The sequence below is a fragment of the Miscanthus floridulus genome, chromosome 10, assembly GCF_019320115.1.
Source record: "Miscanthus floridulus cultivar M001 chromosome 10, ASM1932011v1, whole genome shotgun sequence".
NCBI classification, from domain to species: Eukaryota; Viridiplantae; Streptophyta; class Magnoliopsida; order Poales; family Poaceae; genus Miscanthus; species Miscanthus floridulus.
Genome location: NC_089589.1, coordinates 44,280,341 through 44,350,380, shown reverse-complemented (window position 1 = coordinate 44,350,380; position 70,040 = coordinate 44,280,341). Strand labels below are relative to the sequence as shown.

General features: G+C 44.5%; 4 protein-coding genes and 2 pseudogenes across 6 annotated transcripts; 3 read left to right on the top strand and 3 right to left on the bottom strand.

The window, feature by feature from the left end:
- Positions 1-4,242, top strand: part of LOC136488517 (arginine-specific demethylase JMJ22-like) — a 4,530-nt pseudogene extending 288 nt beyond the window's left edge.
- A 382-nt stretch (positions 4,243-4,624) lies between these two features.
- On the bottom strand, positions 4,625-9,067 carry LOC136486550 (prolycopene isomerase, chloroplastic-like). Of its 2 annotated transcripts, none has more exons than XM_066483465.1 (13): positions 8,508-9,064; positions 7,776-7,982; positions 7,574-7,673; positions 7,287-7,369; positions 7,118-7,174; positions 6,889-7,041; positions 6,737-6,815; positions 6,501-6,649; positions 6,272-6,406; positions 6,071-6,184; positions 5,394-5,504; positions 5,182-5,290; positions 4,625-5,011 (listed from the first exon to the last, which is right to left on the bottom strand). In XM_066483465.1, exons 1-13 carry the CDS (start codon positions 8,895-8,897, stop codon positions 4,938-4,940), a joined length of 1,761 nt encoding a protein of 586 aa, XP_066339562.1. In that variant the 5' UTR covers positions 8,898-9,064; the 3' UTR covers positions 4,625-4,937. The 2 variants fall into 2 exon arrangements, 1 of the variants encoding a protein (XP_066339562.1); XR_010766866.1 differs by lacking the exon at positions 4,625-5,011 and adding an exon at positions 5,691-5,841 and having other exon boundaries at positions 5,275-5,290; positions 8,508-9,067.
- A 31,783-nt stretch (positions 9,068-40,850) lies between these two features.
- On the top strand, positions 40,851-45,157 carry LOC136486549 (E3 ubiquitin-protein ligase RHF2A-like). 2 transcript variants are annotated; one of them, XM_066483463.1, is made up of 9 exons: positions 40,851-41,260; positions 42,447-42,605; positions 42,691-42,737; positions 43,417-43,479; positions 43,561-43,669; positions 43,773-44,158; positions 44,239-44,340; positions 44,443-44,850; positions 44,921-45,157. In XM_066483463.1, the coding sequence occupies exons 2-8, from the start codon at positions 42,465-42,467 to the stop codon at positions 44,792-44,794; spliced, it is 1,200 nt and encodes a 399-aa protein (XP_066339560.1). In that variant the 5' UTR covers positions 40,851-41,260; positions 42,447-42,464; the 3' UTR covers positions 44,795-44,850; positions 44,921-45,157. The 2 variants fall into 2 exon arrangements, with proteins under 2 accessions (XP_066339560.1, XP_066339561.1); XM_066483464.1 differs by having other exon boundaries at positions 40,856-41,021.
- Positions 45,073-47,471, top strand: LOC136486547 (uncharacterized; annotated as a pseudogene).
- A 502-nt stretch (positions 47,472-47,973) lies between these two features.
- On the bottom strand, positions 47,974-51,724 carry LOC136490123 (sialyltransferase-like protein 5). The gene is made up of 11 exons (XM_066486605.1): positions 51,484-51,724; positions 51,312-51,394; positions 50,495-50,581; positions 50,317-50,394; positions 50,145-50,236; positions 49,853-50,054; positions 49,557-49,647; positions 49,239-49,297; positions 48,973-49,121; positions 48,780-48,861; positions 47,974-48,702 (listed from the first exon to the last, which is right to left on the bottom strand). Exons 1-11 carry the CDS (start codon positions 51,611-51,613, stop codon positions 48,316-48,318), a joined length of 1,440 nt encoding a protein of 479 aa, XP_066342702.1. The 5' UTR covers positions 51,614-51,724; the 3' UTR covers positions 47,974-48,315.
- A 1,433-nt stretch (positions 51,725-53,157) lies between these two features.
- Positions 53,158-63,360, bottom strand: LOC136486546 (replication factor C subunit 1-like). Its single transcript, XM_066483462.1, has 22 exons — positions 63,017-63,360; positions 62,707-62,853; positions 61,613-62,113; positions 61,463-61,530; positions 61,181-61,256; positions 61,027-61,088; positions 60,783-60,934; positions 60,134-60,294; positions 59,870-60,058; positions 59,669-59,790; positions 59,379-59,586; positions 58,684-58,737; positions 58,297-58,466; positions 58,112-58,202; positions 57,142-57,323; positions 57,003-57,042; positions 56,789-56,913; positions 55,656-55,728; positions 55,008-55,100; positions 54,232-54,475; positions 53,684-53,743; positions 53,158-53,593 (listed from the first exon to the last, which is right to left on the bottom strand). Exons 1-22 carry the CDS (start codon positions 63,017-63,019, stop codon positions 53,454-53,456), a joined length of 2,961 nt encoding a protein of 986 aa, XP_066339559.1. The 5' UTR covers positions 63,020-63,360; the 3' UTR covers positions 53,158-53,453.
- Positions 63,361-70,040: the final 6,680 nt, after the last annotated feature.

Below are 70,040 nucleotides of genomic sequence, written 5' to 3'. Positions count from 1 at the left end.
GAGCCGTCTCTACAAATGATAATATTAGAGGTGGTTGGTGAGTGAGCCGCCCCTACAAATTAGATCCGTTTGTAGAGGCGGTTCGTATCACCAGACGTCTCTGCTGTTCTATTTGTAGGGACGGTTGGTCTCTAGGCTGTCGAGCACGCCACTGTAGGAGCGGCTCCATCACTAGCCGCCCTGACAAAAAAAATTTATCCTGTTGCTATAAACCGTTTTTCACGTAATGTCCATCTCGTCCCATCTTCTGCCTGCTACTGGTTTCATCGGACGCCTACTGCCACCAATGCCACGCCAATGGAAAGAGCAAGCCACGACAGACAACCACGTCCATATTATCTTCCACATGTGGAGCAATAGGCGTGATTAGTTTGGTGGCAGCCACAGATAAGCGCCCATAAGCTAGTAAGGCACCATGTGATGGCTTATAAACTTCCACTTTTACGATCTATATGCAATGCAACTAGTGCAACTGAAAGTAACATATATCTATTATCAACTCAGATATAGAGATGTCATCCTATTTTTTTCAATTTTAATTAAAAATTTGGGTCCATGGATTGGCTTGGACTAACAAGCTCCAGAATCTCATCAACAAGATGCAACTCACCCTAGCCCTTCATGGGTTGGAAGCGGATTTGGCTGGTTTTGTAACCCTAGTCGTGTGTACGATTGTTGATCTCGCTTGGCTCAATTTGTACCGGGTTGGTAGTGGTTTCACTAATTATTGGTTTGAGTTGGTCCGGTCCAAGTTGACGAGTTGTACCGGCTTAATAGGTTGGCCATGTTGATTTGCACGAGCGTTTCTTCTATAAACATTAGCAGTGGACCTGAGACACCTAAAAACCACTCAAAACAGGCACCTGGGTCAAAATTGAACAGTTCTGATAGTTAAGATTCCAAAGTAACCTGATTTGGTTTTCGGAGGCTAAAATTAAACAAACGTAAGAGTTGATGGGCCAAAAAGAGATTCAATCCTAGAATTTATGGGTCCTTAAATTTTTCTTGTAATCTCATTTGGGTCTATAAACTCTCATGTGACATCTGAGTCCTTCAACTTTTCAAATGGCCCATTGAAGTTTGAATTCAAGTTGATAATTGGACCGAGTAATGTAGAATGAATCACTTAAAAGTGGACCGAGACAAAGTTTAGGAGCCTACATGGCAGGACCCTATCAATTCCGGGAGATTTTTAAAAACCTCCAGGAAAAAAATTATGCAGTGGAAAACAAAACCTATCAATTCCTGGAGATTTTTAAAAAACTCCGGAAAAAAAAATTATGCAGTGGAAAACGAACTAGGCCCTGTTTGGATACGAAGTATTTTCGGAGTTTTAGATAAATACTATAGTTTTATGAAATACTTTGGTTTTAAAGTGCCATAAAGTGTTTGGATGCAACAAACTTTATGGTTTGAATACTATGGTATTTCTGTACCTGTAGTCTTTTGGAGTTTTAAAAACACTACTCTAAACCTCTTTTGTCTAAACCACGATTTTACACATCAATAACTCTAAAACTACGCTTTCTTAACGACGTCCAAATAAGGCCCACCGTTGTTTTCGCTTGGAAATTTGACAGTTTATTATTTTCCGCAGACGCAGTCACCCAAAGGAGAACCACCTCGCCGCCTCCGCTGGAGACCCGTCCTTCCACCTGAAAAGCTCCACCTCCGCCTCCTCCAGAGACATCGGATGCCTCGTGGAGCCACTCAGCAACCTCTTCCTCTCTGGCACCCCGCGCGGCAACCTCCGGGACGCGGGGCTGGGCGCGCTCCGGCGCGCGACCTCGCGGCGCTCTCGGTCGCATCCAAGGCGCTCTACGTCGTCGCCTCCCACGACCCGCTCTGGCGGGCGCTCGTCCTCGACGAGCTCGGCGGCGCGTTCGACTTCGCCGGGTCCTGGCGCGCTACCTACATCGCCGCCGCCTCCCGCGGTGGCCAGGCCTACCTCATCCCCCCGCGCGCTGTGAGAATCAAGGGATTCTACTCCGACTACCTCTTCCAGAGCTGCCTCTGCGCCAACATGGAGATGCGGCACGAGTGGCTCGCGCGGGACAACATCGAGCGCCGCCGCGGCATGTCCGTGGAGCAGTTCGTCGCCGAGGTCGAGGAGCCCAACAGGCCGGTGCTGCTGGAGGCGTGCATCGATACCTGGCCGGCGTTACAGAAATGGAGCAGAGACTACTTGCTGGAGATCTCGGCGGGTAAGGAGTTCGCGGTCGGGCCAGTGAGCATGCCAATGGATAGGTAGTTCCGTTACGCTGACAATGTCCAGGAGGAGAGGCCATTGTATCTGTTTGATGCGAAGTTTGCTGAGAAAGTATCAGAGATGGGGAGGGACTATGAGGTTCCGGAGTACTTCAGGGAGGACCTGTTTAGTGTTCGTGGGAAGGAGAGGCCGGATTACAGATGGGTTATCATTGGACCAGCAGGGTCAGGCTCATCGTTCCATGTCGATCCCAACTCGACATCGGCGTGGAATGCTATCATCAAGGGGGCTAAGAAGTGGGTGATGTTCCCACCAGAGGTTGTGCCGCCTGGTGTCCACCCTAGTGCTGATGGCGCAGAGGTCACCAGCCCTGTCTATCATGGAGTGGTTCATGAACTTCTACGGGGCTTGTAAGACCTGGGAAAAGAGGCCTATTGAGTGTGTGTGCCAAGCTGGGGAGGTGGTTTTCGTGCCTAATGGATGGTGGCATTTGGTGATCAATCTTGAAGAGTCAATTGCCATTACCCAGAATTATGTGAGCAGGTTAGATTTCACAGCGCAAACAATTTCATTGTTTTTTCTGTAATCATGTCATATGTGTTGTCTTTCACTTAAGCAATCACCTTAAAGAATTCCTCTTTTGTCTTTTCTTATCTACAAATAGTTGCGCTCTTCAATAGGCTTTTTTTGTCATGCCATTTCACAAACTATGCTTAGCTTGCTTGCATGGTCAGAACTCGAAAGGATTCCATTACTCGGTACAAATCCAAATGACAGCACTGTTTGATCATGTATGATTCATGTTAGTATATTTATCTTACTTTAGCGTCCAAAGTGTAGGTCTCCCAGTCAATGTCTTACGAGTTGTACCCAAATTAAGAAAATTTGTTTACCCAAAATGGTAACATGATCAATATATGAATGAATGAGAATTGTCCTTTGGGGACAACATTACCTTAGAACATAAATTCTCTGCTTTCTACTTGATGCTGTCCTCCATTCATCTTTGAATTGTTGTTTAGGAATTAGGATTCTGACTAGATATGGAAGAATGATGAAGCTGGGTTCTTTGTGTAGGGGTTCAATCTGGACATTCGCAATTCAACTAAGGTTGTCCAGTTAGCCTTGTTAGCTGCTTGGTATGCAGTTGTCTGTTCTGTGAACTTGATGCTATCTGGTCATCTGATGCTGCCTATCCTGGTTATTTTGGAAGTACATACGATTTTTTTCCTCTAGATTTTCGCATAAATATAGCAGAGAATTCTCAACTATAATTTGCAACCATTGCATGGACGTTTTTCAGAACTATGCAACTTATTTGAGAACTTTTGGTCTATTTTCTCAAAATATTTAGCTTATGTATGATGTGTTGCCTCTTTCTTTTCCTGCAAAACGTGCAGGAGGAATTTGTTGAATGTTCTTGATTTCCTCAAGAAGCCCAACGCAAGTGAGCTTGTCTCCGGGACTAAGGACAGAGTGAATCTGCATGACAAGTTCCGGGGTGCCATCGAGGCAGCTCACCCTGGCATGATCAAGCAGCTTGAGCTTGAGGCTCAGCAGAAGGCCGCTGCTCGGAAGCAGAAAGCTTCGTTCTGGGATTCTGCTGCCGATGCCAAAAGTGGAGGATTCAAGTTCTCCTCCTGAGTTTCACAACGGCAAGGTCTCTGATCTTCATGTTTGAGTGGATCCATTTTTTTTGTAAGAGTTAAGCAATTTTCTATGCCCATTTTTCCCTGAGCAGTCTGCAGACCTTCTTGGTGGACAATGATCACATGGCAGTCACCAGGAATCTAGCTAACTGATTATCCGATTTAATTTGTACCATGAGCTGCCACATTATGCCATCCAAATTTTTGACACAATTTAGTGCAAGAACGATTGTATTGTTATTGTGCCATGCAACCTGTATCGAGAATATATATATTTTTAAAGAATTTAGCTGAGAACAATTGCACTGTTTGGCATACCATGTAACTTGTATCTGAGTGATGCAATATTGCATTTGATAATTTGTTTCCTCCAGGAAAGGAAAAGGAAATCTGGCATTTGCCTTCTATAGGCGCAGAAGCGCACCGTTCCCGTGTCAACTACACGCAGCTTCAGACACTTTGGTTAACATATTGTGCTGGACTCTGAATATATAACCAAATACTATATAAACCCAGCACAATTACCCGCAGGTGCTTATGATGGGCGATCACATACTGCTAATGCTAGACAAACTAAGGGTAGACCATAGTGCAGACTTGGTTGCTAGGCACCTTTGTCGGGCAGAGCATTGAATCCGACTGAGACTATTTCGACCCACCCCACAGCTTTGGGTGGCGGAAGCATCCGTTCAGCAAAACCTCATTTGACGCTTTTGAATATTCAGAGTTGAAGGATGCTTTTGTATATTCAGAGAGTTGAAGGGTGTCCCAAAACAGAACTTTCAAAGTCCTAGGTAACATGATTTACATTGCTCCCAAAAGTACAGCTCTGCTTATCGTGGTAATCAGCTGAGGTACACAACAGACAAAAGCTGAGGTACCCCTAATTATAGAATTTGAAATCTGAAACCTGTACACCTATTCATATTTCATTTTTTTATCATTTTGAGAAATAAGAGAAATCGCTGCTGATAACAAAGGCTGCAGCTCCAGATCATCATAACAAGTGCAGAATCCTAACTCTAGTGAAATATCAGCCTTCTGAAACAAGATGAAGTCCATTTTCCACTGTGATAGTCCTATGCAAGTGTTCTGAACCATCTGAGTAGCCCAAGAAGACCAGCATCTAGAACTGGAGATTTTTGCTCTAGTCCTGGAAGAAGGGTAAAGCAGTAAAAAGAAACTGTGAGTTGCAAACCATTCTCATAGCACTGTCCATCGAGAGCTCTACTCTAAGACCTAGCATCAAACATGTGACTAATTCTGTCTTAGTGACACATCAAGCTATCCCTGTTCAGGACAGACAGTAAAAATTGAACTTACCAATATCTGCAGCAACTCGGTGAGCACACATGATCCCTGAGAATGCTACAGCTATGACACCTTGCCCAGGAAAACAGCTGTCACCAACACAGTAAAGGCCATCTATTGACTGTAAATTGAGAACCCCAGTTTCAGTTCGACAAATCTTATAACATTGTGAGGGACATCCAGTACATCAAGTCACCCAAAGGGAGATGATTTCTGATACTTACAGTAGTATTGAAAGGCATAGCCATTAAGCCCTTCGGTTTACCCCGTGGCATTGGTCCATATGTACCATCATTTCGAGCAAGAAATCTTCGGTGAGTTTTTGGTGAGCCTACCTGATGAAACAAAACAAGTTTTGCATTAGAAGAGTTACTGGTAGCAGAAGTCAGAACAGTTCCAGTTAAGTTTACTGCATATAACCAAAGCACGTGTGACTAGGCTACAAAAGTTTCTGCGTTATTATATGTTACTAGACATGTGATTCATAGAAGTCAATATTTTTAACTCACAACTCAACTCACTTTGACAATTGCCCATAAAGAAGCTGCACCCGAAAGGAAGGTCTGGAAGACTGGAAACCACACTACAATTACTTGATATGGATCATTTGAAAGAGTTTGTTCAAGAGACTTGTGTCAGTGGTCATTACTCTCCTCAAGGGATATCCACATACTGGAAAGATATTGCTGTGAGCAAAGTCATCAAAAATTGACAAATATAACAGATGGACTTTTCTGATCCATAATCCATAATCATATACATATTCAAGCATATGATAATCTTCCCTTCACCATCAACTCTTAACAGTTGCTAGAAGGCAGTTTAAAGTTTATACAAGAATTAATAAAAATCAAACTGTGGAACATGTATCAATAGAATCACATGGAAAACAAGAAGGTACCTCTTTGAGGACTATTGAATCTTGAAGACCAGGAAACAACTTCTTTTCAAGCCTTCTTATAATCTCATTGGCCACCGCCTCTTTTTTCTCTTCATACTCCTTCCTAGAAAGACCCTGTCAATGATGAAAACAAACAGCTCTAAAATACATGGTATCTCAATATGAATGAAATTTGCATTTCAGCTAGAACACTGTCCTTACCTCCCAGTCTTCTATGCCTGCAGTAGTAAATACATGAAGTATATGATGTCCTTCAGGAGCTAATGATGGATCAAGAACTGTAGGGATACTTAAAAATATGCTTCCATAAGACTTTTCCAAATTATTCCAATTATCCTGCCAATTACAGACTCAAACAGGTCATACAAAGAAAATGTTACTGATGTCAAACTCTAAACAATATGGCATTCCCAGTGAACACAATGCATACCTCAAGTACAAAATGGTGGCAGTCAGTGCCAGCAGGCAGAACTGAAGCTTTGACACCCATATGAATTGAAAGGAATGATGGTGCCTTAACATAATTCTTTTGAAAGTTTTTCTCCTCTTCTGGAAGTTTTTTTTCTTTCAAGAGTTTTCCTGTACATTCAACAAAAAAATTAATGAAACTGAAAGAGCTAGTTTTTCCTCTTTTGAAAGTTCCAATCGAAGATATATTAGAATTACCAAATGTGTCCCATCTAGTGGCATTTGATATCACCGTTTTAGCAAAGAACTCCTTCCCATTTGATAACCTCACCCCAACCTGGAGTACAGAAGTTATCAGCTAAGATACAAAAACCCAATAAGTCCAGGTATAAGTCAGTAAGATAACTCACAGCCTTTCCATTTTCAAGAATAACTTTGGTTACATTCGCCTTGTAACGGATTTCACTACCCTTTTCAACAAGGCCATCTGCCAGGGATATTGCAATACCACCAACGCCACCAACTGGATAATTAATCCCCCCGAAGTGCCTATCGCACAAGACCTGTTATATTGGCATTGAGATAACAGAAGCCCAAATGAATTGAAATGAAGATCCAGAAGATCAAGATTGAACTTACCATGCTTGCATTTATCATGGGTGTTTGCAAGGCATTGACTGTGCTCACAATAAAACACTACAAAAACAATTAATAATCATCAGCCTTCAACTAAACTAGTATTGACTGAAGATCACATGCTCCAAAGAGGAAAACTTGAAAAGTGAATCAACTCACAAATCTCTCACACCTCAGCATCTATGAAGGAGAGTAGCTCCTGATCTTTTATGAGCTTGCGAGCAATATCCCCAGCATTCTGTGGCAAATAATAAGCTGAAAGGGAGATAGACCTGTGACTTTTATTGTAAATATGATGTACTATTCAAAAAAAAATCTCCAACACACAGCAAATAATTCTTACAATTTTTGTGAGAATGCATTTGCTTCATATTAATTTAGCTAATTCCTTGTGTAATTTCTCTATAGAGTGTAAATAGTACATTTTTCAATTTGAATACAGGGCTGCAGTCTATATACCTAGAGTTAAGCATTCCAGAGGCTTCTGGAAAAATTGCCCAAAAAGGTAAAGGGGCTCCTCTAGAGACTTCAGCTCCAACGAATTTAGTGAATTGAAGATCTGTTGAAATGTGATTGTTAGACAATCATTGTAATTTCTAACATTGCACTATCAACTATAGCACAAGAGTACAAGATACAGGTAAGAAACTGAAGACAGTACCTTCCAGCATGTATCGTAGAATTTAAGGATCCCTTCTTTCTCATGAGGGAATTTGCTAATCAGTTCGTTGATGAAGTCTTCATACTTTCTATGCACAAGGACAGAGAGATCACCAGGTAGGTGGAAATGAACTGTAGAAGGGTCAGGTAGAACTTCCATCTTACGCCCAACTGCTTCCAATGCTTGTGTGATCAAATTCAAATTACCCTGCATAACAGCATATGTCATACTGATTAAAAGTTGTAATGGGTGGTTATATAAGAAGCGATAAGACCAACACTACTATCCTAACCAGTCGAGCACCATCCGACAGTAACACATGCACATCTGTGGCCATTAGCCCACCTACTCATGCCAATTCGCTGAATCGCTGATGAGATAAACGTGCATGACCCTTGAACCAACAATGCACACTAGTGTGCGTCATGCAGTGCACGCCACTCTGACACTTAGGCATGCATATTAAGCACATTTGAGGCGCAATATATAGAATGGCCTTCACTTCCATCAGGTTTATCCAGATGGCACAGAGCAGCCGCAGAGCAGAGGAAACTGCAGACTACCTATCGCAGTTTGCAGCTGAAAAGCCCAAAACCAATCGCTATCACCAAGCAGCAAGCTCTCCAGAGCATCGCAACCTCAGCAGTCAGCACACCTGAACACGAATTCCCACTCCCCAGAAACGCGCACGCGCTGCAGAACCAAAACGCCCCCACACACTAGCGAGCTCACCTTGTCGGAGAAGCCGAACATGACGGAGGAGCCGACGTCGAAGGTGAACCCGTCGCGGCGGTAGTACCCGGAGCTTCCCCCGGGGATGAGGTACTTCTCGAGGACCAGCACCCGCGCGCCCTTGGCCGCGAGCTGCGTCGCCGCCACCAGGCCCCCGATCCCCGACCCGATCACAATCGCGTCATACGGACCCTCGCCGCCCGCTTTCTCCGCGACCGCCACCGCCGGCGGCTTCTCCGAGGCCAGCGCGCCCCTCCTGGACCTGCCAACGCCGCCGCGGGGCCCGCTCGCTGCGCAGAGGCGCGTGCCGGGGCGAGGGAAGGAGGCGGAGGGGACGGCGGGGGCGAGGAGGAGAAGCGGGGCGTGGAGCCGCGCGGCGAGCGGCGGCATGGCTGCGGCGGGGAGGGGCGGAGGTGGCGAGGACCGAGTTGTGCGCGGGCGGTGGGAGCGAGAGGAGTGGAGCGTGTCCGTGACCGTGACCGTGACCGTGTGGGTTTTAGTGGGAGGAGGTCGGGTCGTCGTCGTGCGGTGGTGGGGGGAATCTGGGTGGGGATGGAGGCGGAGGATTCCCGAGCGGGAGGGGACGAAGGTAGTGGCGGGTGGAGGATGAGGAGCGGGACCGGCCGGACGCTGGTGGTGGGCCACGGTGGCAGTCCACTGGACTTTAGTGCAAATTCTCTATGCTAGTGGGGCTTTTGTGGCAGCACCACTTCGAACCGGTTTCATTTCAGAATTCAAATAATAAATCTAGGAAAGTTTGGGAAAATGACAGCACGGCAGAGTGCTCAACTTGTTTATGTTCTTATATGTCGTTGACGTGCTGCTACGTGTCAAAGCACAAATGATGAAATCGGCTTGAAACATTTTCGTACGATACCAGTAGCTTCTCAGATGGGGAACTCGAATAACAAACATACCAATAATTATAGTGCCTACAAAGCTGTTGATAACGCTTAGTGGTGCTTAGGAATTAGAACCTCAAAGCTTGTTTGATGCTGCTCCGGTTTCAGCTCTCGCGATGAGCTATAATAACTACGCTAAATGACCAAGGAAAAGGGGCGCTTCTGGCGATAATGGAGGAGCTGAAGTCGTTTTCATGGTATAAGTATAACAGTGGAGCTACGATTTTGGTGCTTTTACGACTCTGGCTTCTGCAAGGCAATGCCAAAATGAAACAATGCTAAATGAGCCTATTTCGCCATACAAGTATGGCAGTCTAATTTTACTCCCACAATCTCAAATTATCAAACATTTTTGTTTTGTAAATATATTAATTTTACTATATATCTAGACATAGTGTATATCTAAATACATAGCAAACGTCTCATCATTTAGAACGAAAAGAGTAATATAGAGCCAGACACATATAGCACACCAATTTGTGGCAGCCAAATTTATATGTAAGGCCTTGTTTAGATTGCAACTTTTCTCAACCTGATGCATAGTACCACTTTCGTCTTATTTAATAAATATTGTCCAATCGTGGACCAACTAGGCTCAAAAGATTCATCTCGTGATTTTCAACTAAACTGTGTAATTAGTTTTTTTTTTTTACCTACATTTAATACTCCATGCAAGCGGCTAAAAATTGATGTGATGGAGAGAGAGTGAAAAAACTTGGAACTTTGATGGGATCTAAACAAGGCCTAAAGATAAGACCTTTAAAGTGATTGATCGTCGTATTTACCTAGATTGCAACATTATTATCGACCAATTATGGTACTGACTGACAAAGACGGACACCAGCTCAGCCTCTTAGACCAATCCCCTCGGATTTTATCCACAAATGAAGATACTAGTGGATGGCGCGCGCCCTTGCGCGAGAGTAAACAATCTCAGATTGCTTCATCGTGGTGACAATAGCATGTAATGGTGGCAAGCATGATAGTCTTGATAGATTCAAGTACAATGCAGGAAGCATAACTTTGATACGTCTTCTACCTGCATGTCCAGTTGGAATTGCTGCTGGATTGCATCTCTGATACTTTGATGGCCGATTGCATCGGTGGCTGACAGTGGAAGACTTGCTATCACTGCATTGTCAAAGACATTTGAGTTCTTGCTGTGGAGGTCTGTCTCGTTGATTATTGTCAGGTTTGGGTAATGGTAATTAGGCATCCTGTCGGTTGTGGCCTGTATATTTTTCAATTGAAGTTAAGGATTAATTTCAGCCACAGGTAAGGTGATGTATAAAAAAAATCATGTCAATATACAGGACCTAGTTGTGACCATAGAATTAAGAACGGAATCATTCATCAGTGTACTATTCATACATTTAGTACCCTTTTTTGTGTAAAAGGAATCCTGACTATATTAACAACAGTTTATTAAGCTGTGAATCAGCACTGGCATACTGCTAGCTACTTTCGTTGGTTTAAATGGCACTGTCACATGTCAACACTAAGCATTACTAATTGTTTGCATGGATATGTCACTTTGTTTTTGTTTTCGTGATTCCTGAGACCGAAAGGATCAATGGTCCAAAAATTGAGCTGCCATTCAATGGATTGGCAAGCAGTGGGAGGGAGTAGGAGTATAGAGTTTTGCCGGATCTCACCTGCTGCTGTTGTGGATGGGCTGGTGGCTGTGCTGTTAATTGAGTGGACTGTGAGTGAGAGGCAAAATTAATAGGCCAAGTTTAAAAGAAGGGTAACAAAACGAAAAAAAAAGGGGAAAACATAGGTAAAAATTAACGAATTCATATTTGCTAAAAAGCAGTATGATGGCCTGCGGACTTTAATGTAGCTGTCTCACCTGGTTCCATGATCTTTGTGATTCTATTGGTGTCAGAGGCCGAGTAGTGCAATTTTGCTGTTGCCTATATCTAGATGAGTGGGTTGATTAGCAGGCACTGGGTATAAAAATAATCTGTTAGCTTGAATATTTGCTAAACAACACCAGTTGATTAAGAGACACAGTGATCAGGCAGGTAATGGATAAACGGAGTTGTATTAATCTAGAGGGATTAGCTCTTAATACAGATTGAAGATAGGAATTAATCATCAACATAGTATTCGTAGGTTTAGTGCCTCTATTTGTGGAAAAGGTATCCCACTGAAGATAGGAATCGATCTCTGACGAGAAAGCGAAAATTCATGAGAAGCACAAATAGTGAGTGGCTGAATTCATTCACCAATATGTGACCATTTTTCTTTTGGTTAGGGTGCAACCTAAGGATTTAGGATGATTGTGGAGCCATTAACAATATAGATGCTGAAATGCACAGGGACAGTGATCGAGACAATTGGAAACTACTACTACAACAATAACAACAACAAAGTCTTTAAGTCCCAAATAAGTTGTAGTAGGCTAGAGTTGAAACTCAGCAAAAGTAATCAAGGTTCAGGCACGTGAATAGTTATTTTTCAAGCACTCCTATCTAAGGCTAAGTCTTTGGGTATATTTCATCTATTCAAGTCTCCTTTTGTTGCCTCTACCCAAGTCAACTTCGGTCTTCCTCTGCCTCTCTTCACGTTACTATCCTGGCTTACGATTCCACTACGCACCGGTGTCTCTGGAGGTCTCCGTTGGACATGTCCAAACCATCTCAACCGGTGTTGGATAAGCTTTTCTTCAATTGATGCTACCCCTAATCTATCACGTATATCATCGTTCCAAACTCGATCCCTTCTGGTATGACCGCAAATCCAACACAACATACGCATTTCCGCGACACTTATCTGTTGAACGTGTCGTCTTTTCATAGGCCAATATTCTACACCATACAACATAGCAGGTCTAATCGCCGTCCTATAAAACTTGCCTTTTAGCTTCTGTGGTACCCTTTTGTCACATAGGACACCAGATGCTTGGCGCCACTTCATCCACCCTACTTTGATTCTATGGCTAACATCTTCATCAATATCCCCGTCTCTCTGTAGCATTGATCCTAAATATCGATAGGTATCCTTCCTAGACACTACTTGACCTTCCAAACTAATATCTTCCTCCTCTCGAGTAGTAGTGCCAAAGTCACATCTAATATACTCAGTTTTAGTTCTATTGAGTCTAAAACCTTTGGACTCTAAAGTCTCCCGCTATAACTCCAGTTTCTGATTCACTTATGTCCGACTTTCATCAACTAGCACTACATCATCCGCGAAAAGCATACACCAAGGGATGTCCCCTTGGATGTCATTTGTGACCTCATCCATCACAAAGGCAAATAGATAAGGGCTCATAGCTGACCCTTGATGTAGTCCTATCCTAATCGGAAAGTCATACGTGTCTCCATCACTTGTTCAAACACTAGTCACAACATTGTTGTACATGTCCTTAATAAGCCCGACGTACTTCGTTGGAACTTTATGTTTGTCCAAAGTCTACCACATAACATTCCTTGGTGTTTTATCATAAGCCTTCTCCAAGTCAATAAAAACCAAGTGTAGGTCCTTCTTCTTCTCCCTATACCACTCCATAAATTGTCTTATTAAGAAAATAGCTTCCATGGTTGACCTTTCGGGCACGAAACCAAATTGGTTCATAGAGACCCGCATTATTTCTCTCAAGCGATGCTCGATAACTCTCTCCCATAGCTTCATAGTATGGCTCATCGACTTAATTCCATGGTAATTAGTACAACTTTGAATACCCCCTTTATTCTTGTAGATCGGTACCAATATACTTCTCCTCCACTCGTTAGGCATCTTGTTCGATCAAAAGATATGGTTGAACAGCTTGGTTAGCCATACTATAGCTATGTCCCTGAGACATCTCCACACCTCGATTGGGATACCATCCGGTCCCATTGCCTTACCTTCTTTTATCCTTTTCAACGCCTCTCTGACCTCAGATTCTTGGATTCTCCGCACAAAGCGCCTATTGATGTCATCAAAAGAGTCATCCAACTGAAAGGTTGTGTCCGTATTCTCACCATTGAACAATTTGTCAAAATACTCTTGCCATCGATGTCGGGTCTCATCCTCCTTCACCAAGAAATGCTCCCTTTCATCCTTAATGCACTTAACTTGGTTGAAGTCCCTTGTCTTTCTCTAACGAACCCTAGTCATCCTATAAATATCCTTCTATCCTTCCTTCGTACTCAAATGTCGGTAAAGATCCTCGTACGCTCTACTGTTTGCCACACTTACAGCTCGCTTTGCAGTCTTCTTTGCCACCTTGTACTTCTCTATGTTGTCCAGACTCCTGTCATGGTACAAGCATCTATAGCATTCTTTCTTTTCCTTAATAGCCCTTTGGACTTCCTCGTTCCACCACCAAATATCTTTAGCCTCGCCTCCACTTCCTTTAGTTACTCCACACACCTCTGAGGCCACCTTTCGAATATTGGTTGCCATCTTCTCCCACATATTGTTTATGTCCTCTTCTTCCTTCTAAGTGCCCTCTTTGATAAACCTTTTCCTAAATACCTCTGACGTCTCCCCTTTCAGTTTCCACCACTTTATTCTTTCAATCTTAGCATGTTTATCCCTACGGGCACGCACCTAAAAACAAAAGTCTACGATCAAAAGCTTATGTTGAGAAACAACACTCCCCTAGTATCACCTTGCAATCTAGGAATGCTCGTTTGTCCTTTCTTCTTGTGAGGACAAAGTCAATCTGGCTAGAGTGTTATCCGCTACTGAAGGTCACTAGATGAGATTCTCTCTTTCTAAAGAAAATGTTGGCTATCATCAGGTCAAAAGCTACCCGAAGTCCAGAACTTCCTCCTCCTCCTAATTCCTACTACCATACCTAAAACCTCCATGAACTACCTTAAAACCTACGCTTGTAGTACCTACATGCCCATTAAGATCTCCTATAAAAAGCTTCTCACTACTAGGTATAACTCTAATCAGGTCATCTAAGTCTTCCCAGAACTTTTGGGTTTCATCTCCATTAGAATGGCTAGATTTAACATTGGCTCGCCACGCCTATCACACCCCTCCTCCTTTATCAGGGCTTGAGATATGCTATGTTGAGACAACATAGATGGAGTTACAATTGTAAACTACATTGTTGTAATTTTTTTTCTTCCTAATATAATTCATTCAATGTTATTGAGGTCTAACCTGTACTCTGAAAGTAGGCTGGAATTCGATATTGCAAAACTTCATTTAGAAGGAGTCAACTAAAAATGTTAATTTAACATGTACCACCTATGTGTACTATAATAATCAAAAAACAAAAATCAATGGATACAAATGAGAGCTACTTTGGTCCATCGGTGTGGATGCGAATTCTGAACCTGTCTGATTCTCTATTCTCAGAGAACAAAGAAATAGCTTTATTAAGTATTCATACATGTATAATAAGAAATTAAGGAACTCATCTACATTTTTAAGTTATGACCATGAAAGGAAGTACCTCTGAGATGGAAATTTTGCGACAACGGCTGGATCCTTCTAACTTTCACATAGCTTCTTTTGAGTTTCTGCACAAAACTGGAACTATTCTTATGTTAGCATTGGAAAAATAATCATATCAAGCTTTGGTAATTTTAAGCAGCTAAAAAATGTAGTTATGGAGACATTAGCATTACATAATCCTAGAAACTATATTAGGTTGTAAAATAGACCATAGAATCAGGGAAGATAGATATTTTCATTCTTTTGATTTTTATCATGTAAGGTAGTGTTCCAAGTAACTCCGCCCATGTTGTCTCAACATAACAGGTCCCAAGCCTTGGTAAAGAAGGAGAATTATGATAGGTGTGGCGAGCCAACGTTAAATCTAGCTATTCTAATGGAGATAAAACCCGAAAGAAAACCGTTGGGGCATAACCCTCTTAGCGACGCGGCATATCAGAACCCGGGTATGGTGTTAAATGGGCAAGGGCCGAGTCGGCACCCCCTTGGTGATGCGCCGTGTTGTGATCTGGGCATGGTGTTAAGTGAGCAAGGATCGGGTCGTCGCTTCCTTAGTGGCACGCTACATCGGCGTCCGGGTGTAGTGAAAAATGAGCAAGGGTCTTCACATCTGAGTCGACGGGTGCGAAGAGTAAGGAAGCTAGTCAAACCAACTAGGACCCGTTTAGGTAGTTGAAATGTAGGATCGCTTACAGGTAAGTTAAGAGAATTAGTTGATACCGCGACTAGGAGACGTGTAAATATATTATGCGTTCAAGAGACTAAATGAAAGGGTCAGAAGACAAAGGAGATGGACAATACATGTTTCAAACTTTGGTACACAGGGACAATCGCGAATAGAAATGGAGTAGGAGTTTTGATTAATAAGAGCCTCAAGAATGGTGTGGTGAGAGTGAGAAAGCAAGGAGATAGGATTATCTTAGTCAAGCTTGTCGTTGGTCATATGGTCTCGAACGTAATTAGTGCGTATGCCCCCCCCCTAATAGGCCTCGACGAGAGTGTTAAGAGACAGTTCTAGAAAGACTTAGATAGCCTGATTAGAGCTGTACATAGTAGTGAGAAGCTTTTTATAGGAGAAGATTTTAATGGGCATGTAGGTACTACAAGCGCAAGTTTTGAGGTAGTTCGTGGAGGTTTTAGGTATGGTAGTAGGAATCAGGAGGGGGAGGAAGTTCTGAACTTTGCGGTAGCTTTTGACCTGATGATAGCCAACACTTTCTTTAGAAAAAAAGAATCTCATCTAGTGACCTTCAGTAGCGGACAACACTCTAGCCAGATTGATTTTATGCTCGCAAGAAGAAAGGACAAACGAGCATACTTGGGTTGCAAGGCGATACCAGGGAAGTGTGTTGTTTCTCAACATAAGCTTTTGGTGGCAGACTTTTATTTTTCAGGTGCGTGCCCATAGGGATAAACAAGCTAAGATTGAAAGAACAAAGTGGTGGAAACTGAAAGGGGAGATGTTAGAGGTATTCAGGGAAAGAGTTATCAAAGATGGCTCTTGGAAGAAAGAAGATGACATAAACATGTGGGAGAAGATGGCAACCAACATTCAGAAGATGGCCTCGGAGGTGTGTGGAGTGACCAAAGAAAGTGGATGTGAGGCTAAAGATATTTGTTGGTGGAATGAGGAAGTCCAAAGGGCTATTAAGGAGAAGAAAGAATGCTATAGACTCTTGTACCATAACAGGAGTGTAGACAACATAGAGAAGTACAAGGTGGCAAAGAAGACTGTAAAGCAAGCTGTAAGTGTGGCAAAGAATAGAGCGTACGATGATCTTTACCAATATTTGAGTATGAAGGAAGGAGAGAATGACATTTATAGGATGGCTAGGGTTCGTGAGAGAAAGACAAGGGACTTCAACCAAGTTAATTGCATTAAGGATGAAAGGGAGCATCTCTTGGTGAAAAAGGATAAGATCCGACATTGATGGCAAGAGTATTTTGACAAATTGTTCAATGGTGAGAATACGGACACAACCTTTTAGTTGAATGACTCTTTTGATGACACCAATAGGCGCTTTGTGTGAAGAATCCAAGAATCTAAGGTCAGTGAGGCATTGAAAAGGATGAAAGAAGGTAAGGCGAAGGATCTACACATGGTTTTTATTGACTTGAAGAAGGCTTATGATAAAATACCAAGAAATATTATGTGGTAGACTTTGGACAAACATAAAGTCCCAACAAAGTACGTCGGGCTCATTAAGGACATGTACAATAATGTTGTGACTAGTGTTTGAACAAGTGATGAAGACACAGATGACTTCTCAATTAGGATATGACTACATTAAGTGTCAACTTTGAGCCCCTGAGCTCACGTAGGTCGAAGGTAAGCTTGGTGTGGTCTAGAGGTAGCGGTCCTAGAGACGGCCATTCAACGTTTGTTGCCATCTGCATGTTTTAAGGAAACAGGTGTTAGCAGGTCAATAAATAGATAAGCCTTGCATAAAAGTAAATGCAGGGTCGGTATATAACTGAAAGAAGGGTTGTTCACGTCCTATTCTATCGTCCATTTCTGAGGGTTTCGTCCTAGGGTCAAGTATGGCTCTGATACCAACTGAAACGACCTGATTTCCGCGAAGGGAAATCTACAGAGTCAAAGTGTATTATGACCGTTGTAGATCATATTACCCAACTTCCAATCGAATACCACATCCATACAATAATAATATCAGAGTACAAATAGTGTAGAATTACATAAATTATTACATCGCCACATTGACTGAATCAAAAGTAGCATTCATCCAGAACAGCTTGGAGATAAGATCGCCAAAACTCGAGCGTAGGAATGAACCCCTCAACCGTCAAACTCCTTAGAGTTATACTCCTTAGCAGAACCTATGTGCCAAAGTTTATCAGTACGATTTGTACTGGCCACTCCCACCCTATGAGCTATGCTTTGTGGAAATTGGATGCACGTTGGATATAATCAAAAGGAACCTATAAGGCTGGGGTTTCCTATGTATTAGCATATCAAGTATATAATAGTATAGTCAAGTTTTAACACCATTCCCACACACATTCCACCCCATTTCCGTCCAGAGCCAGGTTTCGATCCTGGGATCGATATACCTCCATCTCCATATCATCACTATACCATCGCTCAGTCGATAGGCCAACTCCCTCTCGGCACTATCTCATGTCCCGTAGCCCCTGGCTACGACCGACATTCTCTCACGGGGGAAGAAGAGAAGGACTCATCTCGCTATCTAGTTTAAGCGAAACCCAAGAAAGGTCCATAGCCGATAAGTCGGCATATGTATCGATCGATCAACCATACACTTTGCAGAGGTTTTACATAACCACAAGATCTGCCTTCTTCGCTGACCATCGTCAACTAGGCTAATTCCAACCGCTTGCTAGCCTAGGATAATACCACTCTACCATTCAGCCCTGGTATACCCCAAGTCTAGTCTAGGGCGGCTAAAACTATGAGTCATGAGCCGGGTCCACAAGATCTCCATGAAGTCTTGGAAGGGTGTGGGAGAAATCCTCCATGCCCCGTATCTCCTTACACTGTCCGCTATCAACCTAGCAGTAGTGGCAATATCCTACCAAGTAGTCCGGCCGTCCCGCACCATATAGGGCGAGTGGCATGTAAGGCTTCCTGGTGAATCTGAGTACTAGTAAGTCCTTAGGGATGACCAAGCCAGAATGTCCTCATCGGGGTTTCCATTTACCGTGCCACCACAGCACCTCCACCCTGGGCTCCTCCCATCACAGGTTCACACCCAGGGCCACCTCATATACCATTTACCCACCACAGGTATCCATTTTCTAGGGGTGCCCAGGTAGCACCCCATGGCAAGACTTGCCTCAGCCTCGTTGTATATTCCAACTTGGTCGACACAACCCTTACCCTCCTGAAAGGTCCTAGTATGGCTAGAGGGGGGGTGAATAGCCTATTTAAAAATCTATAAATCAACTAGAGCAATTTGATTAGTATGACAAATAGCGTAATGCAAACTTGCTCTAGCTCTACAAGGGTTGCAAGCCACCTATCCAACAATTCTAGTTGCAATGATTACTTAGGCACACAAACTTGCTACTCTTAAGAGCTCAACTAGATGAATGTAAACAACAAAGCAAGCTCTCAATTCTAATTACTCTAAAGAGCTTGTATCAACTAGTTTGCAAGAAAGTAATCAAGTAAATAGGGTGATTATACCGCCGTGTAGGGGATGAACCAATCACAAGATGAAGATCAAGCCAATCACCGGGAGAATGCAAATGACAAGAGACAACCGATTTTTCTCCCGAGGTTCACGTGCTTGCCAACACGCTAGTCCCCGTTGTGTCGACCAACACTTGGTGGTTCGGCGGCTAAGAGGTGTTTCACAAACCTCGTCCACACGATAGGACACCGCAAGAACCGACCCACAAGTGAGGTAACTCAATGACACGAGCAATTTACTAGAGTTACCTTTCGGCACTCCGCCGGGGAAGGTACAACTCCCCTCACAATCACCGAAGGCGGCCACGAACAATCACCAACTCGTGCCGATCCTTCACCGCTGCTCCAACCGTCTAGGTGGTGGCAACCACCAAGAGAAACAAGCGAAATCCGCAGCGCAACACGAATACCAAGTGCCTCTAGATGCAATCACTCAAGCAATGCACTTGGATTCTCTCCCAATCTCACAATGATGATGGATCAATGATGGAGATGAGTGGGAGGACTTTGGCTAAGCTCACAAGGTTGCTATGTCAATGAAAATGTGCAAGAGTTGTCCCTTGAGCCGGCCATGGGGCTATAAATAGAGCCCCCATCAAATAGAGCCGTTATACCCCTTCACTGGGCAATACGCGCTCTGACCGGACGCTCCGGTCATACTGACCGGACGCTGGCCCTCAGCGTCCGGTCGCCCGATGGACGCCGCGCGTCACCAGCTTCAAACGCTGTTCGTCAGATTTCAACGGCTACAAAGCTGACCGGACGCTCCGGTCAAAACTGACCGGACGCTGAAGCCCTAGCGTCCGGTCGTTTCCAGTAAGCTCCCCGAGGCATGTTTTTTCGACCGGACGCGTCCGGTCCACCTTGACCGGACGCAGACCAGCGTCCGGTGCTCAACCCCAGCGACTGTGCCGTCTGACAGCTCGACCGGACGCAGCCCTTCAGCGTCCGGTCGCTGAGTGACCCAGCGTCCGGTCAGTAGACCGACGCCAGCATCATTTCGACCAACTCCATTTCAACTCTAACTTCTTCACCCTTTCTCAAGTGTGCCAACCACCAAGAATTTTGCATCCGGCGCAATAGAAAATAGACATTTCATTTTTCCAAAAGCGCCGAATCCCGCCTCGCAAGCTCGGCGGGAGGGAGAGCGGGACCCAAACCCATCTCAACCCTGCAAACACCTTGCGCACATATGTTAGCATATTTTCACAAATATTTTCAAGGGTGTTAGCACTCCACTAGATCCTAAATGCATATGCAATGAGTTAGAGCATCTAGTGGCACTTTGATAACCGCATTCCGATACGAGTTTCACTCCTCTTAATAGTACGGCTATCTATCCTAAATGTGATCACACTCACTAAGTGTCTTGATCACTAAAACAAAATGGCTCCTACATTTTATACCTTTGCCTTGAGCCTTTTGTTTTTCTCTTTCTTCTTTTCCAAGTTCAAGCATTTGATCATCACCATGCTATCACCATTGTCATGATCTTCGTCATTGCTTCATTACTTGGAGTAGTGCTACCTATCTCATAATCACTTTGATAAACTAGGTTAGCACTTAGGGTTTCATCAATTAACCAAAACCAAACTAGAGCTTTCACCTCCACACACCCAAGTCACACACGCAGCACTCTCCCTATAGTCCAGATAACACCAGTTTCCACCACGCATCAATGTAGTACAAGCATAGTAGAAGTAATAAGCAATGAAATATAGCAGCAAACGTGTGTCTAGCCTAATAGCAGGGTAAGCAGGGGTAAGTTGCGTCAAGGTAAAGGCCATCAAGTAAGCATACTACCATGCAAGGCCTATCATAGTGTGAATATAACAATAAAGTAAAGCAATAGCAGTTCTATTTTAGCCATGCGTAATAGGTGCTACGAGGTTGGGTGGGATGTGGCACCTTCAGTGAAGTTGTCTCCATACTCCTCACGGTACTCTCGGTCCTCGTCCATCTAGTTCTCCTCCGAGTCTACAAACGATCGCATTATAGTCGCGTTAGCGACGCCTATAGAATAGCACAAAAGCAATGAAAATTCAAAAGAGCCAAATGCACTCAAACATGGGTTCATTGCGTAGAGCTTGATTTTAGATGAATTTTGGTCCTAGTCTTGTATTTTTCTGAGTTTGTATGAATTAGTTATGAATTTCCGAAGTTTCAATCATTTCTAAAAATGGGAAAAAGGCTGAATTAATATCGTGCTGACACGTGTCACGTTCCTGTTGGTCCATGTGGCATGCTGACATCAGCATGCCATTAGCATGACGTCATCATCTCAGTTCTGGTACTGACAGGAGGGGTCCCGCATGGCGGTGTCACTGACATGTGGCCCCGGTCAACGGTCAACGTTGACCGATCTATGGCCAATACAGGCCGGGCCTCTACTGGGCTGGTTGGGCCTGGATTTGGGCCAGGCTTGGCCCACCACATGGCGCGCACTAGTGCGGCCACGTCGTCTTACTAGGCCACTAACGGGCCGTGATCCACGGGCGTAGGTGAGGCGCGGTTCATGGTGAACCCGCCTGCGTTGGTCCATAGACCGCAGAGCCGGTCAATGAAGGATTGGGTCCACTTACTCCTTCCCAGGGTTTGGTTCACGTGCATGACATGGTCGTGGTCGGAGCTTGGCAGAGCTGCTCGGGACGTGGTCGACGTGGTCGTGGTCGGAGCTCGACGGAGCTACTCAGGACGTGGTCGACGTGGTCGTGGTCGAAGCTCGGCGGAGCTGCTCGGGATGTGGTCGACATGGTCGGGGTCGGAGCTCGGTGGAGCTTCTCAGGACATGGTCGACATGGTTCGTCGATGGCTCGGTGTGGCTTGCTTTCATCCTTGGATGGATGGGTACACGACGAGTCGTTGTCACAACGAAGTTGCGTCGTCGCGGAAGACGTTGATGAAGAGAATTCCCATCAGGTTTGCTGAAAGATCAGCATGCATAGTGCACGGATGTGTGGCCAACGAGGGGAAAATCCCCATCTCTTCCCCGACGGGGCTCCCATCGATGGTGAGGTCACCGGCGAGCCCCCGCGGCGGCGCTAACGTCCGATTAGGGTAGGCAATAGCTTCCCCATGCCATGGCGACTGCGACGGTGGGGTTGGGGCGACGGCTAGGGCTTCCTAGGGCTCTGGCCATGGTGAACGGCAGCGTGGGTGTGTCTCTCGTCATGGTGGAGCCAGTCGGGGTGTCAACATCGCCTTTACTGCAATGTAGAAGATGCGGTGGTCTCGCATTGGTTGTGCTCTCGGCCATGGTGAGCGTGTCCGTGCATGTGTGCTCCCGCTCTGGTGTACAACGTCATGGCTGGGGTCCTCCTTTTGGCTGATGGCAGCGCGCACGGCGCGTCCTGGGTCTCGGCAAGCATGGCCATGGTGGTCTCCCTAGCTAACTAGTTGGGCCAAGCCGGAGCTCGAAGCTTCAGCAAGGTTTCGATCATGGCGGTGCATGTTCCATTTGGCTAGGGAGGTGGTCTCAGCAAGATGGCTCACTGCGGGGAGCTCAAAGGCGATGGTGGTGGTGCGGTGTCGACGGTGTAGCAGAGCCGACCCAGGATAGAGGTACTCGCCGTCTTCCGTGCCGGTGGCTCCTCCCTTCTTGCTCCGGCAGCGGCGTCCTTCTCCGTGCCTCTCCTTCTCCTCTCATCCCTCAGCTTAGTGTGTTGGTGCGAACCGCACAGCGGCGGTGAGGTGTGGTGAGGTGCTAGGGTTCCGGGCTCCTCCTTTTATAGGCGAAGCTCCAGGCTTCTCCAATGGCGGTTGATCGGGCGGCGGTGATGCGCGATGCACATCAGATGGCTCACGGGCGTGGGGCAGTTGTCGTGGGGTCGTGTGAGCGCTACGCCAAGGGGACAGGGTCATGCTCTTTGTGTGACCTCGGGCCCGCACCTACTGCTCCGGTCGGTTCTCGGTCGAGGGAGAGGTCGGCATGGGGAGGGAGAAGACCCTGTTGCTGTGCAACTGATAGAGGGGGCCTGTTTGTCAGCTTGTCCTGATGCGGCGGCGTGCGGTGCGTGACGGCTGACGGGCGGGTCCGGCTCATCAGTGGCTTGTGCGCGCGTGGGCAGCAGGGTGTTGCTGGGCTAGCTTCGTGGGCCGCGTGCATGAGTGGGAGGGCAGGCGGGCTCGACCGGGCTGGCTCGCAAGGCTGAGCAGGCCTGGGTTGCTGCTCCCTCTTCTTTCCTTTCTCTTTTTCTTATTCTTTTTCTATTTTGTTTTCCTTTCTCTTTTATTTGTTGCCAATTTGGTTAGGGTTTAAACTTGAGCTTCAAGTCATGTGGTGGGTCCCACAAGGTGTTTCAAATGGTGGTCAAAATACATCTCATATATTAGGGATTATTGGCTATTTTTGTTATACAAAAATAGTTGAAGTTTTTATATAGGGGTGTTTTATTCTTCCAACAAATAATTCATTATTTAGAGTTTATCATAAATATTAAGTAAGTTAGTTAAACATCACATAAGGCAAAATAATCCAAATCACAAGTGGGTTTAAGGATGTATGCATGATTTATTTATTTAGGAATTTAATTACACATGTGGCATAAAACCAAACTATGCTTATGATTTTAACCTAGTTGGGTCACATCCAATCCAAAACTAGGGTTTGGCTTATATATGTGTCACTCAACATCACATAGGGCTAAAACAAAAATTTTGTAGTTGTGATTTTTGGTATGTGGATTTTTGGGTTGTTACAGTCCTACCCCTTTAACAGAATCTCGTCCCCGAGATTAAAGCGTAACGTACCCTCCAAAGAGATAAGGATATTGTAGCCGGAGGTCAGACTCTTTCTCCCATGTTGCTTCCCTCTTAGTGTGATTGCTCCATTGGACCTTGCACATAGGAATAGTTTTGCTTCGGGTTTCTTTGGTGTCTCTACCTAGAATTCTGATAGGATGCTCTTTATACTCGAGAGTGTTCTGAACGTCAAGTGAATCAGTCGGGATCACTTCATCGGGCACTCTCAAACATTTGCGTAGCTGGGATACATGGAACACGGAATGTACACCCGCCAATTCCTCAGGTAGCTCAAGTTTGTAAGTGAGTTTTCCAATCCTCTTGCATATCTTGTATGGCCTAACAAATCTAGGGGCAAGCTTGCCTTTCACGTGGAATCTGACAGTTCCACGTAGCAAGGATACCTTGAGATAGATGAAGTCTCCCACATTGAACTCAAGTTCTCTTCTTCTTTTGTCAGCATAGCTCTTATATCGACTTTGGGCAATTCTCAAATTCTCCTTTACTTGAGCAACTCCTTCGGCATCTTGAATCTTAGTAGAGTCAAAGAACGATCTTTCCCTCGATTGAGACCACATCAAAGGTGTCTTACAAGGTCTGCCTTACAGTGCTTCAAATGGCGACATCTTGATACTGGCTTGGTAGCTGTTGTTGTAAGAGAACTCTGCATAGGGTAGGCACTTCTCCCAATCAGAGCCATAATTCAATACACTAGCGCGAAGCATGTCTTCTAAGATCTGATTCACTCATTCAGTCTGTCCATCTGTCTGTTGGTGATAAGCGGTACTAAAATCAAGTTTGGTTCCAATGGACTTGTGCAGGGCTTCCTAGAATCGGGACATAAACTAAGGACCACGATTAGATACAATACTAGAGGGAGCTCCATGCAGTCTGAGAATATGCTCAACATATAGATCTGCTAACTTTTTGGCATCGGTCTTGGTCTTAACGGGTACAAAGTGAGCAACCTTGGTCAAACGATCAACAATCACCCAAATGAAATCATTGCCTTTCTGTGAACGGGGAAATCCAACTATGAAATCCATGGATATGCTCTCCCATTTCTACTCGGGAACGTCAAGGGGCTTCAGCAATCCTACAGGCTTTTGATGTTCAGCCTTGACTCTATTACAGGTGTCACATCGTGCCACATGTCCCACGATGTCTGTCTTCATGTTTTTCCACCAAAAGTGTTTCTTCAAGTCTTGATACATCTTTGAACCTCTAGGGTGAATACAATACTTAGAATCATGGGCTTCTGACAGAATTTTCTCTCATAGTGTTGGATCAGAAGGTACACAGATTCTATCCTTGAACCAGATGGTTCCTTGTTCATCTTCATGGTGGTTGGTCTTGTAGCCTAGTTTCATCAGACCATAGAGATATTCGATCTCTTCATAATTTTTCTAAGCTTGATGGATGCGATCTGTGAGATCATACTATATGCGGAGCTCATTCAACAAGCCATGTGGTAGCATTTCAAGTTGGAAATCATCAATCTCTTCCTTAAGTTTAGGTGGTATGGATTCTGTGATCAAAGTGTGACAGTAATTCTTGCGACTTAGAGCATCTGTGACTACATTAGCTTTTCCCAGATGATAGTGAATTTCTAGGTCATAGTCTTTAATCAACTCTAGCCAATGGCGTTGCCTCATATTCAAATCTTCTTGAGTGAAAAAGTACTTCAAGCTCTTGTGATCGGTGTAGATATCACACTTGTTGCCTATCAAGTAGTGCCTCCAGATCTTCAAAGCATGCACAACTGCTGCTAACTCAAGATCATGAGCAGGGTAACGGTTCTCGTGTTCTTTCAACTGTCGAGAAGCATAAGCTATCACTCTTCCACCTTGCATCAATACACAGCCAAGTCCTTGACAGGATGCATCACAATAGACCATGAAATCTTTGCTGATATCAGGCAATGCTAGCACAAGAGTTGTGGTAAGCTTCTGTTTCAATTCCTAGAAGCTTTGCTCACACTCGGGCATCCATTCAAACTCCTTGGTCTTCTTCAGAAGGTTGGTCATCGGACGGGCTATCTTGGAGAAGTTTTCAATATATCGACGATAATATCCAGCCAATCCTAAGAAACTTCTAACTTCTGTCACATTACGGGGTTGATCCCACTCTTTCATAGCTTCAATCTTGGCTGGGTCAACTGCAACACCTTCAGTTGATAGTACATGGCCTAAGAAGGCAACTTTCTGTAGCCAAAACTCGCATTTGTTGAACTTTGCGTAGAGCTGATGTTGGGCTAATTTCTCAAGCATAGTTCTCAGATGATGTTCATGTTCTTCGGCGGTGGGTGAATAGACAAGGATGTCATTAATGAATACTACCATGAACTTATCCAGATCATCCATGAAAACCTTATTCATCATGTTCATGAAGTAGGTGGGAGCATTAGTGAGTCCAAAGGACACCACAGTGAACTCAAACTGCCCATACCTAGTCACAAAAGCTGTCTTCGGGATGTCACTCTCTCGAATCTTCATCTGATGATAGCCAGATCTGAGATCAATCTTGGAGAAATACTTGGCACCTCAAAGCTAATCAAGCAAATCATCGATCCTTGGCAGGGGGTACTTGTTCTTGATGGTGACTGCGTTTAAGTTCTGGTAAGCAATACACATTCTCATTGAGCCATCCTTCTTCTTAACAAATAGAATAGGGGATCCCAGGGTGAAGCACTGGGTCTAATATACCTCTTTGAGATGAGCTCATCAAGCTGTTTCTTGAGCTTGGCTAGTTCATCAACTAACATGCGATAGGGTCTCTTGGCAATGGGTCCTACTCCTGGCAAAAGATCAATGATGAACTCTACATCACGATCTGGTGGCATACCTGATAATTCTTCAGGGAATACATCGAGATAGTCTATGACCACAGGCACATCATAAACTGTTTTCTCCTCTTTTTATGATTTTGAACTGGCTTTAAGGGCACATAGGATAGAGGTGGACTTTTCGGACTGAGGTTCACACCTAATAACTTGGCCTGATGGGTGGGTCACTTGGACGTATCTAGGTGAACATGATATGATACCTCGGTGAATGGTTAGCCAATCCATACCTAAGATGACATCTAGGTTCGTGGAAGGTAATAGGGTTAGGTCGGCTTTAAAGATAAGACCCTCCATGGTAAGACTCACTCCCTTATAGATGTGGGTGCGCTTTAGGTCTCCTAAAGGTGAGCTAGTGATGATAGGCTTTCCACGTGGGGTTATAGGCAGGTCATGCTCTCGTGCAAACTTGGATGATATGTAAGAACAAGTTGCTCCAGAGTCAAATAGAACTGATGCAGTATTGTCATTAACTAAAAACATACCGTACACAATGTCAGGGGCAGCCTATGCTTCCTCGTCATCTAGATGGTTGAGATGTCCATGAGTAGCAGATCCCTTGAACTAAGACTTCTGAGCGGCTGAGTTCTGAGGGCACTCAGCGGCTTTGTGACCCGGTTGGCCACAAGCGAAGCAGGTGAAAGGCGCACTGCCTGTAGGGGTTGGCAAGGGTGCCTTCTAGTTTCCAGTGGTTGGTGCAGAGCGGTTCTGTGCTGGGTGTTCATTTGCTGAGTGAGGATGGTTGGAACGGTCCTGAGTGTTGCGGTCCTGAGCATGGTGGTCCCGGGTGTAAAGATCCTAAGTTGGGCGGGAGTATTTGGTGGTGTAGCCTCTACCACCTCTGCTCGATCCAGGGTTGTCATCCCTATTGTGGCGAGAGCGTTCCCTAGATGGTGCATCTCTGTGGAAGGACTCCTTAGGCTTACGCTTCCTCTCCCTGTACTCCTCTCTAGCTTTAGCACGGTCCTTCTCAATCTAGATGTAGCGATCCACCAGAGCATGCAGCGTGCTACTCTCTATACCGCCAAACTTTAGCTTGATATACGAGTTAAGTCCCTTGTGGTAATAATACAGCTTCTCCTTCTCAGAGTTCACAACATAGGAAGGTGCATAGCGTAGAAGGTTGGTGAAACGAGTAGTGTACTCAGTCACCCTATCCTTCCCATCTTGATGTTGCGGAACTCCTCGGCTTTGGCCTCCATGATACCCTTAGGAATGTGATACTCAGTGAATGCTTTGGTGAACCCATCCCACGAGATGTTGGTAGGGTCCTCATGGGAATCACTGAAACTGTCCCACCAGGCACGTGCTGCACCAGTGAGCTAGTGTGTGGCAGCTCCAACACACTCATCGTCGGTGAAGGTGGTGAGGTCGAGCTTCTTTTCCACCTCCTTGAGCTAGTCATTGGCTACCAGCGGGTCAGGGTCGGTGCCATCATAGGTGGCCTCAGCTTCAAAAATCCCTTCAGCTTCCTCTAGAAGTCATTCTGCTAACCTCCCTGGCGATAGTTTGCTCCATCTACAAGAGTTGCAAGAAGCTGGGTCTGTTGTGCCATCACCTCTGCCAGGTTCGGTGGTGGTGGTGGTGGAATGTTCTCCTCAACAAGTGGCGGGGTATTCTCTAGGTTGAAGGGTATCCCCCCACGTCTGCGGCCATGATTGTTGCCACCATGCCCCCTGTTTGGTTCGACTAGTTTGGGGGTGGGCGCACGTCCATGGTTCATTAGGCAAGTAGATCGATGGTTCGACATCTGTAACATGGATCATAGGAATTTTAGTGTTTGTGCCATAAGTGCTTATAATTCAGTATGATTACATGATTTTGACGATTTAAAGAAAATCATTTATACTATCCAACACTCATTACAAAGAAGCAATAAGATCCAAAACATTCATTACATGGGTTTTATTACATAGCATCATCTCCAGTAGCTACACTTGGAGACTCGCGAGAATCATACAATGCATAGTGTCTCATATTACATCTCATAAGGGGTACATCATGGGGTACAACTTATGGAAGCCACTGACATGACTCATGACCACGTAGGGTCATCTACTCTAACTCGTACACCGCAGCTGGGATACGACTGTTCTCGATCTTGATCTCCTCGTCAGACTTGTGAAGTCTGGACATGTACTTCAAGGCCTCGATGAGCTCCTTAGTAGGCTTGGCTCTAGGTAGGGTAGGACAGGCATCTAGGTTGAGGCAAGTCAAGGCTAACTCAAACTCCTCTATCCTAGGCTTCATCTTGCTGCGAATCTCCTTGGGTAGCTGATCCCACATACCCTTCATCTCCCTGAGGTGCTTCTTGTTAGACTTCTGCCAAGCCTGCCAAGTCCTCTCACACTTGTCCTATAGGTACTCGTTCTGCTTGAGTGCCTCGATCAGGTGACCCTGGTTGCGAACGGCCTTCTTCCTGAACTCCTCTAGCTCCTGAGTCATGGTCTTGTTCTTAGATTGGATTTTTAGCATATCAATCCCCTTGGACCTCTCTCTGTCTCCTCTGTGGTTAAACTCGGCCTTCTTATCGTCCAACTCTCTCTGCAACTCCAAGACCTTGCTATCGAGGTAGCAGTTCCTATTGCCTAGGTCAGTGGTTTTGTCCTGTAAGTCAGCGACCTCGGCTCTGTGGACTTCTTCACGACGGTTGAGCTCGTCCTATAGATTGGCAACTATCTCAAGCAGACTAGTTCGCTCTTGTGCTCCCTGCAAGTCTCGCTCCTGGTACTCCCAAAGAAGGGCCTAGTCCTGACATCTCCTCTGCTCAAGCTGGGTCACATACCTGTCCTACTCTAGTAGGTGGATAGCCGAGACGTGAAGGCATCTGTCCTCTTCGGCAAAGATAACTCTACCGGCTGCGAAACTCTGCTCACTAGGGGTAAGGCTGAGGTCGAGGGCCTAAGGAAGTAGATGGAACTCTATCGTCTTCAGGTTCTCGTAGTGATCCCTCATCACTCTACGAAGTGCCTTATGTGAGACAGCTCGTAGTCCCTCCTCAACTGTGTCTTCTATGGTCAACTCGGTGAAAGTTGGGACAGAAGGTAAAGTAGTGCTTGCTAGGAACTCGACTGAGGTGACAACTGACCCTTCGATTCCTCCTTCCTGAGCTGACTTCCCGGTGCAAGTGATCTTGATGCGCTTGTCAGGGACTCCTAACATGGCGAGAATTCGGTAGAGGGTCTGTGCAAAACCCCCGAGCTCACGTAGGTCGAAGGTAAGTTTGGCGTGGTCCAGAGGTAGCGGTCCTAGAGATGGCCATTTAACATTTGTTGCCATCTGCATGTTTTAACGAAACATGTGTTAGCAGGTCAATAAATAGATAAGCCTTGTATAAAAGTAAATGCAGGGTCGGTATATAACTGAAAGAAGGGTTGTTCACATCCTATTCTATTGTCTATTTCTGAGGGTTTCGTCCTAGGGTCAAGTATGGCTCTGATACCAACTGAAACGACCTGATTTCCATGAAGGGAAATCTACAAAGTCGAAGTGTATTATGACCGTTGTAGATCATATTACCCAACTTCCAGTTGAATACCACATCCATACAACGATAATATCAGAGTACAAATAGTGCGGAATTACATAAAGTATTACATCACCGCATTGACGGAATCAAAAGTAGCATTCATCCAGAATAGCTTGGAGATAAGATCGCCAAAACTCAAGCGTAGGAACGAACCCCTAAACCGTCAAACTCCTCAGAGCTATACTCCTTAGCAGAACCTATGCGCCAAAGTTTATCAGTACGATTTGTACTGGCCACTCCCACCCTATGAGCTATGCTTTGTGGAAATTGGATGTATGTTGGATATAATCAAAAGGAACCTATAAGGCTGGGGTTTCCTATGTATTAGCATATCAAGTATATAATAGTATAGTCAAGTTTTAATACCATTCCCACACACATTCCACCCCATTTCCGTCTAGAGCCAGGTTTTGATCCTAGGATCGATATACCTCCATCTCCATATCATCGCCATACCATCGCTCAATCGATAGGCCAACTCCCTCTCGACACTGTCTCATGGCCCATAGCCCCTGGCTATGACTGACATTCTCTCACGGGGGAAGAAGAGAAGGACTCATCTCGCTATCTAGTTTAAGCGAAACCCAAGAAAGGTCCATAGCTGACAAGTCGGCATATGTATCGATCGATCAACCATACACTCTGTAGAGGTTTTACATAACCACAAGATCTGCCTTCTTTACTAACCATTGGCAACTGGGCTGATTCCAGCCGCTTGTTAGCCTAGGATAATGCCACTCTACCATTCAGCCCTGGTACACCCCAAGTCTAGTCTAGGGCGGCTGAAACTGTGAGTCATGAGCCAGGTCCACAAGATCTCCATGAAGTCTCAGAAGGGTGTGGGGGAAATCCTCCGTGCCCCGTACCTCCTTACACTATCCGCTATCAACCTAGCAGTAGTGGCAATATCCTACCAAGTAGTCCGGTCATCCCGCACCATATAGGGCGAGTGGCACGTAAGGCTTCCCGGTGATTCTGAGTACTAGTAAGTCCTTAGGGATGATCAAGCCAGAATATCCTCATCAGGGTTTCCATTTACCATGCCACCACAGCACCTCCACCCCGGGCTCCTCCCGTCACAGGTTCACACCCAGGACCACCTCATATACCATTTACCCACCACAGGTATCCATTTTCTAAGGGTGCCTAGGTATCACCCCATGGCAAGACTTGCCTCAGGCTTGTCGTATATTCCAACTTGATCGACACAACCCTTACCCTCCACACACCCAAGTCACACACGCAACACTCTCCCAATAGTCCAGATAACACCAGTTTCCACCACTCATCAATGTAGTACAAGCGTAGTAGAAGTAATAAGCAATGAAATATAGCAGCAAATGTGTGTCTAGTCTAATAGCAGGGTAAGCAGGGCTAAGGTTGCATCAAGGTAAAGGCCATCAAGTAAGCATACTACCATGCAAGTCCTATCATAGTGTGAATATAACAATAAAGGAAAGCAATATCCGTTCTATTTTAGCCATGCGTAATAGGTGCTACGAGGTTGGGTGGGATGTGGCACCTTCAGTGAAGTCGTCTCCGTACTCCTCACGGTACTCTCGGTCCTTGTCCGTCTGGTTCTCTTTCGAGTCTACAAACGATCGCATTATAGTCGCGTTAGCGACGTCTATGGAATAGCACAAAAAACAATGAAAATTCAAAAGAGCCAAATGCACTCAAACATGGGTTCATTGTGTAGAGCTCGATTTTAGATGAATTTTGGTCCTGGTCTTGTATTTTTCTGAGTTTGTATGAATTAGTTATGAATTTTCGATGTTTCAATCATTTCTAAAAATGGGGAAAAGGCTGAATTAATATCGTGCTGACACGTGTCACGTTCCTGTTGGTCCATGTGGCATGCTGATGTCAGCATGATGTCATCGTCTTGGTTCTGGTACTGACAGGTGGGGTCCCGCATGGCGGTGTCACTGACATGTGGCCCCGGTCAACGGTCAACGTTGACCAGTCAATGGCCAATATAGGGCGGGCCTTGACTGTGCTAGTTGGGCCTAGATTTGGGCTAGGCTTGGCCCACCATGTGGCACGCGCTGGTGCGGCCACGTCGTCTTACTAGGCCACTAACGGGCCATGATCCACGGGCGTAGGTGAGGCGCGGTTCATGGTGAACTCGCCTGCGTTGGTCCATAGGCCGTAGAGCTGATCTATGAAGGACTGGGTCCACTTACTCCTTCCTAGGGTTTGGTTCACGTGCACGACATGGTCGTGGTCGGAGCTCGGCGCAGCTGCTCGGGACATGGTTGACGTGGTCGTGGTTGGAGCTTGGCGGAGCTGCTCGGGACGTGGTCGACGTGGTCGGGGTCAGAGCTCGGCGGAGCTACTCAAGACATGGTCGACGTGGTTCACCGATGGCTCGGTGTGGCTCGCTTTCATCCTTGGATGGATGGGTACACGATGAGTCATTGTCATAACAAAGCTGTGTCATCACGGAAGACGTTGATGAAGAGAATTCCCATCAGGTTCACCGAAAGATCAGCATGCACAGTGCATGGACGTGTGGTCAGCGAGGGGAAATCCCCATCTCTTCCCCAACGGGGCTCCCGCCGATGGTGAGGTCACCGGCAAGCCCCCGCGGCGGCGCTAGCGTCCGATTAGGGTAGGCAATAGCTTCCCCATGCCATGGCGACTACGACGGTGGGGTCGGGGCGATGGCTAGGGCTTCCTAGGGCTCTGGCCATGGTGAACGGTGGCGTGGGTTCGTTGACATGCATGGGCAGGGCTGCAGTGGTAGCAAGAGCCTAGTTGGAGGAGCGTGTGAGCTCCACGGTGCTTCTACGGCCATGGTGGGCGTGTTGAAGGAGCTCCTGGTGCTCCTAGTGGCTCCAACCATGGTGGTGGGGGCAAAGCGGAGGCGGTGGTGCTCCGACGAGGTGCGGTGCGGCAATGCAGGGCTCCGGTGGGCTTCTTCCTCGGCTAAGGTGAGCGTAGTGTCTCTTGTCATGGCGAAGCTAGTCGGGGTGTCAATGTTGCCTTTACCGCAATGTAGAAGATGCGGTGGTCTCGCCATGGTTGTGCTCTCAGCCATGGTGAGCATGCCCGTGCAAGTGCGCTCCTGCTCCGGTGTACAACGTCATGGCTGAGGTCCTCCTTTTGGCTGATGGCAGTGCGCACAGCGCGTCCTGGGTCTCGACAAGCGTGGCCATGGCGGTCTCCCTAGCTAACTAGTTGGGCTAGGCCGGAGCTCGAAGCTTCAGCAAGGTTTCGATCATGGCGGTGCATGTTCCATTCGGCTAGGGAGGTGGTCGCAGCAAGATGGCTCACCACGGGGAGCTCAAAGGTGATGGTGGTGGTGCGATGTCGATGGTGTAGGAGAGCCGAGCCGGGACAGAGGTACTCGCCGTCTTCCGCGCCGGTGGCTCCTCCCTTCTTGCTCTGGCAGCGGCGTCCTTCTTTGCGCCTCTCCTTCTCCTCTCGTCCCTCGGCTTAGTGTGTTGGTGCGAACCACACGGCGGCGGTGAGGTGTGGTGAGGTGCTAGGGTTCCGGACTCCTCCTTTTATAGGCGAAGCTCCAGGCTTCTCCAATGGCGGTTGATCAGGCGGTGGTGATGCGCGATGCGCATCAGACGGCTCATGGGCGCGGGGCAGTTGTCGTGGGGGTCATGTGAGCGCTATGCCAAGGGGACAGGGTCATGCTCTTTGCGTGACCCCGGGCCCGCGCCTGGTGCTCCGGTCGGTTCCCGGTCGAGGGAGAGGTCGGCGTGGGGAGGGAGAAGACCCTGTTGTTGTGCAACTGACAGAGGGGGGCCCGTTTGTTAGCTTGTCCTGATGCGACAGCGTGCGGTGTGTGACGGCTGATAGGCGGGTCCGGCTCGTCAGCGGCTTGTGCGTGCGCGAGCGATAGGGTGTTGCTGGGCCAGCTTCGTGGGCCACGTGCACGAGTGGGAGGGCAGGCGGGCTCGACCGGGCAGGCTCGCAAGGCCGAGCAGGCCTGGGCTGCTGCTCCCTCTTCTTTCCTTTCTCTTTTTCTTATTCTTTTTCTATTTTGTTTTCCTTTCTCTTTTATTTGTTACCAATTTGGTTAGGGTTTAAACTTGAGCTTCCAGTCATGTGGTGGGTCCCACAAGGTGTTTCAAACGGTGGTCAAAATACATCTCATATATTAGAGATTATTGGCTATTTTTGTTATACAAAAATAGTTGAAGTTTTTATATAGGGGTGTTTTATTCTTCCAACAAATAATTCATTATTTAGAGTTTATCAAAAATATTAAGTTAGTTAAACATCACATAAGGCAAAAGAATCCAAATCACAAGTGGGTTTAAGGATGTATGCATGATTTATTTATTTAGGAATTTAATTACACATGTGGCATAAAACCAAACTATGCTTATGATTTTAACCTAATTGGGTCACATCCAATCCAAAACTAGGGTTTGGCTTCTACATGTGTCACTCAACATCACATAGGGCTAAAACAAAAATTTTGTAGTTGTGATTTTTGGTATGTGGATTTTTGGGTTGTTAGATTATGCATATTATCTAAACAAAACAACAAACAGTTGACTCCACTATCATTAGTTGAACTACATATCAACTATCAAATTAAACCAATAGTTTCATGAGAAGCAAAAATAGTAATTACCACGGGCAGAGGTGCGCACGAAGATGTGCTTCAATTTCTATTAGCGCCAAGTCCATCATTGATGATTGAAACCTATCTGAGTTTGTCAAACTTGGTGGCCCTTTCAGTCAACTTCGCTAACTAAGGTTCCCGAGGTACTTATCCATTACTGCATACACAACAGTAATAAAAAGTGAACCCATGATCATTGGTCCTCTAATGTTCAAACTATGCTATGAACAATTGATGTGATCATGCAAAGGAAATACTTCTGGAGGTCTAAAACTATCAGAATAGCTTCATGAGGCTTCTGGTGCTATAAAAAAGGTTCCTTTGTTGATGGTTAAATAATATGTGAATTGCCGATGCACCCACACAGTCTTCTTTTCTTTAGAGGAGGTCCAGTATTGGTGCATATTCAAAATGGTTTATGAACCTGTCCCATATACATTGTTTTGTTAGCTGGAAAAGCTTCAGAACCATGTTCAGTCAGTAATATTAAAGTATCAGAAACCAATCACTGAGCCAGTTTTCTCAAAAGGCGAAGGAGGTGGACAATACAGGTTTCAAGCTTTGGTACACAGGGATAGTCGCGAATAGAAATGAAGTAGGAGTTTTGATTGATAAGAGCCTCAAGAATGGTGTGGTGGGAGTGAGAAGGCAAGGAGATAGGATTATCTTAGTCAAGCTTGTCATTGGTGATATGGTCTTGAATGTAATTAGTGCGTATGCCCCCCAAGTAGGCCTCGACGAGAGTGCTAAGAGATAGTTCTGGGAAGACTTAGATGGCTTGGTTAGAGCTATACCTAGTAGTGAGAAGCTTTTTATAGGAGGAGATTTTAATGGGCATGTAGGTACTATAAGCGTAGGTTTCAAGACAGTTCATGGAGGTTTTGGGTATGGTGGTAGGAATCAGGAGGGGGAGGAAGTTCTGGACTTTGCGGTAGCTTTTGACCTGATGATAGCCAACACTTTCTTTAGAAAGAGAGAATCTCATCTAGTGACCTTCAGTAGCGGACAACACTGTAGCCAGATTGACTTTGTCCTCGCAAGAAGAAAGGACAAACGAGCATGCTTGGATTGCAAGGTGATACCAGGGGAGTGTGTTGTTTCTCAACATAAGCTTTTGGTGGCAGATTTTTGTTTTTAGGTGCGTGCCCGTAGGGATAAACAAGCTAAGATTAAAAGAACAAAGTGGTGGAAACTGAAAGGGGAGACGTCAGAGGTATTTAAGGAAAGGGTTATCAAAAAGGGCTCTTGGAAGGAAGAAGACGACATAAACAACATGTGGGATAAGATGGCAACCAACATTCGAAAGGTAGCCTCAGAGGTGTGTGGAGAAACCAAAGGAAGGGGACGCGAGGCTAAAGATACTTGGTGGTGGAACGAGGAAGTCCAAAGGACTATTAAGGAGAAGAAAGAATGCTATAGATGCTTGTACCATAACAGGAGTGTGGACAACATAGAGAAGTACAAGATGGCAAAGAAGACTGCAAAGCGAGCTATAAGTGTGGCAAAGGGTAGAGCGTACGAGGATCTTTACCAACATTTGAGTACGAAGGAAGGAGAGAAGGACATTTATAGGATGGCTAGGGTTCGTGAGAGAAAGACACGGGACTTCAACCAAGTTAAGTGCATTAAGGATGAAAGAGAGCATCTCTTGGTGAAGGAGGATGAGATCCAACATCGATGGCAAGAGTATTTTGACAAATTGTTCAATGGTGAGAATATAGACACAACCTTTCAGTTGGATGACTCTTTTGATGACACCAATATGCGCTTTGTGCGAAGAATCCAAGAATCTGAGGTCAGAGAGGCGTTGAAAAGGATGAAAGGAGGTAAGGCGATGGGACCGGATGGTATCCCAATCGAGGTGTGGAGATGCCTCGGGGACATAGCTATAGTATGGCTAACCAAGCTGTTCAACCATATTTTTCGATCGAACAAGATGCCTAATGAGTGGAGAAGTATATTTGTACCAATCTACAAGAATAAAGGAAATATTCAAAGTTGTACGAATTACTGGGGAATTAAGTTGATGAGCCATACTATGAAGCTATGGGAGAGAGTTATCGAGCATCGCTTGAGAGCAATAACGCGGGTCTCTATGAACCAATTTGGTTTCATGCCCGGAAGGTCAACCATAGAAGCCATTTTCTTAGTAAGACAAGTTATGGAGCGATATAGGGAGAAGAAGAAGGACCTACACATGGTTTTTATTGACTTGAAGAAGGCTTATGATAAAATACTAAGGAATGTTATGTGGTGGGCTTTGGACAAACATAAAGTCCCAACGAAGTACGTCGGGCTCATTAAGGACATGTACAACAATGTTGTGACTAGAGTTCGAACAAGTGATGGAGACACGGATGACTTCCCGATTAGGATAGGACTACATCAAGGGTCAGCTCTGAGCCCTTATTTATTTGCTTTAGTGATGGATGAGGTCACAAGGGACATACAAGGGGACATCCCTTGGTGTATACTTTTCGCGGACGATGTAGTGCTAGTTGATGAAAGCCGGACAGGAGTGAATCAGAAACTAGAGTTATGGCGTGAGACTTTGGAGTCCAAAGGTTTTAGACTCAGTAGAACTAAAACTGAGTATATGAGATGTGACTTCGGCACTACTACTCGTGAGGAGGAAGATGTTAGTTTGGAAGATCAAGTAGTACCTAGGAAGGATACCTTTCGATATTTAGGATCAATGCTATAGAGGGATGAGAATATTGATGAAGATGTTAGCCATAGAATCAAAGCAGGGTGGATGAAGTGGCGGCAAGCGTCTGGTGTCCTATATGACAAAAAGGTACCACAGAAGCTAAAAGGCAAGTTTTATAGGACGGCGATTAGACCTGCTATGTTGTATGGTGCAAAATGTTGGTCTACGAAAAGACGATATGTTCAACAGCTAAGTGTCGCGGAAATGCGTATGTTGCGTTAGATTTGCGGTCATACAAGAAGGGATCGAGTTCGGAACGATGATATACGTGAGAGATTAGGGATAGCGCCAATTGAAGAAAAACTTGTCTAACACCGGTTGAGATGGTTTGAACATGTGCAACGGAGACCTCCAGATGCACCAGTGCGTAGTGGAATCCTAAGTCAGGATAGTAACGTGAAGAGAGGCAGAGGAAGACCGAAGTTGACTTGGGTATAGGCAATAAAAGAAGACTTGAAAGGATGGAATATACTCAAAGACTTAGCCTTAGATAGGAGTGCTTGGAAGACAGTTATTTACGTGCCTGAACCTTGATTGCTTCTGATGGGTTTCAACTCTAGCCTACCCCAACTTATTTGGGACTTAAAGGCTTTGTTGTTGTTGTTTGTTGTAGAATAAAATATTCTAATTAACTGTCAGTATAATCTAGATAAAAAAACTATGGAATAGAAATGAAAAGACCGTGGCCCAAATATATCTAAATTTTATGCACATTGTTTTTTTGGCTCTATAGAATACAATATTCTAATTAACTGTCAGTATAATCTAAATAAAAAACTATGGAATAGCTAGTAGTTATCAATTTAACTGGAAATTGGATAGCATAGGCATTAAGAAAAATATTGTAAACATCTAGTATCTGTGTTAAGAAAGACTGCGGGCCATCTTGGTTTTGTCTACAATGAGCTATTTCAGTAACCTGCACATAGGAATCTTATTGTGACAGTAAATTTTCATCTCTAATTAAGCAATGTGTAAGTAAATAATACAAGAACACAAGCAACAGCTACGGTACAAAAACAGAAGCATTAACAATGTGGAAGAACATCATATACTGATGCGGCTCTGCAAGCAACAATGGATGATGCACATGGAGGCAATCATGGGCCAACTCCATCAGCCGTCACTTGCACGGAATAGAGGGAATGTTCTGTTACAGTGCAGGGAGGAAGAGGGTTTGGCATGATCAGTACTGCCGTCCACGGTAGACCATGCGAGAGGATCGCCAGTGAGTTACGGCCATCATATGAAACAAGAAACCTAATCACAAACAAGGTATAGTAAGCAAGAGAGATACATTTAAAATGGAGGTTCATTTGAGTAAAAATAATATGACAAGAGCACACTGCCTCGTAATTATTTTTTTTAGTCCTCTCAAAATCACCGAGAAGGCAATCTTCCCAAGTATCATCCTCTCCAGTAAAAAGAGCATGACAATCCTGCAAAAAGATTTGTTAGCCTGACTCCCAAAATTGTGAATGTTCACTTTGTGAGGAAACTTTGTGCACTTCGAAACTGTACTGGAACTCCATTCTGAGCATCTGCCCAAGCGTGGTGAAATGCTCGTCACTCAAGAAGAGTTGACTTCTCAATTTGTCACTGTTTGGCTTATTATTCTTACAAATTTGAAGCACACATTTTGAGCTGGCTTGCGACTATGGTAAATCCATTAGTGGGGATTCAGTTTATACAAGAGGGAAAAGGAAGATCGGATTGTTATGAGTATAGAGTGCACATATAAGAAGCAACCCAACATTTTCCAGCAATGTTATAGTGAATTACTTCGCTCACAGAAGTAAAGATGGATGCTAAAATCAAATAGGTAAAATGATTTTAAAACATGTATTGCCGTAGCAAATGTTTAAGTATAACATCTATGCTGGTCAATATGGGACGAAGGTAAATGTGAGGCTGCAGCATGGTTGCCTTACAAAATAAAACCTTTTTTTAGAATTAGCTCGAAGAAATTAGGTCTTATCTGGAACCTCAACAAAGAGCACTCACCTCTCAAACTGGAACAAATTCACACAAAAAACTACATACATGTCTACAGGAGAACATTCAGGCACAAATTTAAAAGGACGAAAACCATGTCATCTGCTGTAGTAAGCATTGACCTATCCAAAATTTCTTAACTTATTTAAAACATTAGTCTGAAAAGTGAAAATCTAATGCTGAGGAACATACATGAATAAATTAAAATGGTTTGTACAGGCCTGGGTATTCACCAATACGACACTTGGGGAACATTGTGAGTGATTGAAGGGAGGTGGCCTTCTGGAAACAGATTTGCATCACTTGTACCAGGAATGTAGGAAAAATCTCACAAAAATTTGGTAACTGCACCAACAATTTAGGGCTCCCGCCACCAAAACATCCAGTAAAAGAAGGCCAAGAGACATGGAGGAGATGGGAGGTTACCTCGTCGCCCATGCAGTCGCCGGAGGGACAACCACCTGCCAGTCGCCGTTGCTGTCGCTGGCGAGCGCGTCCACACTGGAGAAGGGCACCGCCGCCGGGGGTTGGGTCGAAGCTGGGCCGCCGCGACCCCTAGCACAGGCTGCTAGGGTTTCCTGTAGCACCTGCAGCACATGAACACACACGGAGCAGAGGGAGAAGGCAGCGCCGGGGGCAAGCGACGCCAGCGGCCACCGCCGGGGCCCAGTCGCGAGGGGGAAATTAGGAGCGACGTGGACATGTGTTCTCTGGAGGAGCCCTACTAGGATCGGCCTTAAACCTCACAACGAAATGCCTCAATCGCCCCTATTTCAAACGGGACAGAGGCTGCTACCACAGCGTATGCCCCACATGTCATCCACCCGCCCAGATTATATTCTCTGACATTTATCCCCGCCGACGCTGGTCGGTCGCGACGTCGACGTGCCGTTACCCTCCCCTCCACCTCGAACCCCGCGCCCACGCGCTCCCCGCCAGGCCGCCACCCGTCATCGTGCCCCTCGCGGCCTCGCTGCACCCGCCCCCACTGCCACACCGGCCCCACCAAAGCTCCCAGCCACACCTCCAAGAACCAAACAAACTTTCCCAGCTCGCGTACCCCCACACGCCGCACCCGCCGACACGTGGGGTCGACGTCAGCGGGTACGTGGGCGCGGCGGTCAAAACGTACTTGGATGGAGGCCGGCCGGCCCGCCTGCCGCACCGCCGTGTCCTAGCAGGCTAGCGGTGGCCCCACATCAACTACTCTCCCCCACCGAACCAGGCACGACCACGCGCTGTCGAGTCGTGAATCACTGACCCGTGGGCCGAAGCCGTTTCTGGGCCCACGCGTCGGTGTGCGTGGAGCTGAGGGGAGCGCGTGAGGCAGCGCGGTGGTCGGAGGAGTGCGGTGGTGGTGGTGGACAGAGAGAGAGGGGGCCGGCGGGGCCCACGGTCGGGCGGTGGGGGTCGAGTGGAGACGAGGCACGCGTCTCCCTCGCTCGTCTCACCCCTTTTCGTCTCGCCTCTGCCTTTCCCACCTCATCACAATCACAGCGAGAAGGGGAGAGAGTGTGAGGGGGAGGAGAGAGAGGGCTAGGGTTTCGTGCTCCCCCACGCCACACGCATCGAATCCGAGCCGGATCGGGGGGTGCGCGGAGTCGCCGGCGGCCCGGCGGTGCCTGGTAAGGCCAGATCCCCCCGCGTGCCTCCCTCCTCACCTCTCTGACCGCGGCGTGGCCGGTCGGGTCCTGCTGCTGCGGCGATTCGAGGGTTCGGGCCGTTTCAATTACGGTTGGGTTTGTTTCGGGAAAGCGGATCGTCTGGGGTTTGCTTCGCGGAGAATTCGGGTCCGTGTGGTAGGTGCCGCCGTGCCTGCTCGTCCTGGGCGATTTGGGGGGCGGTCGTCGTCGTCGTCGTCGCGGTGAGCTGGTTGGGGTTGTGTGGTGGGAATTTGGGGGTCTGGGTGCGGGAATTCAGAGTGGTTTCAGTGATTAGCCTTTCGTGTTCCTCTTCTGCTTTGGGGAAAATCTTTTTACGGGGGGATTCATTGGTTTCGCCATTTGAACGTACTTTAGGCGGGGATTCGGGTGCGGACCTCTGTGGAATTGAGGATGTTTTGCTTTAGAAATTTGACAGTTGATGTCTTGGGGTTTTTAGTCCAGTTTGACCGAGGTGAGAGAATGTGGAGTATTCCGCTGTGTCAAGTCTGGCTCACTAAGCCCGTTGCTGGTCCAGAAATGGGCCTTGCCACCAGTGTGTGCCGTGGCTGTACCGCTGTAACTGGGTACTGCTACATGATCGGAAATGGACTCACTTTAAGTGATGTGTGTTGTTAGGAGTGTGGCTTCATGCTTGGGGCTGTTTTAAGGAGTGTGCGATGTATGGAATAGAACCCTGATGTGTTCGGGAAAATTCACAAATATGCATACCATAAATTGAAGAAGTTGGTATCGCTACTATTTTATTGCTTGTTACACCTTAAAACTTGAGATGCATTTGTACCATTTTGTGGAAGGTCTAATGATTTGATAGCAAGATATCAGTACCAGTGACAATCAGTGATCTTTTGTTTTGCACCTAAATTTTGATTTCTGAAATTAGTTTTCATGTGTTTGCTAGTTTTATGGAGTACTTATGCTGAGCCCATGTCTTGGCTGAGACAGATAATTCTTGTGTGCCATTAACTTTTCCTTCTGATTTTTTTCCCGCTCTAATGATTAGATTGATTTACTAAAAAGGTGTGCATTTTTGTGAGGTTGCTAATGCTTTTCTAGAGCATTGCTTGCATGTCAAGGCTTTGTTGATGTTGTTATTATGTAGAACTTGTTGGATTAGAATTGTTTTAGATTGATAATTTCCTAGTATTGTGTTCCCCTCATCTCAGTGTGATTAGTGTCTTGGCTGGACTGTTTAATAAAAGATGCATAAGATAACTTGAATATCTCAAAAACTTTCTGGATACTGTTAGGAATTTTGATCTTATAATAAATACTAATGAATAGCTGAACATATTTGTCTTTCCTCTCAACTCAGCAACTACAATATTTGGCTATGGAGAAATTAAATTATTGATTCTGAACTCCTATTTTTTGCCTGTTTGGTTTCAGGGCTGTGATTCCATTGCAATGGCATCTGAAACTGATGAGAAACCTAAGATGGAGAGTTTGTCATCTGCTGCAGCCTTTGTGGAGGGTGGCATTCAGGACGCATGTGATGATGCATGTAGCATTTGCCTTGAGGCTTTCTGTGAGAGTGACCCTTCTGCAGTAAGTTGCCATTTATTTGGTTGAGCTATTTTGCATATAGGGGGTTATATCTGTAACCAATTCTTGTTTTTGCTTTGTTTTCTAGTTGACTGGCTGCAAACATGAGTTCCATCTCCAATGCATTCTTGAATGGTATGGTACTAGCTCTCATATATGCATCATACATGTTACATTTTTTTATATTATTCCCACCTTGCACACGAACCATACCTAGTTCCATCAGTAATTCATCTGGGCACATGTGTTAGTGGTTATCAGTAATGGCACATTTTAGAACATTGAAATCTCCATGCCTTAAGGACTTGTGTGGTTTACTTGACCATATCTGTTGCCTTTACTTAGACTGTAATATTTGATTGGTACTGGAAAGGACAACTGTTTAGTATGGCTTTTCCACATGAAAATTTTGTCGCAAAATTTGGACAGCTTTCTAGACTTGGGATGGTCTATTATTGAACTGTACTGCATTGTTACTGACAAAATGTAGTCATAACATCGTATGCTCAACAAACACTTTCCACGCTAGCTTTATGAACAGTTGTAATAAAAATGCAGGGACGTACAATTATTTGTTGTGGTTGGCATGCTCTCCTTATTTTTCTGTCTGGTTCTAACACTGATCACTGTTGCTGGAGTCATGCTATTGGTAGAAATTAGATTTCACTCTTTCCCATATTGTAAAAATATTTTGTATGTACGAGGGCACTGAATTTCAGCCATGCATGTGGAATGGTTCGCAGATCAGGACTGTTTTTATATTTGGTTTCTGTTCAATTTTTTTCATGCTAATGCTTGATGGGATGTTGTATAGGTGTCAGAGAAGTTCACAGTGCCCAATGTGTTGGCAGCCTATTAGTATGAAGGATCCTACCAGGCAAGTTCTTGGCTGTGCAAATACGATGCTTACCATTAAGTAGTTACTTCCAGGCTAATTCTAGTTTTACTGATATCTCAGTCAGGAGCTGCTCGAGGCAGTAGAGCGTGAGAGGAATATAAGAACCAATCAAACTCGAAACACAACTATATTTCATCATCCTGCTCTTGGGGATTTTGAGCTGCAGCATGTATGTGTTACGAAACCACTTCATAATACATTTCTTCTTACTTGCTGGTTATTAAGTGTCATTTTTTAAAGTTTTTCCTGATTACCTTGATATGCTTGTGCAGCTGCCTGTTGGTAATGATGCTGAGCTTGAAGAGCGTATACTACAACATCTAGCTGCTGCTGCTGCTATGGGAAGGGCACACCATCTTGGAAGAAGGGAGGGGCACAGGGGACGATCTGGCTCTCATGGTCGCCCACAGTTCCTAGTTTTCTCTACACATCCAAATTCACCTTCCGCTGGCACAATGTCTTCATCTTCTGCTCATGTGGAGGGAGAAAATGATTCAAATCCTGCCACCCCTAGAGGTAGTGAGTCATCTCCACGAGCTATTCGCATTGGAGATGCGGGAAACCAAAGTCCCAGGATGCTTACCTATGATGCTGAACAGGATGCTGTCGTTTCTTCCGGAAATAGCACTCCTGTATCGAGTCCTCGGTTTTTTAACAGGTACTCTGTCTATATTCAGACACTGTTTTCTCATGTTAGTTTTTGCGGTGATCTAACTAAATGACTTACTGATGCATCAGGAGACACTCAACTGGACAGTCAACTCCAGACAGGGCTGGACCATCGGATGTTCAGTCTTTCTCAGACTCCCTGAAGTCTCGCTTAAATGCTGTCTCTATGAAGTATGGATAGTTTGTAATTTTGTCAATATATTTTTTTGCCTTGAGCCTTCGAGCATAATGAATTTTTATCCTAAAGCTTTGCAATACTTTTGTATGATCCAGGTACAAAGAATCTATTACAAAGAGTACTCGAGGGTGGAAGGAGAGACTCTTTTCACGCAATTCGTCCGTGGCGGATCTTGGTTCTGAAGTGAGAAGAGAAGTTAATGCTGGAATCGCGTCCGTGTCACGGATGATGGAGCGTCTGGAAACTAGAGGAAATAGCAGAACAGGTGATAGCCCAACAGCATCCACTTCTGAAGTTCCTCCCGCTACGGAATCAAGCAATGAAAGGATTACAGAGAGCAACTCTGTTGCTGCTGCTGCTGGTAGTGGTGGTAGTACTACTACCACTATGAGTACCAGTTCTAGCAATGCCTCTGCTCCTTGTGTCGCGACATCTGGTTCAAATTAGGACATGTAAGGGTGTCAGAAAGAAGGCTTACACATGCCGATTCTTCATCTTCAAAGGTACCACATAGATCTCGTCTTAGAGCCTTGGTTGGATCAAACTAACAGATGCTGAATGTTGCGATTCCAGGTTGTCAGTCTGGCGGCAGAGCAGAAGTGCAATAACTATGCTGTCATTTTTTCTCAACCACTGCATAAACAGCTGCAAGGAAACCTGGAATGGTGATTTGATGTATTGGCTCGATAAAAATGGTGGCTGTGCGTGTGGCCAAGGGAAAGTCCGATTTCATCTTCTGTTTATCGTCTCTTTGTAAAAAAAATTCTTCTGAGGGCAGATGTTTTACCGGTATAAATAACGCATATGTCATCATCTTCATAGTACGCGGATCAGTTATAAATATGATTGGAACAGCAAAGTTTGCTGCTGTTATATACAGTTTATATACCATGGCGCGATTTCATGTTTGTTCTGTGGGTGAATCGATGGATTTTGCTGTACACAAATTATGCATCTTTCGACGTCTCATGCCTATGTATACATGAGCCTATTTTGAGTCCATATCTCTGAAACTTAAAGATGTGGCCAGATTCAGTAGGGGGAAAAAATGTGTGGCGAGATTTATTACTAGAAAATAAAGATGTGGCGAGATTCGTTATAAAAAAAATGTGTGCGAGATTCACTGTTTACTTCCCATTTGTAAGGATGATCGTTAAGATTCAGTAGAAAAAAGAAGAATGAGCGATCTACTTCCCATTTGTAAATTCGCAAAAAAAAAAAAAAAAAAAAAAAAACTTCCCATTTGTAAGGATTGATCGACAGCACCCGACCGCCGCCTCCGCCCCACCGGCGTGAGGCCAAGGTAAATTAATAAAATCGAAACCAGTATTCATCCTGTGCAGCAGTAGTAGCTGTGTAGAGAGATTGAGTATAACTGAATTCCAGCTAAACCAACATTCCTCTTCTTTTTTTCTTCACATGTAGTATCTTCAATTCAACAACACGATGTGTCGGTTTACTGAATTGATAGGAACGATGGACGGGAACGGGCATTACGTGATCGGCCTGCCCTCTGCGCACTACGGCGGCGGCGATGAGCCTTCAGTCGAGGAGCAGCAGCAGCGCTCGCCGATCGAGGCGCAGGCGCTACCCGTGGCGGCGGCGGCCCCCCGCGCGGTGCGGCCGAACCAGAAACGGACCAAGAACTTCAGCGACAAGGAGCACGAGATGCTGGCGCTGGCGTGGCTCAACGTGAGCGCGGAAGGGCCGGCGCACGGCAGCGAGCGCGCGCCCTACTGGAAGCGGATGCACGACTACTTCCACTCCCGCAGGGATTTCGAGTCGGAACGCAGCGAGAACTCGCTCCTCCACCGCTGCTCCACCATCCAGGACAACGTCAAGCGCTTCGACCGCTGCGTCGCCGACGTCGTCGACGGCCAGCAGGACGACAACTCGCTCACGCCTCAGGACACGGTACGGTAACCGACGCTGCTCTCTCTGTCGTCGTGTTCTTGGTTCGTTGTGACATTTTTTTTCACTGTCGTGTGCAGTCAGTCTGGAACGTTGGTGTGACGTTTTTTCTTTCATTGTTGTATTTGCAGGTGGTGCAGGCGCTGGCTCTGTTCAAGTCTGAGGACAAGAATAACAAGTCGTTCCAGTTCCTGCACTGCTGGAACCTCCTGAGGTCGCACCAGAAGTGGATCGAGAGGTCGTCGCAGAAGCTGGCGTGGATCAACCGGTCGTCGTCGTCCCAGTCCCAGACCCAGGTGGCGGCCTACTCGTCTCAGAAGAAACAGAAGACGACTCCCGGTTCGAGCCCAAGCTCGTCGACTCCGCCATTTGCTCTTGACGACAGTTTAGAGGCTGCAGGTCAGGATTGCGAGGTGTTGGTACAGCCAGTGGATGTGGATAAGCAGAAAGAGAATTTACAGCAAGGTGGAGCTGGTTTGTATTACCTGGAGGCATCAGATGATCTTTGGGGGAAGACTGGAAGAGGAACTCGGCTAATGAGGGGAGAGAGCTCAACAATGGCCAGGGAGATGAACAGGATGATACCGACAGAGACGAACAGGTTGATGCGGAGAGACAGATCAACAACAACAATGGCGAGAGAGACAAACATGAGAGAGATAAACATGCGCTGGAACAACAGAAGGTTGCGCTAGAACAGAAGTATGCGCTGGAACAAAAGAAGGTTGCGCTAGAACAACAGAAGGTTGCCCTAGAACAGGAAAGGATTGCGCTAGAACAAGCCAGGGCTGCTAATGAGGCGAGGAGCCTCAAGATAAAGAGGAAAGAATTGGACTTGAAGAGCAAAGAGGTGGATTTGAAGATCATGTTAGAAGAAGAGAGAATCATGACTAAGGACACTAGCGGCATGACTGGGCTACAACAGCAGTACTACAAGATGCTGCAGAATGAGATCATGACTCGGCGGTTCAATAGCTCGGGTTCACCTTGTATGAACCACTAGGTTTTATTTATTCTTCCATTATGTTGCTTGAACTAGGATGGTGTATCAACCTTAAGGTGTATGGAGCATCCTTGTTTGTGAATAACCTTAAGTTGGATGGACCATTATAGTTCATGAACCTCTGTTTTTAGCTGACAAAAACAACTGTTGCGTACCAGTCATTCTGTACAAAGAGGGGTGGAAATGGAACCCAATTTATTTACATTGCTATGGACAACCCCAATCCAATTTTGTCCTTGTTTTGTTTTCAGTTTATAAATTGGCCAGACAAAGCCAGTATTGGTCATCCAATTTTGTCCTTGTTTTTTTTTTCAATTTATAAATTGGCCAGACAAAGCCAGTATTGGTCATCCAATTTTGTCCTTGTTTTTTGTTAAATTTATAAATTGGCCAGACAAAGCCAGTATTGGTCCAAGACTTTTGATAAAAGAAAAAGAAAAAAAGTTGTGAATTAGAAATTATATATCTGGGCTACTGACTTTTGGGGAAAAAAAAGAGAGAAAAAGGTTGTGAATTAGAAATTATATATCTGGGCTACTGGGTAACATGCAGCTAAGGGCAGTTGTTGCAGAGGTCCTCAATCAGTTTACAAGATTCACACATAATTCTGGTAATGAACTCAACTGGGACAGCCAGATGAGAGTCAGTTAACAACGACCGTCACAAATTTGGAATCTAGACTGCTGGATTGGTGACAAAATGCACCTTATAATTGAGAAATGGCAAGACCCCTTTAGCATTTAGTTACAGCTGTGTCAAAAAGTGAAAACCATGTCATGTTTCGTCTACATAACAACCCCTTATAGACAGCTTAAGTAGCTGTTCCTAGAAGGCTAGAGGTACCTAAACAACCAATAAAAGAATTCCCTATTCCAGGTACGGCTGCCGGGCTCTGAACCCAATGCCTCATGTAATTTTACAAGTGGATACAGCAACGCGTGCAGTTTCATCGGATGTTTTGCCTCTTGCTGTCTAGCATCCTTTCAGAACCACCATGAAACAAATCCTAAAAGTGTCAAAACACTATCTTTGGTCAGGCTTAGGCGCCACGGTCTTAACTTGATGAACGCTGGTGCCTCACACAGACAAGATCATCCAACTTGTTTCCATCCATCTTGTATAGAGACACGCCACCCATTTGGATATGGTGTTCCTGAGCTTCTCTTCTCAGCTTCTCAAGTGGAAGCAACTCCCACTGGCTGTAGTTTGAATTCTTGCGTGTCTCACTCATATCTGAAGTGCCTGATACCGGTCCATAGTCAGGGTCAACTGTTCCCCACACCTTGCAATTGCTAAATGGCCCCAGCTCAGCTGACAGGCCAGCTTCATGCTTTTTTAGATGAAAAGCTGCAGCGTGTGCCCTTCTGATCTCTTCTTTGCTTGGTATGTCAGACCAATCTTCCACCCTTTGTGCTCTCATGGGAGAATGGATACGAATGACCTACACATGGTAATTATCACTAAGGTCAGGACAAATCTATGCAGATAGACCATAATGATAACAAGGTCGAGGCTTACCCCAAGGCATTCCAGAAGTTGATAATAAGCTCGGCCTTGCAGTGGATTATGTCCTTTCCTAGGGCCTGTGAAATACCGTGTCCTGAAATAATATGGAGTGAGAAGAATATATATTTATACAAAAAGGGAAACATAGCGCCAGCTGCCTTGTTAATGTTGAAATACTCAGTATTGTAGCCATTCGTTAACTCACCACTCTGTGTACCCAGGATCAACTGTAAAACCATACATGTCAACAATATCACACATGGAAAGGGCCAGTTCTATGGACTTCATGCCAGTTCCTTTAGCACCTCTTCTTAAAACTATACCTTGGAAAAGGTAGACAGGATTTGGAAGTTCCTTCAAGTAACCCATGTTCAATATAAGTGAGCATGACCTTCCATGATTCATAACACTTAAGTAAAATTAGTTTATATCACAAACTCAGTTCAATGAAACAATATGCAGATCTGTTACCTTTATCACCGCATTGATTTCTTTGTGCGTCAAACTTTTAATGATAAGTGCCTCATCAGCTGCAAGGGAAAGCAAGACAGTCACATCTTGTTTCAAAAGCAGCCCTCACATGCCATAACAGAAATATTTATCACATGTCTAAACTCTATTTGATAACAACAACTTCAGAACCATAAATTGAACTTGTAAAAAGGATAGTAAGTTTGCATTTGTTTGTTACCACGAATGTAGTTACATATATCATATAAATCAGGACTACAGCATATTATATAGAAGGGACAAATAGTAAATTGGAAGAAATCAGGATTACAGCATTACAGGAGCCCTTCAGTATTGGTGCCATATTTCGAGCAGCACCCCGGACAACCAGTCGAAAGTCCCTTTTCCATCCAACATGTTTAGCATATTTCTACAGAAGAAAACATAAATAATATCAGTAACCAATGGCTATTCCATATTGATACTCAAGAGAAAATAATTTGTCAGCACAGCTACGAAAATGAGGTGCTAAGCTCAAGAAATAAGAAAGAGAAGTAATATATGAATCATGAGATACAGGCTCGTTTGCAAAACTTCTGTTTAGATAGATTTGATAAATAATGCAACATGTATACCTTATTGACAGGTGCCTCATTGTCCCGAAACACAGCATCATGCGCATCAATCTCTTGTCCAAACTCTGTTTTCAAGAGATCTCCTGAGTTACCAACAACTGCACATGTCGCAAACTGGCGTGGATGGAAAGGGGGTTTAGCAGGCAGTAAAATGCTAAGGAGCTCATCACAGAGAGTACGGTTGTAGCATTTATCAGCACCACTGCACATTTGGAAATCAAAAGAATTATTACCAATGTGGAGAGATTGATTTCACTTTAAAAGAAAAGATGAAAAAAAATCTCAAGCTTACAGCTGTGCAATCCTTTTAGCCGCATAATCCAACCATCCATCAGGCCTCACATCCAAGTATTCCCTTGTCAATACAGTTGTCATGTTGCGGTACTGCGATCATATTAGTATTATCACAAGCATACAAGTAAAGTAACAAGAGCAAACATGTTAGTCTAGAAGAATGTCCTAACCTGTTCCCACAATAGGATAGTTTCGCAGACATCATATTTGTATTCTAGAGGTTCAAAAATCTTGAACTGGGAATTATACTGCAAAAAGTTCAAGAAATATCATCACAGATGAATCTTTAGCCCATGATTCTGGGTGAGCAATAGCAGCCACTGGCCATAAAATGGGAGGAATACTGACCCAGGTGCTGTTGGTTCCTTCAGGAAACTTTAGGACCAACTTGCAATGATCAATAACATCTGCTGTGAGACCAAGTCCTCTGCTAGCCTAAATAAAGACGAGGTTTCAGAAGCAAGGTAGAAGATGGTCAAACAACAAAAGAAAAATAAGTAAGCAAGCTTTGCACTGCCAAGCTGAGGAATCATTGCATATAGTCGCAAGACTTTCATGTCTTTAGAAGGTTTATAAAAATGAGCTGAAAGTGGTTGCACTGGATGACTATTTTGCCTCTGTACTCATGTGGGGACACAAACACCAACGATAACATATTAAACAAATATCAGGCAATGAACAACAGGCTATCAGAGATAACAATGGGTACAAAAGTTTTCAGCAATGAACAGCAGCCTATCAGAGGTACCAAGATCAACCGGGCTATCCATGTTGACCTTGCAGCAACAGTTACAAAACGTGAATGCCCAATTACCAATAGCCATAATCAAGGAATATACTCTGCACTTATCACAAGAAAGATAAAGAAAAATGAGCAATCCCTCTACATGACATGAAACAATAATAGCTTTTATGAGTAGCGTGAATCAACGGTTGAGAAACTGCTGTAACTTCGGAAGAACCTATGTGTTACTGGACTAAAGTCCTTGATAGCCACAGCATCAGTGCATCAGTGTCAGCCCATCATTGCTCCCAGTCACCACGATTGTAACATTAGCTATAGCATTGCAGCATAAATGTGAAACAATCAAATGGGTTCTTGTCACGGCTGAAATTAAAACGGTTGTGTTCCGTGCGGAAGCATGAAGCGATTGCGGAGACTTACCACGCACTGCTGGACGCGGGACTGGAACCCCGCGAGCTCGCGCACGTCGTCGGCGTCCAGATCCAGCCTCCTGCCCGGCGCCCCTGCGGGAGAGCAAGGGCGAGCGCGTCAGCCCGATGAGATGGGCTAGCTAGGGTTTGGGGATGCGGGACGGAAGGCCGTACGCCCGTACCTGGGGCGGCGAAGAAGGAGGACTGGATGGAGAGGACGGCGAGGCAGAAGGCGAGCGCCAGGCCCAGCAGCAGCGCCACCGTCGGCCGCCGCTGCGCCGCGGCCGCCGTTTGCAGGTGGGCCCTCGTCATCGGCGGACGCGACGCGGCGGATCGGAGGCGGCGCTCCTCCCCCTTGGATGAGGGGGAAAAGGGCGCGTCGGCCGTGGAGGGTCAAGTGTGGAATGTCGAGTACGAGTAGCTCGCTCTGGTTGTAGCAAACAGTGGCTGGGAGGATGGGTAACTTCGTGCTCACCAAAAGGGAGCTCTATTGCAGGTGCATTTCATTATTATTTTTATTTATTTTTAGTTTTGAAGCAGCAGGTGCACTCGTTGAAGCGCCATTGATACGACGAGGTTTATAAAACGCTACTCATCTTTGTTCCGAAAAATATAACATGTTTGAGTTTTGGTCATATGTTAAACTTCTTCAAAAAAAAGTGAACCAACATACTATACAACACTAGTATATTGATACATATTTTTTATAGTTAAAATTAGAAAAGTTTGATTTACGACAAAACTAAAAGCCTTACATCTTGAAACACCTTCCAAGTGTCCTATAAAAATTTGTAAAATTATGCAACAATTTATGCCCTGTTCGCTTGGCTGATAAGTCATGGCTGAAAGTACTGTTGGCTGATTTATTGTGAGAGAAAAATAATGTTCGTCGACTGAAAAAATACGACTTATAAGCCAAGTGAATACTGTTGTGTCTTAGGTACTTCTTCCGTTTTCTTAAACTATAAGTTGTTTTAGTTTTTTCTTGATGCATAGCTTTTGTCACAGGTGCACAACAATATCTATTTACTTAGAAAAGTCTAGTTGTCAATCTCAGTTTACAACTACACGGGAATAACATTCACTAAGGAGTAAAATACACCAGTAGTCCTCGAACTTAGCTTAGGTGTCATTTAGGTCTATAAACTATCAAAATGCATATTTTTATCCTAAAACTTGCTAATTGTGTCATGTGAGGTCCAAATTGCTATATCTGAGTTAGTCCACTTGCGTGGCACGCTAATAGTGTGATGACATGCAGCATGTTTGCTTGCTCGTATACGATCGTAGATTATAAGCTAGAATAATATTTTTTCCTCACACCAAACCAGCCAGCAGTAAATAATCCATGATCGTTTACGACGAAACAAACAGTATGATGGTATCAATATGGGGCCCACGTGCCGGTGGGGGAGAAAGATAAGGCCAACATGTTTAGCCCCGCATTTTGGTAGACATGCCATCGTACAATCAACGTGTCACGCAAGCGGATAAACTCTAGTTATGGTCATTTTGTCTGACACGATGTTATGGTCATTTGGACCTGACACGACATGATTAGTAAGTTTAGAACCTAAATGTGCATTTTGAAAGTTTCAAGACCTGAATGACACCTGGAGCCAAGTTAGAAGACCGTCTGTGTATTTTACCCCCAAGTAAAGCACCACCAAGCAACCTTGTTTCTCCTTTCACAACAACACAAATGATGAACTAGGTACTCTGTATTCCCACTTTAGCTGGATTGCTCTCCCCTTCCGTGCCTAATACCTCGGTACTGCACTTTATACTGCCTTGATCCAAACTGTAAAAAAGAGGTCGTGCAAAGGCAAAATAGAATACGAAGCAGTATGTCGAGATAAAGCCAACGGCCCGTGGTATTGAGCATTGACAAATTCACAAAAGAAACATACCACATCAAACTCTCGCTTGTCAGCCTGGAAGTAGCCTAACTGCCTCAATGCAAACAAATTTTGGTAACGAGACATGGACGCCCTTGGAGAAAACATGGGAGCAGGTACAGTAGCCTAGTGCCTACAGGTGCCATTGGATGAGCGTATGTACAAGCAAAACTCTGAACCTCACCCTGCTCCTTATTTACCAAGGGATCCGTCCAAACTAGTCGCCGGCCAACTGTGGGCGGCGAATGTCTCAGTTACCTCTTCCTCTTCCCAGCCGAACCTCCTCCCGCAACGGCCTTCCCACCCGACCCAGTCGCCCTTGATCTGGCGGCAGGTGCCTTCTTCCCACCGGAGCCATTCCCATTGCTCTTCAGGTCAAGCTGGACTTGGATTCCTGGAAGCAAATGAGGTTACCGAAAAGTTAGACGCAGCGAATTCAGAGGGGTATATAGGCTCGTAGCAAATGCCCAACAAGTATGAGAACCTTTCTTCTTGTCACTTTGCAGGTCCAGCTTCGGCGTAGATTCAGCAGGCCCAAGTTCATCTGAAGGAAGAAAAAAATGATTAGACAGCAAGTCATATGGAAAGAATATTTCTTTTTGGATGCAACTTCCAATAGCATCCAACTGACTAAAAACGCTTTAGCAACTGTAATAATGGATGCAACTTCTATAGCATCCAACTGACTAAACTTCCAATAGAACTGGCTATACCATATGTTAGTATGGTGTGTCTTAATGTCAGAAGTACTATTATTTATAGTTCTAGCATTAACCGGTCTATAGTTAGGTGTAGCTATATCACAAGTTCATGTTTCTATGATCTCAATTTGTATTTACTTGAATGATGCTACAAATCTCCATAAAAAATGAGTAATTTCACAATTGCATTAGATGAAGACAGTGTGGCACCACAAAGTTGCCTCAAAACAGATCCATTTTATCCAAATGCCTGACACATTAGTCAAACAAACAGGCATCTACCTGATTTTTTCTGTTTGTTATATCACTTATATGCGAAAGGGACACGCACCATTATTTTCAGTATCAGAAGAATCATCTTCATCTTCAGCTGATGCTAGTCCATTTTCTTCAGGCAGGCTCTCTTCCACTGGCTCCAAGATTGCAGCCACTCGTTTCTTTAAAGGCTTTTTCATGCCTGGAATATTTATTAGATCTGCCGTTCGAACAACACGAGAACTACTTCCTTGTTTGTATGCCTTTGTCAAGGCACTTTTAACAGCAGGTTGAATCCCATCCATAGGACTTGGATGACCCTACATTATAAAATAAAATTTATTCAGATCCACAATGACAGAGAATGAAGACAAAGGTAAACTATGAAAAACAAGTTTTACTCAGCTAGGGACAATACTGCATAAATGCTTCCAACATGTTAATTCGATAAATGCATTTATCTACAAGTTCTGTAACATATTTGTTGTATTTCAAAGTCACTATAGTTTTGTATCCAATATCCATAAATCACATGATTGCAGATTTCTAAGATATGTACCCATTACACATTTAACGGTTGACATGACGTGGCGACAATGCAAGAAAAATGCACAGGATGAACACAATAGCTGAAGTGCTGAACAGGCTACTGCCTGAACACACTACTCAAAACTATTAAGAATGATAAAAGCCATTCACACAATGGACCATGCAAAATTACCTGCCAAAATGAAAATTCTCAACACAAACACAAATGCAAATGCAAAAATTATCTGTGACCATTCAAGGATGATCAAGTGAACATGACATTAGACAGAACAAACATCAAACTGATTCTAGGATATTACCAACCTTAAATTTGGATACTTCCACAATCGTGTCAAAGTCTTCCTGGCTTAAAGAGTATGTATCCATAAACTCTACCACCTTTTGAACAGCTTCATCCTGAATGAATTGAAAATATAAAATTTCCAGCAGATGCTCAAATAAAATATTTCTACAAGGTAATTGTATTTGAGATTACTGTATTGCAAAATAAGAGCTACAGATGCTAGCTACTGATCAAGCAATTCAGCAACTCCATGTTACGGTAGGTTACTAAGCAATTCAGCCACAGAACTTCAGTTGTTACACAGATTTTCTGAACAAAAGAACAATAAGAAAGAATAATAACTTCTAAGATATGCATTTCAGAGTTCATATGAATGTGGTAGGGTGCTTGGACGACTGCAAAAGTTGGCATAGAATACTACTTCTACAGTCTTAATTTCTTACATCTGCAGTTCTGTCATCTGTGGGAATTCTTGAAGCAAAATTTAATTACATCATTCATCAGTTGTGTGGCATCTCTATTTTCAAGACCTTCAGAAAAACAACAAAGTTTGGGACCAATTCCAAACACCTAATAAAGCACTGGGGATTATTATCATCATGAGACCAACAATGATGGATAAACGTATAAGATGGAGCTCATTCATGAGGTAAAGATGAAAAAACAACCTTTGACATTTTTTTCAGTGGGTCAGTCAGCTCTCTCAAAATAAGAGTAAGATAATCCAACCTCAATGCCTCCCTGCAGTTCTCAAGAATTATAAAACTTAAGACCCACAATAAACAATCACTTAAAAGTCTGGACATCATTCAACTATTCAAAATTACAACAGGAAAAAAATGCACGAAAATTTGTCAGTTCTGACACACCATAAGCACACAAACCAATGGCTAATTTTTTCAGTTCTCATAGTTCAGAATAGAAAATATTTTATCTTCAAGATCTGAACGAAGCATGTTAACTAACGAATTGATTGCTAGCAACGAGTTGGCAGCTGGCTCTAATGGGTAGTAAGCAACTAAAAGTTGGTAGCTAGCTATATATCAGAAAAGGAGCATGATACAGCGAGCAATTTAGATTTGGTTCCTAGCTGAACAAAATTCCATGGAAAAAATCAGTGCATAAGGCGTACCGATATAGCATAAGTAGAAGGTACTACCAAGGACCGTATCATACATACTGCTGAATATAATAGATCTGTGGTGCTAAGAAACTAGTAAAAAAAGGCTTGGATTGAGTTTTGTAGGTTCAAGAAAATGTAATATCCATTTGTACCACAATCCTGCTGGGTACCAGTACCACTCCTGAACAAGGCTCTTGGGCTGATGTTCAGGGTATCTATGATTTTTCCTCGTAATCCCAAAATTTAAGGAAACAAATTCAGTATGAAATAATAAGGCTTTAGAAAATATCAAGTTATGTTATTCCTCCTCACTCAAAATGGCACCGTGAAACATTGTTTTCCCTTTAGAGAGTGAACACAAAGTGTGTGGATTGGCTACCAATCATTTAGCTCCAGTCAATTGGGTTAGTCAAACCATTTTCCTCTTATGGAATCCTAAGTCTTATATTTCCCAAAGAAAAAAGTAGCATTCAAAACCAAATTTAAAACCACAAAAGATAGCTGAGGTTTTCCGCAAAAAAGTACATAATAAGTGCAGATTCAGGACATGGCCAGATAAGAAAACAGGCAGCTTCGCTATACCATACCGGCACAATAATGAGTCAGATATGTGACAATAAAAGCACAAGCCACCAAAGAAGGCACAGATAGATCTCAAGGATATGTAAAAGCAACTACCTGTCCAAGTTTGCTTGCTGGGAGGCAAGAATATGACTGTGGACATCTTCTAGTAGCCTTCTGTTTTTGTTAGTAGTTGAGTACTTACCCAACCATCCACCAAACCTATTAAAATTCCGCTCACCCTGAAATGTATTTGTTACCCAAATTAATTTAGCCAATAAGCAAAAGTAAAATATACTAAATATAGTGCCAGTTAGGGTTTGAACATTACTGCTTCAAGGATTTCTCTGTTTCCATGCATCCAAGCGGCACTGTAAAATGTGTAAGGTTAGAAAACCAGGTTGGCAAATTCAAAATAAGGTAATACCAATGCCAACATATAATAAACTATGACCCTGATCAATACTTACGGTACTATCGATGAAGCAAAACAAGCAGCTTGCGACAGCTGCCACTGTCGATATCTTCTTATTTGTACATTAACAAGATCACCGTCCGCTATAGATTCAGCAGCCCGGGCTAGAGCATTCATTCTTTTAACTCCACTTTCATCCTTCCCGATGGTGTTAGGCCGATAATTGATATAATTTTCCTACAATGGGGCACATTTTTAACTGTGAATTTCACAGGAACTTTGATTTCCAAGACATCAGCGATCGGGAGCAGGAAAAAAAAGAGAATGTGTTGATCCATGTATATCATGTAACGGTGAACTCAAACAAATACTCCATTGCAAATTATAAGACGTTTTGGCTTTTCTAGAGACATAGGTTTTGCTATGCATCTAGATATACACTTGTGTCTAGGTACATAGTAAAATCAATGCATCTAGAAAAGCCAAAACGTCTTATAATTTGGAATGGATGGAGTAGAATTCAACAATACTGGACTACAGTCACAGCAATACAAAAGGTAATAGCACAAAGAATTCCAAAAGGACACATGTTTAAACAATTATGATACAAATTCATATGGCAAACATAAATATATAGCAACAAAAAGACAAAATTCCCTTCAGGATTCACAAAAGACACCATTTAATTCTTATACATGCAAGCATCCCAGCTTTCAAGCAATAAAGAAAGCTGTGAGACACACTACACTAGTATAAAAATAAATAGCTTGTGCACAGTATATTGGAAAGAAATTTGTAGTAGTCACAACTCAATAGAGAAACGTAAGAATTAACATTTATACTTCTTATACATGCGAGCATCCCAGCTTTCAAGCAATAAAGAAAGCTGTGACACACACTACAGTTAGTGTAAAAATAAATAGCTTGTGCACAGTATATTGGAAAGAAATTTTTAGTAGTCACAACTCAATAGAGAAACGTAAGTATTAACATTTATACAAAGGATTTCCATCAGTATTCCAGACCTGGATGATCAAGGGAACTAAATCAGGATCGCTCATGCCAAAATCAATTCTCTCATCCATCCTTAACCTCCCACCATTGAAACCAAAAAGTCTGAAAGTTCAATGAATAACCATGAATAATATAAAGACTGCAGGCATAAATGATGATATTTGACATTGAAGAAATACTACAGAAAGGGCAATACTTGTCAACAGCAGTAAAAGGAGAAATATCTTCATCCTTTGAACTGCTATTAAGTCGCTCCCTTATATCATCGTATTTGACCACAGATTGGGAGAGGCTCATATACTGCAGATGGTTGAGTGCCATGCGAATATCTCCGTGCACTCTTTCAGCAAGCTCTTCCATTGCATTCTAGCATAACAGGAAAAAAACACATTAGTAACAGAACATGGAAAGTCTACATAACAGAGAATCAAAAAGAGAAAAGAATGCTAGAAGCCTATATAGAAGTACAAGAGACTACAAGCACTAATTTTATTTTGTTACTCATCTGTTTCTGCTAATTTATATCTCAAAGTTTTCATAAAAGTTTAGAAGCACTGGAGTCTGGGAAAGATACAGGGCATACCTCTTGAGCTTGAATACCTTCCTTTTTGGCAATTTCCATCAATCTTTTACCCATCTGTCAAGTAAAGAAGTTAGAACCAAGCACAGGTAGAAAATTAACAGTTCTCTCTTCTTAACAATCATGCAACTGTATACATCATGTAAAAAAAAAGGGGCGTACCCAGTGCAGAGAGCTCCCGCTCTGTGCGGGGTCTGAGGAAGGGTGTCAGTGGCAAGCCTTACCCTCGCTTGTGCAATGCAAGGAGACCGCGACTCGAACCCAGGACCTTCCGGTCACAGGCGGTAAGACTCTACCGCTTGCACCAGGCCCGCCCTTCAATACATCATGTAAGATGAGAAGAATTGCAACAGAAAGAGCATTGTAGTTGGTAGTTTCTATGCAACTTATGACAGCCAATGGTCAGGGTATTTTTATCAACTAGGTACAAGTGTACGCAAACAGCAATGTTCAGAAGTTCAGAGTCCAGAGTAATAGCATCGCAACCCTAGTTTACAAACAGTCCATTTTAGACTCAGAAACACATCAAAATACAGATCCATTTCCTACATAACATGAATAGAACCAGGCTAACTATATTGTGCATGCCTAGATACAATAAAAGTAAGGAATGTGGTGCTGGGTTCTTGTAATTCAAGGGAACAGTAGTAATTCTGAAGGTCATTGCCTCACTGGAACTGAACATGGCAAGAAATAACCTGTTGTTTCGTTGGTTTTCTGAAGTTGAGCATCAGGCAGTAATTAACAAGACTCTTCAATTTCTGGCTATAACGGTCATTACAAATGCAGATAATAGGGATCTTGGATATCTTGATGCTAGCAATAAGATCAGCAACACCACCTCTATCTCCAGCAGACATACCGTCAACTTCATCCATGATTAGTACAGCTTTGGGATGTTTTGACCTGTGGAATTGTTGCCCACTTAATATATAATAATAATCAATGCAAAGTCAAAAAAGTTCATGACTCATGCTGCAACACCAACCGATTGTCACCATAATTCAGAGTCGCGTTGCTGATAAGCTCTTTGATAGAATTTGATGTACTCCCCCCAACACCCTTCTCAATCTTGGAGTCTGCCTTACCACGGCTATCACTCGCATTTACCTATCACAAAAAGTATTGTTTGAATTCTGGCCTGCCAAGTAAAATGAGGAATAAATAGTGCAAAGACTTAAAAAAATACCTCAATGGCCTGCAATCCAAGCATCTGACTAACAACTTTAGCAGTTGTAGTCTTACCAATACCAGGAGGTCCACTCAGCAACACAGCCTTTTTGGCTGCACTGTCAGCTTGTTTCTTTCCCTTACCCTTTTGGCCAGAATGAAGGAATAGTGCATCCCAACTTTTCAACCAATCATGAAGTTGTTTGACCTATATACGAAGTTCATAATAAAGTATCGCTACATATATGAATTAACTAACGTAAACAAAAGCAGAACTACTCACCATTGATTGATTGCCAACTATGTCATTTGGAACTTTTGGCCGATATTTTTCTGTCCATTGCATAGAACCACGGTCAACATTCTTGGGCTTTTGTTTGTCAGTGGAGGCACTTGCAGCATTACTATTTGAAGCAATACTTCTGCCCACAGCACTTGCTTCAGCTGAAGAAAATCAAACATACATATTAACATGAGTTTACATAATGTAAAGCTACATCAATACAGATTTAAGCCCATTCCTAGACTCAGCCTCTCCCTCTGGCTAAACAGGCTGCTGTAAAGTTTTCTAGTTTTGCCCTTGATGGGTTTGTTGTACAGCTTTGCTGTGTTTTCTATATTTTAATATATTTTCTACCACAGTAGGGGTTTCCCCTACTGTATTCCCCTAAAAAAACATATTAACATGAGAATGCAAAATCAGAAACTAAAAATAAGTGACAGTGAGTTGATTCTCCAGAGGATGCAAGCATAACAACAGGATCAAGTTAATATCCACAATGATAAAGTTGTTAGAAGACACAATGAACAGGAAAGTCATGTCTCAGATAATCAGATCCAAGCAACTATGAGCATGACAAAAGTACGTATTAGGTTATGCTAAGCAAGATCCCACGACATGCTATCCGACTATAGAATCACTTCCAGTCTACCTCGTTTTTCAACTTTAGCTGGAGAGTCCTTTGTCTGTGATTTCTGAAGCTTTTCAGAACTGTTGTTGCTTTGATGTTTGTCTACAGGAGCCTTTGCAGGTTTTGATTTTCGGATCAAATCAAATAAACCATCTTCAGTCAAGAATGGGACACTGCAAATAAGTGTAAGCACGTATAAAAATAACAAAATAAAACAGATACGCAACATATTGTTTCATGAAAAATAGTAAGTAATAAGTAATACCCCAGATCTTTTGCTTTGTTAGATTTAACTCCACCAAGGTCTTCGTCGGCCAGTAAGTAGCTCTGTGAAGTGTGAACAAGCACTCTCAGCGAATTACTAACTACATAAAGGGCAACAATAGTCTCATAAAAAGGTGCCCTACTAATATACATACAGTCTTTTTACTAATGGAGCCAGTCACACGGCCACCATAACGCTTAATTAGATCAGTTGCTTCCTCACGTTCAAGACTGCACATAGAAACAAACTTAAGATGATTTCTAACTCATTGGTCATTGCATGATAATTAAACATATACTACGTACTGAATATTATCAACAACAACAAAGACTTTTAGTCACAAGCAAGTTAGGGAATGCTAGAGCTGAAACCCAACATAAGCCACCACAAAAGGTGAAAAGTAAGAGGAAAATATTAAACATAAAAATTGAAGCACCTGTCAAGGGTACCACTTATGACAAATGTCAGACCAGATAAACAATCAGGGGCACCCTCTGGGACCTCCTACAATTGTAGAAGATGGAATAGACAGTTCAGCATTGGGTTTTTTAATTTTTCAAAAGTTTGACAATGATATTAGCGTTACCTTTTCTCCTTTGTGAGGAGGATCTTTCCTCTCACCAAAATTCATAAAACCTCTCCCACCTCCTCCTCCTCTACCTCTGCCCCCAGGGGCAGCTCCTGCTCCTCCTCTTCCTCCCCTTCCCCTTCCTCTTCCAGCTCCTTTTGAGGGGGTCTTGGCATCTTCATCCATCCTGTCCTCATCCTCAGCATCATCAACTTGAGCATTAGATTCAACTTTAGCCTTTTTTGAAGGCGGTGGCTTCACTGTAGTTTTCTTCTTCGGAGTTGCCACAAAGTCGTCATCGTCATCTTCTTCATCCTTAGACATTTTCTTTGCTGGCAAAGGCTTGCTGTCCTCCTTGAGTTCATTGTTGCATTTATGAAGTTTTCTTTTAGCCGTACTCTTGTCAGCACTCTTTCCTGCAGAGGCGTCTGCCATTTCAACATCTGAGTCCTTCTCTGCTTTTGACCCAAAGTACTTGCTTGTCTTCCTTCTAGCAGGAGGATCGTGATCACAGGACGCCTGATTGACCCAAGATACAGCATTAGTAATGTCAGAAACTTGGGCAGCATCAAATATTGTAGCATAATGAAAAATTAGACAAGAACTGCTGTTAGCTTTGACCAAACAAACCAACCAGGTTGATGCTACAACACAATGAACATTTATGGATAAATAGCCCATTTGTTACATTATGTTGTATTGTAGATAGCATAGATGAAATACTGAAGGAAACTCAAGAGCCTAATCAATATTCTAATCTAACTAGTAACAAGTAGGTCCAAACTAAATCTACAGGTACCAGAAAGACTGTAAACGTCCAGAACATCATTATTTAACATTGATGGACAAAAAAAGGGGTGACAGCCTTAATGAGCACAAGAACTACGGATTACCACAGGGAAATCCCCTATGACCCTAGGGTTGCTGCAAGTAACACATTGACCCAAACTGAATCCATAAGCCAATCCACGACACCATGCACCACATATTCACACAACTAATGTTTGAACAGATCAAACCCGTCTAAAGCACCCATAACCAGTAGGGAACCATAAGAAGTCAACAGTTACAAACAGAGGGCAGAACCAACAGCGACGGGGGCAGCATCCTACCAATGCGGGCGGCGCCGATTTCTTCTCGGGAATGCTGAGCACGGGCTTCTTCTTCTCGGCCGCCGTCCCCGAGGGCTTCGCGGCGGCTCCGGAGGGCGCCGCACTCTTGTCCTGCGTCTTCATGAACCATTTCCGGATGTCGGACGACTGCGCCCCCAGAAAACAAAGCAAGAACCGATCAGTCGTCGTCAGAGGCCAAGAACAGGAAATCGAATCAAAAACCCCGCTCGCCAAACAAATCTCCGCGGAGGAGGGGGGATACCAACCGGCGCGCGCAATAGAGAGAGACAGAGGGCAAGAACGCACTCACCATCTCCGACGCAGCAATGGACGGGGCCGGGAGACCAAAAAGCTGGAGATTTTTCCGGATTCTTGGCGCGGTTAGATTGGTGGGAGAGCTAGGGTTCTAATGGGCGCGGGTGGGCGGTTCTTGCTTCCCACGACCAATCCAACCCTGGCGCGGGGCACTGACACTACCCACCGCCTACCGGAATCGGGAGAGTGGGAAGGGATGGGGAAGAGACGGAGGGGGAACGGGAAGGGGAAGAGGCGGCGGTGTGCGGCGGAAGACTCACGCTCGCGGGCGCGCGGAGGTTTTGGGGAAAAAGGGGGGCCGTGGCGCGCGGTTCTCTCGAGGCTGGCCGCTGGCGGGAGGACCCGCGGTGGAGTGGAAAGTAGTGGAGGCGTGGCACAAAATTGGCTTCGGGAGGAATACGTCGCTTCGACTCGAGATTCTCTGCTGATTTCTACGGCTGGGATTTGACGATAATCTAACCCCGGTTTTTCTTTTTCTTTTTTTTTTAGATAGGGACTGATGTTAACGAATTCACGCCCTAACAACAACTGCATCCTTCAAACTGAGAACCTTTTTACACATATTAATGATCAAAATATTTTACAATTCCACTATAAAGAACCATATTTAAATTTATCAATGCAGATATTAATGATTAAAATTAAACGCAAAATCAAATTTGATCCGGATTTAATAGCATGGCCCATCACACCTCGTCAAATAAAACATCCATAGAACATGCATAGGTCCTCTTTGCAGGAATTGAGCTTATCCAAAACAGTTTTTTGGTGGCTTCCGCTTCACTTTTTTCTTTTTCTTTTTCTTTTTTTTTTTTGCTTCAGAAGCCATTTTCACGTGTGCTTGTTTGTTAGAGCTGTTTAATTGGAGAAGCCACCACAAAAGCCTACCAAAAGAGGGGAAGAGACGTGCTAGGGAGGAGGCGCACCCAGAGGAGAAGGAGCCAGGAGTGGAGGCGCCGAGGGGAGGAGCAGTCAAGAGTTATGAGGCACATCACGAGAAGGAGGAGCCACACGAAAGGGTATGCAAACGATGCCAGCATGGGGAAGACAAGATCGGGTAGATATAGCGCAGGAGGGAACGACCAAAGCCATAGTTTGAGGGCATGAAACAAGACCCTTAGGAAAGAGGGCTTGGACATGGAGGCCACTTTTGAGAGCCCTCTAAAATTTGAGTCAAGTAGGCATACTATGTTTTTGGCTCCAAACTTTTCAAAAAATATGTTTGAGGGTCCAAATAGGAAGCCTCCTATCTTTAATTGTACTGCAATTTGGGAAGGTGGTTGATACACACCTAGGGTATATATACACATGCTCCCTCCGTCCTAGAATATAACACACCACGACTCTAAATTTACTGAATTATATGGCACTCATACTTGGTGTCCATGCTCAAATTTGACAGAGTTTGTTAAAAAAGAAACCATGATCTAAGGAGAAACTGCTTAATTCGGTTTAATCCGTGGATACATGTGTCATTCGAGTATTCTCTTACAACAAGACCATTACTACATATTAATAGTCTCAAAAGTCATCTTATGCAATACCACATAGTATTTTTTTATGATGTGGAAAAGATAGAAGAAAGCGAGAAAAAGAGTGGTTGTTTCATGAAGCAAGCAGCTTACGAGCAAAAAATTAAGACCATGAGACAACTATTTTACCATTATATGATTTAATACCACTGTAAAACTTACGAAGTTTTATTTTGTTAGTTACACCAATTAAGAATAATTGAAACACTATATGACCACTTACAAATACATATCTGCTCGATCATCTCATCTATGAGATGATACCTATAAAATAAAGCAATACCAACATAGTACTTGTCGTGTCCGTGAGCTTGGTGAGCCTCACCGTGATCTCCCACGAGCAGTTCACAGAGTTCCTGCCTGGTCTTGTCACCAACTCACCGTCAGGCATCGGCTACCCTTTCATCTGGCTCTCGGTGCTCCGGCCGGAGTCAGGACAGGAACAGGACGCCGCGGTTCAGTCGGGCTCGAACCCAGATCTGGCCCAGCCACAACGTTTCGAGCCCAACCTAAAGTTGGATGGATGGATGGGCTAGTTGTCGTAAGGGCCAAGTCGAATGAACGAAGCGAGGTGGATATTTATGTTTTTCAGCTGTTGTGCTCTCTCGGCTGGAAATCCATACTAGTAGCCACGGTTGCGAGGGGGGTGATTCCACTGGTCTCCTCCCCCTTTGGCGGTCGGAGAGGCGTCGGAGTGGGAGGAGGACCGAGGAACCGCCGTGCGGATGTATATAGTATAGGTAGGTGTTTTTCTAGATCTAGGGTTCGCTTGCCGGCGGTGGTCGTCGGTGGCCTGAAGAGCTATTATTATATTCTGAATAATTTGATCAGGCACACTATCAATCTTAAGGATGGAGCAGCCTCTGATCTTAATGGCTATGTCAGGAATATGCTTGATAGATTTGCTCCTAGAGGTGACAGACTTAATGTCCCTCGCTTCATGTGGCGTGAGCTGAGGAACGCCATGGAGGATGGGAGAAAGGGGATACCCTATGCCTCCTATCTCATGTTTATGATTGAGTGGGTCACTGGCTATAGATTTGAGAAAGATGGTCTTCACATCGTCTACAAAATTGAGAAGACCCGAGGGGCAGGTGCTAGCAGGGCAGTGAGACGCACTCCATCAGTTGAGGACGTGCCTGAGTTGTCCCGATCTAGGCCTCGCAAGTAAAAGAAGATGGAGAAATTTGACAAGTGGATCAAGGCCATCTTCACCACATGCACCTATGCAGCGATGACAGTATATCAGGACCGATTGGAAAATCGTGAAGCCAACTGGGAGGCTAGAGAGCATGCAGGGCTACCACCTCTTTCTCCAGTTCAGTAACCGCCAAGGTTTGATGACCTCTCTAGCCTATCCGACACAGATTCAAAGGATGAGGATGACGAGGAGGAGCAGCAACAGCTAGAGCTTGATCCTTACACAAGTTTGAGGACCACCTTGTAGTCCATGAGGAGGAGCACTAGGTATGAGCATCACACTTCGACCACTCATCGCCGAGGGAGGGCGGTGGTGTCTTCTTCCTCCTCCTCCTCCTCCTCCGATGATGATGATGATGGTGGAGAGGAGGATGTTGCAAGTGTTAGTGGAGCTGCTGGTGGGAATGATGTCGATTGGGACACCATCCAAGAGGATGAGGACTGAGTGTTGGTATTTCTTCTTTTCTTCTCTTTTTGGTGCTTTATGCCAAAGGAGGAGAAAATTAGAGGGGTCAACAACTTTTTCGACACCATGGAGAGGAGGTTGCTGCAGCTAGAGTCATGTTCGTATCCGTTTAGAGTAGTCTTCATTAGGTGAGAGTTTGAGAGTCCATTAAAAACTCTATTTATGTAATAATGCTACTTAAGTACTTTATATGTGTGGGATATAGACATATATTAATCTATGATGTCGTTTGTGATACAATTGTGCTAGAATATATATCTTTATATGTATTACATGTTGTGTAGTGTCTGTTCTGATCTGTGCTGTTACAGTAAGTGCGGCAGTGCTGTACTCTGGTGCAGCAGTGCCGCACCCAGCTGCAACAGCAAACCATGTTGTGCATAAACTGTCATTTGCATCACATTTTACATACCTGACACAATATCCAGCACCCCATAAGAGCATGGATGTAGGGGGAGCCCCATTACTTTCACTAAAATGTGAATCTTGGCTTCTTATGCTAATTTGAGAATTTAATTCTCTATTCACACATTTTGGGGGAAGCTCTACACCCATGGCTCAAAAATCTCAGTATTTATTTCATATCTTTTTATAAGCTCTAATTGGGTTGTCATCAATCACAAAAAAGAGAGATTGAAAGTGCAATCAAGCCCTAATTGTGGGTTTGGTGATAATGACCATACAATTAGAGAACTAATGAGATTTATTGAGATGATAAGCAGAGAATTTATGTTCGAGTATGCTACACAAAACGGAGGAGCCCCCAATTACAAATGTAGATGGCTTCAAACTCAAAGGAGGTTTAAATTCTTTTATATTTTGAATTTGAGTATAGAAAAAGCCGTACTATAAAGGGGGACACAATACTTAAGCTAATATATGCTACCAAGTGCTCAAACATACACATGCATCCTTAGATTCACAGCTAAGACAGTCTACACTTCATTCTTACCCTTGTTGTCTTGCGTGGTGCGGCACTGCCATACTTAAAGAGAGGCACTACCGCACTTGAGCCGCGGCACTGCCACGACTTAAGTGACCGTTGGGGGCTGGAGGGTATTTATACCCTTCCCCTTCCTCCCCAATGGCTCTCTGCCTCTTCTTCCTTACTTCAGCACGCCCAAAACAGAGCCGGAGCTCTCTCTCTCTCCCTCAATTGTTGACCTCAAGCCCCCAAGCAAATCCATTGATTTCCCTATTAATTCTTGAGGGAAAAGGGTTCAAAACTCAATTAGAGAGTAGCTATATTGATTCCCCAACTCTAAAGAGCACTTGGTTCATATTTTGGCCGGCGGTTGTGTTTGTTACTCTTAGAGCTTGGCTCCTAGCCGGCTAGAGCATCTCCTGTGGAGCTTGCTAACTTGTGTGGTAGCCCTGGGAGGTTTGTAACCATCTGTTGAAGCTAGTAAACTCACCCCTCATCTCAAGAGTTAAGTCTCTTGACTTGAGAACAAGGAAGGGTTGGAAAACCCTAAGCCTTAGTGGCTAACCTTAACAACGTGGAGGTAGGCACGCCTTGGTGGCGAGCCGAACCACGGGGTAAATCATTATGTCACTTGTGTTTGATTTACATTACTTGCATTTTATATTGTTGGTTGAGGTGATTTCTAGAGTTTCTAGTTGATCTACTTGTGTGTGGTGTTCCTACAACTTCTAGCTCTTGATCTGTGACTATAATACATGTAGTAGGCTGAGAAATTTCTCCAATTTAAGTTTCTATTCACTGATTTTGAACTGTGACTCGAAGTTGTCTGTAGGTGCGGCATTGCCGCTGTTCTGGTCTGGCAGTGCCGTCCTCTAGAGCGACAGTGCCGTAGGGTGAATTTGATAAAAGTTTGAGTGTTAGTTTTGATAGGCCTATTAACCTCTTTTAGGCCAACCAGATATCCTACAAGTGGTATCAAAGCAAGTTACCTCATATACGCTTCACAGCGTGAGATATGGAGCTTGGAGAAGGAACTAGTGGCGTGAAGCAGGTGGATATCGACACGGACAGTAGCGAGCTGAGTGCATCGATAGCAAGCAACACCACGCTACCACATCTTGAGGCTACCGATGCCGAAGGAGCTCTCAATGAGAATGAGAGAAGAAGAAGGATAGAAGAAAGAAAGCTAAAAAGAGAAGCAAGAGAGAAGGAGGAGCAACAGATAGAGGAGAAGAAGCAAAGGAAAGAAGAAAGAAGGCTCAAGAGAGAAGCAAGAAGAAAAAGAAGAGAAGCTAGGAAGAAGAAGGAAGAAGAAGATGAGGCACCAAGTGCATCATCAAGCATTTCAACTAGTTCCGAAGATGGAGATGATGATGAGTCATACCAAGTGTCGAAGGGGGATAAGAAGGAGAAGAAAGGAAAGGCAAGGCCGACAACAACAAATATGCCACCGTATCTTTTAACTATTCTTCTATTCCTATGACTAACCATGATCGGAGGTCTTTCATTAATATGCCCACGGGCAAGTTACCTCATTTCAATAGGACTAACTTTGCCAAGTGGAAGCACTTGATGAGAGCCTATCTTATAGGTCTTCACCCTAGCATTTGGGAGATTGTTTGCAATGGATTTGAGCCATCAGTTGATCCCAAGAACCCAACACTAGAAGAGATGAGAATCATTCACCTCAATGGTCAAGCCACAAGTATGTTGCTTAGTGATGTGGATGGTGATGAGTATAATAGAGTGATTGGAGTTGATGTTGCCAAGTAAATATGTGACACTTTGCACCTAGCACATGAAGGGGTTGACAAAGTGAGAAAAGCAAGAATTGACTTATTGATGTCAAAGCTCAATCGGTTTGTAATCTTAGATGGAGAGGGGCCACAAGTTGGATGCTTATTCACCTAGAAATGAGACCGTAGTAACTCTAATTAGAGACAAGAAGAAGTTTGAGTACTTCACACCAAATGATGTACTTGGGAGGATCTTGACCTTTGACATGTGTCGGTGTTTTGAATAAGCACCGACAAGTAAATTTATAGTTATGCGCGTTAGGCCCGGATGGTGCGCTAATGGACACAAGATTTATACTGGTTCGAGCTGAATGTCTCTACGTCCAGTCTGTTGCTACTCGTGTTATTAGCACCGAAAATGGTTCGTAGTAGGGGGCACAAATGGTCGAGAGAGGGACTGGTCCCAAGTCTCTGATGGAAGGGTCAAAAGGATGTCAAAAGCCTGATAGCAGCTTGACTGTGTGTGATGTGTGTTGTTCATCCAGCGTCCGTCCCCTCGTTGAAGGAAGCACATCCCCTTTTATAGATGAAGGGGACTGCTTTACAAGTGAGAGGGCTCGGATGCGTACGCTACCTAGCCTTGTTGTTCACGTCTACCAAGCCTTGTTCTCCATTCCGGTCGGTGCGAAAGGATGATAAGCGCCTACAATACTGTCGATGCCATTGTAGAATGTTAGGATGGCTACAGAGTACTGCCCCACATAGGGTATGGACTCTGGTACAGTGGTTTTGACTTATGAGCCATGCCTTGCCTTTCTCCGCACGTCTTCTGGTTCCCTTCGAATGGGGAGCCCCTAGTCGAATGGCTCTAGTCGGCCCTTAGTGCGCCGGTCGGAGAAGAGCGGTGAGCAGGCTTCCAGCGAGCCCAGGGTTGGAGTCACGGGGTCAGAGCAGGAAGCAGTGCTGTGGGCGTCCCTCGGGCGAGACCGAGCCCGTCCCTCGGGGGTCGGGCGAGGCGGAGTCAATCCCTAAGCTCTCGGGCGAGGCGGAGCTGGCCCTTATCCCTCGGGCGAGACCGAGCCTGGCCCTCAGGGGTCAGGCGAGGCAGAGTCTATCCCTAAGCCCTTGGGCAAGGCGGAGCTAGCCCAAAGGCGTCGGGC

What these genes read in the sequence shown, in the direction of transcription:
- LOC136486550 (XM_066483465.1), bottom strand. Translation starts at nt 8,897, where the DNA reads ATGCCGCCGCTCGCCGCGCGGCTCCACGCCCCGCTTCTCCTCCTCGCC. An exon ending in CCATGATAAATGCAAGCATG is followed by an intron (nt 7,042 to 7,117) that starts GTAAGTTCAATC and finishes CCAATATAACAG; the next exon opens with GTCTTGTGCGATAGGCACTT. An exon ending in ATTCAATAGTCCTCAAAGAG is followed by an intron (nt 5,505 to 6,070) that starts GTACCTTCTTGT and finishes TTGTTTCATCAG; the next exon opens with GTAGGCTCACCAAAAACTCA.
- LOC136486549 (XM_066483463.1), top strand. Translation starts at nt 42,465, where the DNA reads ATGGCATCTGAAACTGATGAGAAACCTAAGATGGAGAGTTTGTCATCT. An exon ending in CTCCAATGCATTCTTGAATG is followed by an intron (nt 42,738 to 43,416) that starts GTATGGTACTAG and finishes GATGTTGTATAG; the next exon opens with GTGTCAGAGAAGTTCACAGT. An exon ending in AGTCCTCGGTTTTTTAACAG is followed by an intron (nt 44,159 to 44,238) that starts GTACTCTGTCTA and finishes CTGATGCATCAG; the next exon opens with GAGACACTCAACTGGACAGT.
- LOC136490123 (XM_066486605.1), bottom strand. Translation starts at nt 51,613, where the DNA reads ATGACGAGGGCCCACCTGCAAACGGCGGCCGCGGCGCAGCGGCGGCCG. An exon ending in GCTAAAAGGATTGCACAGCT is followed by an intron (nt 50,055 to 50,144) that starts GTAAGCTTGAGA and finishes CCAAATGTGCAG; the next exon opens with TGGTGCTGATAAATGCTACA. An exon ending in ACCAATACTGAAGGGCTCCT is followed by an intron (nt 49,298 to 49,556) that starts GTAATGCTGTAA and finishes TTTCCCTTGCAG; the next exon opens with CTGATGAGGCACTTATCATT.
- LOC136486546 (XM_066483462.1), bottom strand. An exon ending in CCTTTTACTGCTGTTGACAA is followed by an intron (nt 58,203 to 58,296) that starts GTATTGCCCTTT and finishes TTGAACTTTCAG; the next exon opens with ACTTTTTGGTTTCAATGGTG. An exon ending in TTTGCTTCATCGATAGTACC is followed by an intron (nt 57,043 to 57,141) that starts GTAAGTATTGAT and finishes CACATTTTACAG; the next exon opens with TGCCGCTTGGATGCATGGAA.